Source organism: Hemiscyllium ocellatum, chromosome 34, assembly GCF_020745735.1.
Source record: "Hemiscyllium ocellatum isolate sHemOce1 chromosome 34, sHemOce1.pat.X.cur, whole genome shotgun sequence".
Lineage (NCBI taxonomy): Eukaryota > Metazoa > Chordata > Chondrichthyes > Orectolobiformes > Hemiscylliidae > Hemiscyllium > Hemiscyllium ocellatum.
The window spans coordinates 9531383-9602574 of record NC_083434.1 but is presented as its reverse complement, the minus strand read 5'-3'; the positions used below and the strand labels follow the sequence as shown (position 1 = coordinate 9602574).

General features: G+C 40.7%; 1 protein-coding gene across 3 annotated transcripts; it reads left to right on the top strand.

Annotated features, from left to right (window-relative positions):
* Positions 1–44343: 44343 nt before the first annotated feature.
* On the top strand, positions 44344–63115 carry rbfa (ribosome binding factor A). Of its 3 annotated transcripts, none has more exons than XM_060850016.1 (8): positions 44344–44384; positions 46872–47105; positions 50036–50078; positions 58175–58348; positions 59668–59780; positions 59954–60038; positions 60292–60377; positions 62210–63115. In XM_060850016.1, exons 2-8 carry the CDS (start codon positions 46939–46941, stop codon positions 62643–62645), a joined length of 1104 nt encoding a protein of 367 aa, XP_060705999.1. In that variant the 5' UTR covers positions 44344–44384; positions 46872–46938; the 3' UTR covers positions 62646–63115. The 3 variants fall into 3 exon arrangements, with proteins under 3 accessions (XP_060705999.1, XP_060706000.1, XP_060705998.1); XM_060850017.1 differs by lacking the exon at positions 44344–44384 and adding an exon at positions 45036–45055; XM_060850015.1 differs by lacking the exon at positions 44344–44384 and adding an exon at positions 45541–45949.
* The last annotated feature ends 8077 nt before the right edge of the window (positions 63116–71192 follow it).

The following is a 71192-nucleotide window of genomic DNA, read 5'->3' as shown; positions in this document are numbered from 1 at the left end:
ATCCTTGAGAGGAATGGCACCTGAGTGAGGACTATCATTGCAGTCTAAACCTTAAAAAATTATTGACTAAGCTATTTGCAAAACATTTTTATTTATTGGAAAGAAACCTGGCTGAACCCTTTCTAATAGTAAATCAATTACAGTCTTAAACAATATTGGATTTTTAGGTTTTTTGGTTGATAAATGCACTGTATCTGTGATGGCTTCATCTGTTAGCTCTGTTGAGCAGCATGTTGCACCATCCAGATCAGCTTATATCACTGCTCGAATTTCCATGATGACCTTTTACATTGTTATTAGGTTTGTGGGTCTCATCTTCTCCTATTGTTTTCGGAGCACCTTATACAGTTGTAACCCACTTCTTGCTTCTTTTCCAGTTTTTAACTTGCCACATGAACTTCAGTTTCTCTCTGATCAATCATGCTTCTCATAGGTTTAGCCATATTTGCAGGGGTTGAATGTTCATTAATGGGGAGAACTTCACAATTTTGTGTTCCTCTGGGGCACTAACTCTATTTTGTTTAGTGTGGTCATATTAAAAAAAACTTGCACGAATTTGGCTAATCCAGAGTTACCATTTTGGAATTTTCTATTCTAACATTTGTCATTCTATTCGATTTGCTAATCTGTCAGAGAATGGTTGATAACTTCAATACAACTGGAAATTTGGGTTAGTCAAATTTGATTCATTGTAATTTAATTCCATTTATATATATTCCACACATTCCTGAAAATAGCAATTGTTTGACTGGCTTGCTGGATGACTTCTAAAGTCCTAAAGAGTTAACTACATAAAGTTCAATTTTATGGCTTCTCTCGTGAAGTGTTTGGAGCAAAAAGTTGATTTAATTAAGCAGGATGAGGTCCTGAACCACAGAGACTTCCCTTTCTGCCTCAATTAAGTTGGGAGAGAGGTCTAAATTCCCTGCAACCGATTAATACCCGTAAGTGGGAAAGTAATTACCACCTACCATCACTAGTATTAACCCAGAGATAGGACGGCAGCATATATAATACTGTGTGACTGGGAAGGACATCGTCACAGCGAAACATTCTGGGAAGGGAGTCCTCGCAGTCAACATCACCTTGAAGCAGTCTGAGAAGTGTTTTCTCACAGTTGGTGTCACAATGAAGCAGTCTGGGAACGGTATCTTGCAGTCAGCATCACAGTGAAGCATTTTGGGAAGGGTGTCTTCACAGTCAGTATTACTTTGAAAAAGTCTGGGATTGGTGCCTTTGCAGTCAGTGTCATGGTGAATCAGTCTAGAAAGGGTGTCCTGTTTGTTGGGAAGAAAAATAAGTGACATCTCAGGAAAACCAGAGTTGTCTTACCCTACTGCAGCATTGGAGGCTCCAAGGCAGACAGCTGATTGGTAAGGAGTAAGTGACGTCAGGTGTCTACTTACAACTTTTATCGCTTATAGTTTATAAGGTCCTTTTGTGGTTTATAGTTTCTGGAGACTATGCTCTATAGTAACAAGGAACAGGAAGGAAGGATCCTGGAGAAAATCGATATAATTTGAACATATTATTTAAACATCTTCCAAAAGGTTTTAAGTGGGTAAATCATGGCAGGAGAACTCAAAGCCATGGTGTGCTCCTCCAGTACTATGTGGGAGACAAGGTACCCTTCCTGTGTTTGGGACCAGCATGTACACAGGAAGTGTCTCCAGCTGCAGCTCCTGGAAGTCTGGATTTTGGAGCTGGAGCAGCAGCTATACTGTGAGCTTCCCTGAAGCCAAGAGAGTTATTGACAGCCCATGTAGTGAGGTGGTCATACCAAAGGCTAACATTCTACAGGCAGAAGGGATGGGTGACCACCATGGTCACAAGGTAAGAGGACAAGGTAATGTTGTGGATTTGAGGTCATGTGCAGTGCCTTTGGGAGGGAGAGAGTGTTGTTGTGGTTCTGTTTGCCAAGCTGGGAATTTTTGTTGCAGACGTTTCATCCCCTGACTAGGTGACATCCTCAGTGCTTGGGGGCCTCCTGTGAAGCACTTCTGTGTTGTTTCTTCCGGCATTTATAGTGGTTTGTCTCTGTCGCTTCCGGTTGTCATTTCCAGCTGTCCACTGCAGTGGCAGGTATATTGGGTCCAGGTCGATGTGTTTGTTGATTGAATCTGTGGATGAGTGCCATGCCTCTAGGAAGTCCCTGGCTGTTCTCTGTTCAGCTTGTCCTATAATAGTAGTGTTGTCCCAATCGAACTCGTTGCTTGTCATCTGCGTGTGTGGCTACTAAGGATAGCTGGTCATGTCGTTTCATGGGTAGTTGATGTTCATCACCTAGATGTGATGGTACAGAGAACACCGAACAGAGAGTTCACCACAAAGGTATACAGGAAAGTCACACACACAAACCAAGTCCTGAACTACGAAAGCAACCATCCCAACACACAGAAAAGAAGTTGTATCAAGAGGGGCACAATACACTACAGCACACCAGAACTGCAAAAGAGGAAGAAGAACACCTCTACAATGTATTCGCCAAAAACAGATACCCCCACAATTTCATCAACAGATGCCTAAGGGAAAGACAACGGAATGAGGACATGCCACAACCCAAAGAACTAGCCACATTATCATATATCAAGAACATTTTTGAACTAACCGTAACTGGTCCTAGTTATGCAACCACTAGGACTCATAACAGCACACAAACCAACAGCCACTCTCAAGACAACAACTCACCAGGACAAAGGACCTGATACCCAGCATGAGCAAAACCAATGTAGTGTACAAAATCCCATGCAAAGACTGCACAAAACACTACATAGGACAAACAGGAAGACAGCTAACGATCCACATCCATGAACACAAACTAGCCACGAAACGACACGATCAGCTATCCTTAGTAGCCACACGCAGATGACAAGCAACGAGTTCGACTGGGATAACACTACTATTATAGGACAAGCCAAACAGAGAACAGCCAGGGAATTCCTAGAGGCATGGCACTCATCCACAGATTCTATCAACAAACCTGGACCTGGACCCAATATACCGGCCACTGCAGCGGACAGCTGGAACTGACAACCGGAAGTGGCAGAGACAAACCACTATAAATGCTGGAGGAAACATCACAGAAGCGCTTCACAGGAGGCCCCCAAGAACTGAGGATGTCACCTAAATAGGGGACGAAACGTCTGCAACAGAAATTCCCAGCTCGGTGAACAGAACCACAACAACGAGCACTCGAGCTACAAATCTTTTCACAAACTTTGGGATAGAGTGTTGTTCTGGGCTGAGGGCTTACAGGTGCCTGTTTGTATGGCTGGATGACGATCCCAGAGTGTGCTGGAGGATTGAAGGTGTGTGGCATTTGGCTGTGGGGTAGACACCTGGGGTTTGGTTGCAGTTTTGACAGCGGTTTGAGTTTGGCTGATTGGTTTGGGTTGTGCCCTCGGATGCTGGGACCCAGTCAAGTTTGAATTTGTTGTATTGCCGGCATCAAGCCAATGGGATGGTCTGATGTTGGGGCGGAGGGGTATAGAAATGCACACATTTTGAAAATTGGTCAGAGAGAAACTCCTGGAGAGAAACTCCTGGAGAGCTAATTGCCCAACTAACATCTTCTTCTCAAATAAATCAGAAAATGAGGTGGGTCTCAGTGGGTTACTCTTCAGAGGGTCGGTGTGGACTTGTTGGACAGAAGGGCCTGTTCCCATGCGGTAGGGAATCAAATCAAATCAAAGGTACCTCTTCATGTGCAACATACTCGCAATAAAAATAAAGATGACGACCCAGGGAGATCAGCAGCTGGAAAAGTGAAGACACAGACTGTGTGGTTTTGAAATTAAGTTAATGTAATTTTAATAAGTGTCTTATGGGAACAGCATATTATTAAAGAGTTGGTGGCAGATGGTAAGCAGTAAGAGAAAGGGGAGCTTAGATTTGTGAATAATTGTTGTTTAACGTTCACTTTTAGAGTTAGAAAATAAATTGATGTTCTTTTCTTTTAAATAGTGGAATTTGGGAGTTCACTGTCACTCATTAACAGGTTATGAGGCGAGATAAGCTTTTTTGGGTGTTTGGTTTAATTAATAGAAAAGGCTTGCCTCTGTGTCGTAACATTAAGCAGTGCACAAATCCTCTGTGGCCATTCCCCTGAAACAGCTACATCACTCTGGCTATTGTTGAGGGGAGTGACCTGTTAAGAGAAACAGCAACAGCCAAATTCACGGCACTACAGTTTGCCCTGTTGCACAGAAATAAAGCAAAAAGTGTGGAAATGCAGTATTCATAGTGGACTCAATTGTAAGGGGAACAAATTGGTGTTTCTGTGGCTACAAACAAGACTTCAGAATGATTTTCTGCCTTCCTGATGTTAGGATCAAGGGTGTCTCTGAGCAACTACAGACTGAAGGGTGAGGCTGATTAGCCAGTGGTTGTGGTATACATAGGTACCGAAGACATAGGTTTAAAAAAAGATATGAGGTCGTAAAAACAGGAAATAGAAACAAGCTAAAAAGTAGGACCTCAAAAGGTAATGGGTGAATTAAATTGATCACAATACCATAAAGGAGGAATTCCTGGACTGTATACAAAATGATTTTCTGGACCAATGCATTGACAAATCAACTAGAGAATATGCCATCTTAGACTGGGAATTATGCAATGAGAAAGGAATAATTCATAATGTAGTGTGAGAGATCCCTTGAAAACGAGTGACCACAATATGATAGAATTCTCCATCAAGATGGAGTAAGGTAAATTATTCCAAGACTAGGGTCCTGAATCTTAATAAGGAAAGAAAGAATCTTCATTTTTTTCGGCGGCAGTTGAAGTGGGAGGAGCAACAGTGAGGACCAGAGGCCCAATGGGAAGGTAAGTTTAAAGTATATAAACCTACCTAGTGTATAGGTGGAGCGCACGCTGAGCAGGAGCAGACACGGGACTGCTGGGTAAGTGAGGCTTTATATTTGAGTGGTTGCTTTACCCAAAACATTACTCCGGTGGTATTTCCCAACTGTCCTCCTCCTCTAACCAAAAAAAGAATTCTGTGGACTGGATCAGTAAGTGGACTAGTTTTTATTTTTTTAGTATTCAGTAGTCTTGTTGGGAATTTAGAATAGTGGGAATGGAGGTTAGGGCAGTTGAATGCTTCTCCTGCAGAATGTGGGAAGTAAGGGTCACCACTAGTGTGCCTGCTGACTTCATCTGCAGGAAGTGCACCCATCTCCAGCTCCTTAAAAAACACATTAGGGAGCTGGAACTGGATGAACTTCGGATCATTTGAGAGGCGGAAGGGGTTATTGACAGGAGGTACAGGGAGACAGTCACCTCGGATAAGAAGAAGACAGATGGGTTACAGTCAGGGGACGGAAAGGGAACCAGCAGGCAGTGCAGGGATCCCCTGTGGCCATGGCCCTCAATAACATATACCATTTTGGATACTTTACGAGGGGACTTACTAGGGGTAAGCCATGGGGTACAAGTCTCTGGCATAGAGTCTGTCCCTGTTACTCAGAAGGGAAGTGGGAAGAGGCATTAGTCACTGGGGACTCCACAATTATGGTTTAGATGTTTCAGTAAGAACACAGAAGACGGTAAGGAGTTGGGGGGGTGAGAACGGTATTGTTGGTAAAGGACGGTATTACAGTTGCAAAAAGGACATTTGAGGAGTAATTTACTGAGGTAGTATAGACTGAGCCTGGAAAAGGAGAGGTCACCCTGTTGGAAGTTTTATATAGACCTCTGAATAATTCTGGAGATGTAGAGGAAAGGATAGCAAAGATGATTCTGGATACAAGTGATAGCAACAACGTAATTGTTATGGGGGACTTCAACTTTCCATAGCTCAAGTAATTTAGATGGGTCAGTTTTTGTCCAATGTGTGCAGGAGGATTTCCTGACACAGTATATAGACAGGCCAACAAGGGGTGAGACCACATTAGATTTGGTACTGGGTAATGAACTCAGCCAGGTGTTAGATTTGGAGGTAGGTGAGCACTTTGGTGATAATGACCACAATTCTGTTATGTTTACTTTAGTGATAGAAAGGGATAGGTATATACCACAGGGCAAGAGAGTTACAGCTGGGGAAAGGCAATTATGATGTGATTAGGCAAGATTTAGGATGCATAGGGTGGGGAAGGAAACTGCAGGGGATGAACGCAATTGAAATGTGGAGCTTATACAAGGAACAGCTACTTGATAAGTATCTATCTGTCCGGCAGGGAGGAAGTTGTCGAGCACAGGAGCCATGGTTTATTTAGGAAGTTGAATCTCTTGTCAAGAGGAAGAAGGCAGCTCACTTATGGCGCTTGAGAGTTACAGGTTAGCCAGGAAAGACCTAAAGAAAGAGTTAAGAAGAGGCAGGAGGGTTCATGAGAAGTTGTTGGCAGATAGGATCAAGGAAAACCCTAAGGCTTTCAATAGGTATATCAGGAATAAAAGAATGACTAGAAAACGATTAGGGCCAATCAAAGATAGTAGTGGGAAGTTGTGCTTGGAGTCAGAGGAGATAGGGGAAGCGCTAAATGAATACTTTTCGTCAGTGTTCACACTATAAAAAAACAATGTTGGCAAGGATAATACTGAGATACAGGCTACTAAACTAGATGGGATTGAGGTTCACAAGGAGGAGGTGTTTGCAATTCTGGGAAGTGTAAAAATAGTTAGGTACCCTGGGTCAGATGGGATTTATCCTAGGATTCTCTGGGTAGCGGGGGTGGGGGGGCGGGGGCGGGGGGGGGGGGGGGTGAGATTGCCAAGCCTTTGGCTTTGATCTTTATGTTGTCGTTGTCTACAGGAATAGTGCTAGAAGACAGGAGAATAGCAAGTATTGTTCCCTTGTTCAAGAAGGGGGTTAGAGACAACCCTGGAACTTATACACCTGTGAGCCTTACTTCAGCTGTGGCTAAAGTGTTGGAAAAGGTTATAAGAGATAGGATTTATTATCATCTAGAAAGAAATAAGTTGATTAGGGATCGTCAACACAGTTTTGTGAAGGTAGGTCGTTCCTCACAAACCTTATTGAGTTCTTTGAGAAGGTGACCAAACAGGTGGATGAGGGTAAAATGGTTGATGTGGTGTGTATGAATTTCAGTAAGTCATTTGATAAGGTTTCCCATGGTAGGTAATTGCACAAATTACAGAGGCATGGGATTGAGGGTGATTTAGTGGTTTAGATCAGAAATTGGCTAGCTGAAAGAAGTAAGAGGGTGGTGGTTGATAGGTAATGTTATTCCTGGAGTTCAGTTACTAGTGATGTACCGCAAGGATCTGTTTTGGGTCCACTGCTGTTTGTCATTTTTATAAAGGATGAAGGCATAAAAGAATGCATTAGTAAATTTGAACATGACACTAAGGTTGGTAGAATTGTGGATGGTACAGAAGGATGTTGTAGGTTACAGAGGGACATAGGTAAGTTGTTGTGGTTCTGTTCGTCGAGCTGGGAATTTGTGTTGGAGACGTTTTGTCCCTGTCTGGGTGACATCCTCAGCGCTTGGGAGCCTCCTGTGAAGCGCTTCTGTGATATTTCCTCCAGCATTTATAGTGATTTGTATCTGCCGCTTCCGGTTGTCAGTTCCACTTGTCCACTGCAGTGGCCAGTATATTGGGTCCAGGTCGATGTGCTTATTGATAGAATCTGTGGATGAGTGCCATGCCTCTAGGAATTCCCTGGCTGTTCTCTGTTTGGCTTGTCCTATAATAGTAGGGTTGTCCCAAGCGAACTCATGTTGCTTGACATCTAAGCGTGTGGCTACTAAGGACAGCTGGTCATGTCGTTTCGTGGGTAATTGGTGTTCATGGATGCGGATCGTTAGCTGTCTTCCTGTTTGTCCTACGTAGTGTTTTGTGCAGTCCTTGCATGGGACTTTGTACATGACATTGGTTTTGCTCATGCTGGGTATCGGGTCCTTTGTCCTGGTGAGTTGTTGTCTGAGAGTGGCTGTTGATTTGTGTGCTGTTACGAGTCCTAGTGGTCGCAGTAGTCTGGCTGTCAGTTCGGAAATGTTTTTGATGTACGGTAGTGTGGCTAGTCCTTTGGGTTGTGGCATGTCCTCATTCTGTTGTCATGCGGTAAGCTGCAGAGCTGGGCTGAGAGGTGGCAAATGGAGTTCAGTGTGGAAAAGTGTGAGGTGATTCACTTTAGAAGGAGTAATAGGAATGCAGATTATTGGGCTAATGTTAAGATTCTTGGTAGTGTAGATAAGCAGAGGGATCTCTGTGCCCACGAACATAGATCCCTGAAAGTTGCCACCCAGGTTGATAGGGTGGTTAAGAAGGAATACAGTGTGTTAGCTTTTATTAGTAGAGGGATTGAGCTTCAGAGCCATGAGGTCATGCTGTACTTGTGAAAAGTCTGGTGATGTCGCACTTGGAGTATTGCATACAGTTCTGGTCACCATATTATAGGAAGGATGTGGAAGCTTTCAAAATGGTTCAGAGGAGATTTACTAAGATTTTGTCTGGTATGGAGGGAAGGTCTTACCAGGAAAAGCTGAGGATCTTGAGGCTGTTTTTGTTGGAGAGAAGAAGGTGGAGAGGTGACTTAATTGAGACGCAGAAGATAATCAGAGGGTTAGATAGGGTGGATAGTGAGAGCCTTTTTCCTCGGATGGTGATGGCTAGCATGAGGGGTCTTAGCTTTAAATTGAGGGGTGATAGATATAGGACAGATGTCAAAGGTAGTTTCTTTACGCAGAGAATAGTAGGGGTGTGAAATGCACTGCCTGCAACAGTAGTAGACTTGCCAACTTTAAGGGCATTTAAATGGTCATTGGATAGACATGGACGAAAATGGAATTGTGTAGGTTAGATGGGCTTCTGATTGGTTTCACAGGTCGGTGCAACATTCGAGGGCCAAAGAGCCTGTACTGTACTAATATTTTATGTGCTAAAGTGTCAATGGTATGAGGTGTAAGTTGACGATGATAGATTGGGAAATGTTACTGAAAGGAATGACAGTGGATAGGCAATGGCAAACATTCAGAGAGCAAATGGGTGAACTACAAAAAATGTTTGTTTATTCCTGTCTGGCGCAAAAATTCAGAGAACAGTGGCCAAAGCATGGTCTATAAAGGGAAGTTAGATACAGTATTAGATGCAAAACAAGAGTATTACAAGTTGGCAAGACAAAATTACTGACCTAAGGATTGGGGATAGTTTAGAAGTCAACAAAGGAGAGCCAATGGGTTGATTAAGAAGGGAATCTAGTGCATGTGAAGAAGCTTGCTGAGATTATAAGAACTGATTGTCAAAGGTGCCATGGATATGTAAAGAGAAAAAGATTGGTGAAAACAAATGTAGGTATCTCACCATCAGAAACGGGGTGATTCATAAAGGGGAGCAAAGAAATGGCTGACAAACTAAATTCATACTTTGCTTCTGTCTTCATACAGGAGGAAATGAACAATGTATCAGAAATGTTGAGGTACACAGGATTTAATTAAAGGGAGGAACTGAAGTAAAGCTGTTATTAGTAGGGAAATGATGTTGGAGAAAATGATGGGATTGAAATCTGATAAATCCGTAGGACGTAATAATCCACATCCCAGAGTACTTAAGGAAGTGGCCCTAGAAATAGTGGATGCATTGGTGGTCATCTTCCAATATTTTTTAGACATTGGAACAGTTCCTACAGATTGGAGAGTAGCTAAATGTAACCCCACTGTTTGAAAAGGGAGGTAGAGAGAACACAGGGAATCTGACATTGGGAGTGGAGAAGACGCTAGAGTCCATTGTCAAGGTTTTTATAGCAGAGCATATGAATGGGTGTAGTGTATTGAGATGGTTAAAAATTATTTAGCAGACAGGAAACAAAGAGTAAGAATAAATTAATCTTTTTCTGAATGGCAGGCACTGATTAGTGGGAAACTACATGGAGTCAGTTGTCCTACTCCAGTTATGACCAAATTTTCAAATTCAGTGCTCCCATCTTATAAAAAAACTATATACATCATAAAAGTGTCTGAAAACTCCCCTCCTGTCCCATGTTGCCAGTAAAAGAGGAGAGTTGGCGTGGTTGCTGAGGGTGAAGAAGCAGTTTCCTTTGAGATGATTTCCTTGCAGAACTTTAGCTTTTATATAAATTGATCTACATTCTGAAGCATTTGTGGCAAAGAAAGCCAAGAAAATCTTATATCTTGTTCCCACAGCTTTTTTGCTCGAAACCTTAAGGCTAAAGCAAAGCTAGTGCCATGAGTCCCATTGGGAGATACCTGGAACCATAAAAATGATACAACACAGAAGGAGGCCATTTAGCCCACCTAATCATGATGACCCCAATACACATTGATGCCCTTTCCAATCCCATCTTCCTGCACATGACCATAGCCCTGCAGTCTACAGCACTTAAGTTGCAGATCTAAATACTTTTTAAAATAGTTTACAGTCTTTGCCTCCACCACCAACTCCGGGAGCAAATTTGAGACACTCACCATCCTCCATATAAAAATGTTTTTCCTTACATCCTCTCTAATCCTTCTGCCATTTAATTTGAATTTTGAATGGGAAACAGGTTCTTCCTGTCTACTCTATCTCTACCCCTCACGATTGTGTATACCTGAACCATGTACCCCTCAGTCTTCTCTATTCCGGGGGAAACAACCCCAATGTCTCCAATCTCTCCTCATAGCTCCAATTCTCTAGCTCTGCCAACATTCTCGTAAATTTTCTCTACACTCTCCCCAGAGGAATTATGTTCTTCCTGTAATGTGGTGATCAGAACTGTACTTCCAGTTGTGCCCTCACCAGTGTTTTATCCAGTTTCATCATTTGTGATGAGATGTATCTTTAAGAGGGATTTATTCTGTGCTGTCTTACAGAGAGTTATTGCCAGTGGTGCCAGGATTACAGCTTCAGAAGCAGTGGGTAAACAGCTTTGAGGTCCTTGAGTGTTTTTTTCAAAAATTAGACAAAAGAAGCATGATTCGGTAGAGTCAAGTTCACACAAATCCAGGGTTTTAATTTTGCTTTCAGGTGAAGTTGGGAGTTTTGGAATTTGATTGTCGAAGAGCCCAGATACACCTCTCTCTGCTAAAGCTAAAAGTTGGAGTTCTTCCTCTGCTGTTAGATTGTTTAATTCAGTGTTCCTTTCTGCTGGACATATAGCATGAGAAAAACCTGTTTTGCTGAATTTGCCTTTGCCATGGAATTGTTTATGCTTTATTGGAATAGTTCTGCGATTTAGTAGTTAAATAATGTACTCTTTTGTCAAGTATTCCAACAGAGTTATGCCAATCATCTTTTCTTCAATTTTAACTGTGGTGTACGAATGAAAAGTGTTTGCTTAAAGCCTAATATTTCGACCAATCAAATCACATTTGGAACACAGAGCCTTAGACTTGACTTTAAATAAAATAAAAGTTAGGGTCTAGGCTACCTTCTTGATCTAGTTTGAGGGGAGTTGCTTTGGTCCATAACAAATTGATAGCTCTTGTTAGGATCAAAATGTCAAATTCCAATTTGGGCCTCCTTCCTATAGTAGGGAGACCAGGACAGAACACAACATCCCAAAAGAGATGATTTCCTTGCAGAAATTTAGTTTTTATATAAATTGATCTACATTTGTGGCAAAAAAAATGGTATTTACCATGCTTGTCGTTTTTGGTCAGTGCATTGAGTATAGGAGTTTAGAGGTCATGTTGTAGTTTATCCTTGATAAGGATATAAGTGGATCACAGATGGGAGTGATGCCTACTTTGGCTGAAAAGCTAATGAAAAATCAGAGAACTGAGGTGTTATAAGTAGTATATCCTGGGATTTTCCCTGACCGTGTGGTAACAAGATCACAAAGCCACAGGAGGAGAAATCAAAGAGTAAAGATAAGGAAGTTGAAGTTCAATTTTCAGGAACTATATCTGATCAAATTGTTGAGAAAAAAGCAGATGGAGGACAAAAGTGGAAACAGTATTTTTACTTCAGAGAAGTTAGCTGAATTACCAGAGAAGATGAAAGAATAAAGCAGTTGTCTCAAAAAACATTCACAGATGAGGGGTCTGTGTGTATCCAAGAATGTTACTATCTTAAAAATGATGAGGACATGAAGACCATCACATATTCAGGCAGATGAAAAATGGGCAGAAGTTCATTAAGTTGTATTACTGGTGGATTACAGAAAGGAGATATTGTGAGTTGCATATGAGTTACTAGTAGGAAGTTATTTGGAAGTAATTAAAACTCAAGTCAAAATTCAAAAGCTTTTTTATTGGCCAGGACTGCTCAAGGATATGGTTGAAGCTTTCATATATGTTACACATATCAAGAAACAATAAAACTTCAGGCAGTGACAAAACTAGCGCCCTTAATACCCATTCCAACATTTGAGGAACCTTTGACAAAAGTCTTAATTGATTGTGTAGGATCCCTCCTGAAAACAAAAAGTTGGTTTCAGTATTTGTTGACCACAAGGACCTGTCTACTAGATTTTCAAAAGCCACTGCATTACACAACATTATGGCTAAAAGGATTGTGGAAGAGTTACTGGACTATTTTTTAACTAAATATGGTATTCCCACAGAGATTCAATTGGATCAAGGTTCAAAGTTTACACCAAAGTTATTCAAGGAAGTTATGGATAACTTAGGAATAAAACAATTGACATCAACTGCATGCAATCCAGAATGGCAGATGGCAATAGAAGGGTGGCAAACTTTAAGGACCACTTTAAAGTTGAGGATTTATAGTCAAGGCTATCCGGAGGACTGGGATAAAGGAATTCCACTTGTACTTTTTGTAAGTAGGGTGCTTCTAATGAATCAACAAAATTTAATCCATTTGAATTAGTTTTTGGGCATGGGGTGCATGGATAGAGTGAAAGCCAAGGTATTTTCCCAAGGGTAGTAGAATATAAACCTAGAAGGTGTGGGTTTAAGATTAGAGGGGCAAGATTTAAAAGGGACCACAGAGGTAGCTTGTTCACGCAAAGTGTGACATGTGTATGGAATGAGCTGTCAGATGAAGTGGTGGAGGTTGGTACAATTATAACATTTAAAAGGCATCTGGACGGCTATCTGAATAGGAAGGGTTTAGAGGGATATGGGCCATATACTGGCAAATGGGACTAGATTAATTTAGGATAACTGGTTGGACCAAAGGGTCAGTTTCTATGCTGTACATCTCTATGACTATGAGGTGAGAGGACCATTGAATTAAGGAGAAATTGGTGAGTCAGAACTTAGAGACTACATATTTGGACCATGCATCAAATTTTAGGGTGAGATTACATACAACATGACAGTATTTAAAAGTAAAGCCAGCATTTGATGAAACAAGATGCAGACAAGAGATCTGATATAATGTTCCATTCCCGTATGAGCCTGCATGATAAGAAAATTGTGTAATAGCATCACCACTTAAACCAAAGGGACCAGAATTGCGTTATAGCCAATACAGGAAAGGGAAGTTCGCGCTCTACAAATATTAGTCTAAATTCTTCAATCATGTTATTCGTCAGAGCATTGAATACAGGAGTTGGAGGTCATTGCGACTATACACGACATTGATTTAGGCAATTCTCATTGAAGAAACAGGCATTATAGCAGAACGAACTGTATTTGTAATTTCACTAGTGGAGATAAAGTATTAGTTATAACAATTGTAGGTGAACCTTTAAAAGCAAAATCAAATCAAATGGAGATTAGGTAAGATGAATTATCTGATAACAATGTCGAATAGAAGGAAAACTCATAGGGTGTGTCATGTGAATATGCTTAAACAATATTTTGCCAGGGAAGGAAAATCGAGTCATGGAGATGTACAACATGGAAACAGACCCTTCGGTCCAACTCATCCATGTCAACCAGATATCCTAAATTAATCTAATCCCTTTTGCCAGCACTTGGCCCATATCCCTCTACACCCTTCCTATTCAAGTATTCATCCAGATGATTTTTAAATGTTATAATTGTACCAGCCTTAAACCACTTCCTCTGGCAGCTCATCCCATATATGCACTACTCTCTGTGTGAAAAAGTTGCCCCTAAGGTCCCTTTTAAGTCATTCCCCTCACCCTAAACCTGTGCGCTATAATTCTGGAACTCCCCAACCCAGGGAAGAGACTTTGTCTATTTATCTTATCAATGCTCCTCATGATTTTTTAAACCTCTATAAGGTCACCCCTCAGTCTCCGACAGTCCAGGGAAAACAGTCCTAGCCTATTCAGCCTCTCCCTGTAGCTCAAATTCTCCAACCGTGGCAACATCCTTGCAAGTCCTTTCTGAACCTTTTCAAGTTTCACAACATCCTTCCTATAGGAAGGAGACCAGAAATGCATGCAATATTCCAAACTGACCAACGTCCTGTACAGCTGCAACATAACCTCCCAACTCCCATACTCAATGCATGACCAATAAAGGAAAACATACCAAATGCCTTCTTCACTATCCTATCTACCTGCGACTCCACTTTTAAGGAACCATAAACCTGCACTCGAAGGTTTTTACGTTCAGCAACACTCCCCAGGACCTTACCATTAAGTGTGTAAGCCTTGCCTTATTTGCCTTTCCAAAATGCAGCACCATACAGTTATCTAAATTACACTCCATCTGCCACTCCTTGGCCCATTGGAAAGGAGAATGTATTACTTATTACAACTCAGAGTAAATAACCAAATTCAGATGATTCTGAATTTGATATTCCTCAAACTAAATTGGACAATGCCTCTCAAAAATTGGGATAAATTACATGATGTCAGTATAAGAAATGCATTCCAATTAAGCAATGTCCTTATAGGTCTAACCCTCTAAATTTGGCACAGGTGTAAAACTAAATTGTAAGCGTGCTCAGAGGCGACATAACCAATGTGAGTTGCAGTGAATGGAGCTCACCCATAGTGATGATGCTGAAACCAGATGGTATCCAACGATTATGTGAGAACTATCGCAAAGTCAGTGTAGTTATGAAATCCAGTTAGTATCCTATTCCATGTTTGGAAGAATGTATGGAGAAAGTGGGACAAGCAACTTACCAGCTGGACTTACTTGAGGATACAGGGTAACTTTATCTGAAATAGTGAAGGATGTGGATGTGCTCTTGGAAGATGATGAGAGGATAGAAAGACCTATTGGGTTTTTCCCCCCAAAAAGGTGAATATTCATCATGAAGGCTTATGCTCGAAACGTCGAATTCTCTATTCCTGAGATGCTGCCTAACCTGCTGTGCTTTGACCAGCAACACATTTGCAGCATCAAAATAAATAACCCACCATTAACAAAGAGACTTTGAATTTGGTGTTGACATTGCAGCATTTCAACATTTATATTGTCAGTAAGGTATCTGAGACAAAAGCAAATTACTGCAGATGCTGAAATCTGAAACCAAAAGAGAAAATGCTGGAAAATCTCAGCAGGTCTGGCAGCATCTGTAAGGAGAGAAAAGACCCTTGACAAAGGGTCAGTTAGATTCGAAACGTCAGCTCTTTTCTCTCCTTACAGATGCTCCCAGACCTGCTGAGATTTTCATGCATCTGAGACAATTGTATATACTGTTATAACCCCTTAATGTTATCGTGAAGCATGAAGGATAAAATACCTGACTATTCAGATAGAGTTTATTGTTACAGCCATTCAATTTGAAAATTATGCATTTGGCAGGATGAGACAGTGTAATTGTTGACACATTGTTATGACTTTGATGGAGTGTTTGTTAGGGAAGGAAATGGACTGAGCTGGACTATAGTACTGAATGAATTTGCATGCTTAAGTTTAGTGTAATGTGTATATAGAGGGATTTGGACTAAATACAACAGGTGGGACTAGTTTAGGACCACAGTCAGCGTGGATTTGTTGCACCCAAGGGTCTGTGACTGTATGACTTTAAGAGTACCAATAGCTTGAGACTAACTTTTTGAAAAATGAAGTCATCTTTGTGTATTGATGGGTTTTTTTGACAATGTGTGCATTTAAGAGAGGTTTATTTTGACCTGGTTCTCTTGAAGAGAGGTGTTGGCAGTGATGCCAGAATGTGGGCAGTACGGTGGCTCAGTAGTTAGCACTGCTGCCTCATAGTGCCAGGGACCCAGGTTCCATTCCTGCCTCAGGCAACCATCTGTGTGCAGTTTGTACATTCTCCCCATGTGTACATGGGTTTCCTCCTGGTAGTCTGGTTTCCTCCCACAATCCAAAAAATGTGCAGGTTAGGTGAATTGTCCATGTGAAATTGCTCATAGTGTTCAGGGATGCGTAGGTTAGGTGTATTAACTAGGGTAAATATAGAGTAGTAGAGGAATAGATCTGGGTGGGTTACTCTTCAGAAGATTAGTGTGGACTTATTGGGCCTGTTTCCATACTGTAGGGATTCTAGAAAAAAAAAGGCCATTCAGAAGCAATGGTTAAATAGTTTTGAGCTCCCTGAGTGTTTTTCTTTATTAGACAAAAGGAGAATAAGTGGGTTGGAGGCAAGCTCACACAGACCAATGGTTTTAGTTTTGTTTTCAGTTGAAGTTGGGGGTTTTGAGAGGTAGCTGTTGAAGCTGCTAGATACAGCTCTCTCTGCTGCAGCTAAACTATTAAGTTCTTTCTCTGCTGCTAGATTGTTTATTTCAGTTTTCTTTCCTCCTGGACTGGAGACATAGCACCTGAGAAAAATCTGTTTTGCTGAATTTACCTTTGCCTTTGTGTGTTCATGGGAAACAGCTGTATTGGAACAGTTGATTAGTAGTGAAATAGTACATTCTGTTGTTAAGTATTTCAACAGAGTTTAAGGTATGCTATTTATTTTTTCTTTGTTTATATTGTAACTGCTGTAAGAATAAAGTGGTTTTTACTTACAGCCTGGTAGTATGACCAATCGAATTACATCTGGAACACCATACCTTATACTTGCTTTTAAATAAGATAAACATTAGGGTGTAGGCTATCTCCTTGATATATTTTGAGGGATTTGATCTGGTCCCTAATACATTATATTCCTATTTATTGTATTTTATACTTCAGCCAATGATGGACAGAATTCCATAAACCTTTAGAAAATTATCCACCTACGCTGCCACCTTTATGGACCTGCCAAACTCCTGTGCCATGAACTGACATGATAAATTTGATTCTTTCCTATCAGGCATGGCTGTGTCGGTGTACAAATTCTCTTCAGCTTTGTAATTTTTGCTGCTTGGAAACTTTTAATTTGCTTGGAACCAATAAGGCTTCCTGATCACATGGGCTATTTCTCCCTGAGGCATTCCTGTCCTGGTCTATATTCTTTGTATTTAAGCTTCTCCACTATCTTGCCTTCTATTTCTTTCTGATATTTTCTAATCAACTGATTCAGAAATGTTATTGCACACCTCTCAAGCAGTTAGGACTTGAACCCAGACATCATGGCTCAGAGATATGGACATTACCAGTATGCCACAAAAGTTCTCTTCCCCCCCGTACTGTTACTGTTTGATCTCACCCTCCAATTAAAAAGATTCTTTTATACTATCCATGACCTCTTTCTACAGGCATGTTCCTCCCAGAGTCACTGTTTGTGCTTATACTATGTTTCCTTGCCTTCCAATTTTGAACTTCATGTTCCCCATCCAAGGACCTTACCTCTTGCCTCTCATCATGTACAGTCAACCATACAGACGTAGAGATATACTGCATGGAAATAGAGTCTTTGGTCCAATTCGTCCATGCCAACCAAATATCCTAAATAAATCTAGTTCCTTTTGGCCCGTGTTACTCTAAACCCTTCTTAATCATATACCCATCCAGATGCCTTTTAAGTGTTGTAATTGTACCAGCCTCCAAGGCATCGTCTGGCAGCTCATTCCATATAGGCACACCCTCACATGAGAAAGTTGCCCTTTAGGTCTCTTCTAAATCTTTCCCCTCTCACACCTAAACCTATGCCCTATAGTTTTGGACTCCCCCACCATCAGCAAAAACCTTGTCTACTTACCCCATTCACACCCCTCATGACTTTATAAACCTCTATGAGGTCACCCTTCAGCCTCAGATGTTCCAGGGAAAATAGTCCCAGTCTATTCAGCTTCTCCCTACAGCTCAAACCTTCTAACCCTGGCAACATCCTTGTAAATCTTTTCTTTCACGTGTCACAACATCCTTCCTTTTGCAGGGAGACCAGAAGTGCATGCAGTATTCAAACATCCTGTACAGCTGCAGCATGATGTCCCAACTCCTATACTCAATGTCTGACCATGAGGGAAAGCATACCAAATGCCTTCTTCACTATCCTGTCTATCCAAGATTACTTTCAAGGAACTATGAACTTGCACTCCAAGGTCTCTTTGTTCAGTAACACTCTCCAGGACCTCATGATTAAGTGTATAACTTCTGCCCTGATTGGTCTTTCCAAAATGAGGCACCATTTATCTAAATTAAAACCCATTCACCATTCCTTGGCCCATTGGCCCATCTGATCATTCTGAGATAACCTCCAATTTTGGCGTCATCTGCAAACTTATGAACCATCGCTCCCATGTTCACATCCAATTCATTTATATAAATGACAAAAAGCAGCGGATCCAGCACTGATTTTTGTGGCATACTGCCTCTGGTCTGAAAAGTAACCTGCTGCCACCACCACACTCTGACTCCTACCTTTGAGCCAGTTCTGTATTCAACTAGCTAGTTCTTCCTCTATTGTGTGATCTAACTTTGCTAACCAGTCTCCTATGGGGAACCTTGTCGAACACTTTACTGAAGTCCATATAGATCATATCTACTGCTATGCCCTCATCAATTCTCTTCGTTACTTCTTCATAAAACTCAATCAAGTTAGTGAGACACGATTTCCCATGCACAAAGCCATGTTGACTTTCCCTTTGCCTTCCCAAATAAATGTAGATCCCTCCGTATTCCCTCCACAACTTGCCCACATTGATGTCAGGCTCACTGATTTAGAGTTACCTGGCTTTTCCTTACACCTTTCTTAAAGATGGTATCACATTAGCCAACCTCCAATTTTTTGGTACCTCACCTGTGGCTATTGATGATACAAATATCTCAGGAAGGAGCCCATCAATCACTTCCCTATACCTCAGAGTTCTAGGGTACACCTGATCAAGTTGCAGGGGTTTATTCACTTTTATGCATTTTAAGACATCTAGCACCTCCTCCATTATGTAATATGGACATTTTTCAAGAGGTTGCTATTTCTTTCCCCAAGTTCTCTATCTTCCACATCCTTCTCCACAGTAAACACTGATACAAAATATTATCTAGCAGCTCCTCCAGCCCCTGCAGTTTCACACATGAGTGGCCTTGCTGATCTTTAAGGGGTCCTATTCTCTCTCTAGTTACACTTTTGTCCTTAATGCATTTTAGAATTCCTTTGGATTCTCCTTAATTTAACTTGCCAAAGTTATCTCATGTCCCCTTTTTGCCCTCCTGATTTCCCTCACTCTTACTGCCTTCATACTTTTCTAGGAAATCACTTGATTTTTGCTGTCTATACCTGACACCATTACTCTTGATGAAAAGTTCAATTTCTGTAGTCATCCAGCATTCCCTAAACCTGTAAGCTTTGCCTTTCACTCTAACAGGAAGATACCGTCTCTGGACTTCTGTTACCTTATTTTTGAAGGCTTCCCATTTTCTAGCCAGTCATTTACCTGTGGACATCTGCTCCCAATCAACTTTCGAAAGTACTTGCCTAATACTGTCAAAATGGCCTTTCTCCAATTTAAAACTTTGATTTTTATATCCAGTCTATCCTTTTCCATTACTATTTTAAAACTAATAGAATTATATCACTAGCCCTGAAGTGCTCCCCCACTGACAGCTCAGTCACTTGCCCGGCCTTATTTCCCAAAAGTGGGTACTTCTTTAGGAGGTACGTGCACAAATTGAATCAGCAAGTTTTCTTGTACACACTTAAACTCCACTCCATCCAAGCCCTTAACACTATGGCTACATTTGGCAAATTAAAATCCCCCTTCCATATCTGAGATCTCCTTACAAATTTGTTTCTCAACTTCCTGCTGGCTATTACGGGGTCTATAATACAATCCCAATTAGGTGATCATCCCTTTCTTAATTCTCATTTCCACTCAAATAACTTTCCTGGATGTATTCCCAGGAATATCCTCCCTAAGTACAGCTGTAACATGACCTCTTATCAAAAATGCCGCTCTCCCTCCTCTGTTGCCCCCCTTTTCTATCCTTCCTATAGCATTTGTATCATGGAACATTAAGCTGTCAGTACTGTCCATACGAGCTACATCTCTATAATTGCTATGAAATCCCATACCCATGTTCCTAACCATGCCCTGAGTCCATTTGCCTGACCTGTTAGGCCTGTTGCATTGAAATAAATGCAGTTTAATTCATCAATCCTATCTCAATTCTCTACTGTGTTCCTGTCTGTTTGACTTACTCCTTTTCCCAACTGTACCAGTCTCAGACTGATCTCTTTCCTCATTATCTCCATGGGTTCTTCCTCTCTCCTCAGTTAAATCCCCCCAAGCAACTCTAGCAAATCTCCCCACCAGTATATTAGAAGCCTTCCAATTCAGGTGCAAATCATTCTTCATTTGCAAGTCACTTCTATCAATAACTGTGAATCTTTCTCCCCTGCGCCAGCTCCTTAGCCATACATTCATCTGCTCTATCCTCCTATTCCTACCCTATTACTTCCCTCAAGGACCTGCTTTTTAAATTCCCGCCTAACTTCCTATATTCTCTCCGCAGAACATTTGCCTTTTCTCTTTCTATGCTGTTAGTTCTAATGTGTTCAACAACCTCCTGCTGGTCCCTCTCACATTTGAGAATATCTTCACTCTGCCCAAGATATCGTTGATTCTAGCTCCAGGGAGGCAACAAACCATTCGGATGTCTTGCTGTTGGCTGCAGAATTGTCTGTCTGTGTCTCTGACTAGGGGGTCCCCTATCACAATCAATTGCTTGGAACCTAACATACCCCTCATTACATTAGAGCCAGAAACTTGGTTGTCAGTGCTACATTCCCCTGAGAGTCCATCACCCCCTACATTTTCCAAAACAACATACTTGTTCGAGATGGGGATAGCTAAGGAGACTCCTGCACAACCTGCCTCCCTCTCCTACCTTTCTTGGAAGTCCACAATTATCTGAGCTTATCTTTGGTTTATCTCCCTCCCTGCAACTGTAATCCAACACACCCTCTAGCTCCTATGAATTCCTTATTGCCTCTAACTGCCACTCCAACTGATACATGCGATCCGATAGGATTTGCAACAAAACATAGTTAGTGGAGACATAATTATCAGTAACGTGGAAACTCTCCCTAATCTCCCACAATTAACAGGAAGAGCATATCACTTTACTAAAGGCCTTCTTCATACCTTAACAATCTACATGGACAATTGCAGTCTTTTTGCTCTAAAAACACTGCTCCAGACTAACTCAGTACCTATCTTCTTATATTTTTAAAGTTTAACCAAACAAACATACCTCAATAACAACATATAATAAAAAAAATTCTACTCACTATTGTAGACTTACAAAAGAAAAACAGTAATATTACATTTTAAAAAGCCACTTAGCTACTTCCTTGCTGAGTTCCCCACACAGGTTTCTCCAAGGTCAACCGTGAATTTCACTGTTTATTTTTCTTAAAGTGAACTCCTTGTGTGCAGAGATTCTTGAAACCAGACATCAAAGCGAGCAGCTGTGCAAGTTACTGCTGGGTCCAACAGCAGTGTCGGTTGCTTTCTCCATTTGAATCACTGCCCATATGGTCACTGCCTTTGTCTCTCTTCCTCCTTTTTAAAGTGTTCTTTTTCTTCCTCAAAATTCCAATAATTACTGCTCCCAGAATTCAAGGAAATCAGCCCCAAAACTGAATCAGCATCAGGTTCCAAAACCGTACAATTATTTTTCCATCTTATCAATGACCTTTCTTAGTCTCTCAACACTTTAAGCCCCTCTCTTTTATAATAAACTGTATCTTGCTGATTGAAACTGGTTTCCAGTGACCTTACTTTATGTTTTGTGTTTTAAGGCTCACCATTTTTTTTCCCCGAGACTTTGACTTTGATGAAATCTGTTTTGTCTGCATGCAGTGGTTTAACATTTGGTATGGATTATTTTTAAGATTTTTACCGGAGATGAACAAGTCAGGAGTGTGATGGATTACTTCCCACTTGCCTGGATGGGTGCAGCTCTAACAACACTGAAGAAGCTTGAAACTATCCAGGACAAAGCAGCCGGCTTGATTGGCACTACATCCCAAAGCATCCACTCCCTCTACCAATGGCAAAATGCACTGCAGAAATTCAGCAAATATCCTCAGACAGTACCTTCCAAACCTATGACCATTTCCATCCATGAAGATAAGGGCAGCAGATACATGGGGAAACCACCACTTACAAGTTTTCCTTCAAGCCACCTTTGATCACCTTCACTTTATCTTTCAACGAGTGTTAATCAGTCTTGTCGATTCTGTAGCCTAAGTAGGTCATTGTTATTCGCACATTATCTAGATAAATGGCAATCTAGGAAGACCTTGCAAAATGTACTCCATTGTCTGCTGCAAAAATGCTGGCAGGATTGAACGAGTCAAGCTTCACAGATAACAGCATGATGCCAGAAATGCTTACCCCAACTCAAAGATGACTGTTGTGAGCAAATTTCCTTAGAAATATTCTTTTCTATAATTGCCCCTGAAATAACTCCAGTATGCCATCACCAAGTCAGCCTTTACTTACAAATGAAAAGTCATCAACACCTCAGAGCCAGTTCTCAAAGTGAACAGGATATCTGATACTCCTGTGCTTATCTGTCAGCCAGGGCTCCTTAACAGCCCTATTGATGGAACTCATATTCTATGAGGTCCACCTGGCTGCCCTTGTTACAATCATTGCAATAAGCAGTTAACAAATCATCTTTTTGATAAATTGTATCCATGAAAGCTAATAATTTGTCCAATTCTTCATCTGTATGCAAGTCAACAAGGTCCAATTCTTCCTTTTGTGTAATACCAAAAATGCCAAGGCTATCCCTTTTTCCCTTTGTCGATAAAGAAGTAAAGCAGGTTCACAGGGTTATCTTGTTCCTCCTCAGATTTTATGATTTGCATGAAGAAAACAAGGGTGGGTAATAATACCCTGATACTTCACAGCTAGTTCCACTATCTTTCTGAAGTTTTTTCTAAATCATTCTTTAGATAGAAAGCTACTTAGTTCTTAATACTTCACTTATAAACAGCTAACCATCCTCTATCACAACAGATAAATGCCAATAGTTAAAATGGTTAGATAGAGTTCAATCAAATATTTTTGCAGTCAGATATGTTTTCTGCTCACAGCACAAACCACAGTACCATCTATTTCCCCTACATATGGATTCCAAGACGTTTATACCACAGAATGAGCCCTTTCAACCTTTCATGTCTGTGCCTGTCAACAAATATCTGATAGCACAGATCCCATTTGCCAGTTTTTGGCCCAGAGTGCTGAAGGTTATGGCAATGCAAATGAATATCCAGACTGTTCTTCAATGTCACAAGAATTTCTGTCTCAACCAGTACTCGGAGTGAAAATCATTGCCCTCAACTCTCCTGTTTGCCTTTCACCTCTTACCTTAAATCTATGCCTCCTGGTTATTAACCCCTGCTGGAGGAAAACGGAAGAAAAGTCCCTTCTTATGCATGCTATTTACGGTCCTCTTAATCTTATACACCTAAATGAGCTCCTCTCTTAACCAATAAAGAAAACTCAAGCCTATCAAATCTTACCTCATATCTCAAATTCTTTAGCCATGATATTTCTCCTCTAATTGCTTTCAAGTACAATCAGAGCCTATGTTTAATGTGGTGACCAGAACTTCACGTAGTACTCGAGTTGCGGACTAACTAATATTTAATACGGTGCAAGCAAACCTCCTTGCTCTTGTATTCTATGCCTCAGCCACAATCATGAACAAAAAAAAAAGACTGATATAAAGTATTCTTTGAGGATTATGCCAACACATCAACACACAGATTATTTCTGTGGTCTCTAGTTACTCTCTGGTTTTTTTATATATTTATAACACCACTTTTGATTTTCCTTTATTCTACTCACCAATGCTTTTGCATGCATTCTCTTCCATTAGTTGTCCTCACATCTTTTGTAATCCTGCATGGACCTGGGCCCTTGCTATCTACCATAAGCTTTTCTCCCCAAAAGAAAGATGCAGGCCATGATCACCTAGTACATTCAAACAATTACCAATCAATACATGATACTGCTGTATTTGACCGTTACTTGGTCCAATGATATTTCCTGGAAACCAACTTCGTTTTCCAATACTTAGGCCACCCTTATCTCACTAACCGAGCCATTGCACCTGCATCTGATGATCAGTTAGGATCGCCAGTAATGTCTTTATTTCTATGCTGTCAAGGGAGCATCGTCTGCTAATCTCTATTGAAGCAGATTGTGGTTAGTCAATTATGCAGCTACAGCAGAATTAGCAGTTAGTAATTTAAAAGCCATTTTATGCAGCTTTAGCAGCGCTGCCAATTTGCAGCCTAGAAGCCATTTTATTGCCACCTAAGTTATGAAGTGCATCTGATAAGTGGTTGTTCCTTACAACAACTAGTTACCTCAGCCTGTATTCAGGTTTCAAATTCTCATCTCCCCCCACTTTGGTCATTCCATGGCCACACCATAGTATGGGAGGGTATAGATTAGATCAATCCAATCAAATGAACGCTAGAGACTGCCATACTTCCAAGGATCAGGAGGAGGAAGCAGAGGTAGGCAACCGCTCCTCCTCAACTTCATTTGGACAGAGAAGAAGCATTTTCTGGGGGGGAATAGTGACGTCTGCAGATGCTGGAGATCAGAGCTGAGAATGTGTTGCTGGAAAAGCGCAGGTCAGGCAACATCCAAGGAACAGGAAATTCGACGTTTCGGGCATAAGCCTGATGAAGGGCTTATGCCCGAAAAGTCGAATTTCCTGTTCCTTGGATGCTGCCTGACCTGCTGCGCTTTTCCGGGGGGGGGGAACCGATGTTGTCAACAGAAGTTATTATCTTGGCAATAATACATTTAACAATAGCAATGCCAGCAAAGTGCAAATTAAAATAATACCAGTTTATATTGCCAAATTTACCAACCAGTTGTACAATGAGTCAAAGCCCAAATCTCCCCATCCAGTGTTTTCTGTCATTTGATGGACAAAGGTGCGGATGTTATCTACATGCTTGGTAATGTTCTCGATGAGGTCAGTAACCCGCCATACACTTGCCCTTCACTATGGCGCAAACCCCACCCTCTTTGGCGTGTAGGTAGGAGGGCGTACCAGTTTTGCTAGGAAAACAGAAATAATGAAGGGGGCTTCCCAATAAGAGGCAGACCTATTTTTGTGACCACCCTGAACTTACAGTTATCGATGGCTACGAAGTGTGGTCGCCCTGGGCGCTTAGGTGAAGGCTGTTCAATAAAAAGAGGTGCGTCTTTCGGTAAGAGATGCGGTTATTGTCCTAGAGTGGTTCCTTTCATCCCACAATTGGTGCCATTAGGGGTTTCATAATTAAGGTGGATGCCATTACCCATACCACAAAGAGCCTGAATATCAGCAATAACAGAGATACGCTCCTCCTGTAGGCATATGAATGAGATATAAGGCCCCACAGGGGAGAAGTAGTGGTGAGTACATTTAACCAAGGCACATGGAATACTCTTAGCCACATTTACATCAGCACACCCCCATCCTGTACTGTTGTAACAATTTGGATAGGCTACCCTGGACTTATTAGAAGACGACCACAAGCAACTAGCAGGTGGGGATAAGCAACAGTCAAAAGAAATATGATGTCTGGTAAATGCCTTAGAAGTCTTCCATACTCCGTCATTAGGATTCGGGAGGTGGGGAAGTGGTCAAGGAGTCCTTTGCTGATGTGAGGGAGTAACAGACCACTTCATCCCAGCTGATTATTTCATTGTGACTTTGAAAAAACAAATTGCTAGTGAAAGACAGCATTTCCACCTTTTCTCTTTTGCGGTGTGCAGGTTTAGACCTCCTTATGTAGGGGCAAGGCTTACCAGGGCCACCCATAACACAACTGGCACAAAACACCTTGACAAGGTAAAGACCATTGAGATGAGTCCTGTAAATGAACTGTTCGATCTTCTTGATGCAATTGCGACAGTCATTTTTGGTAACGTTCTGTGCATCAAAAGAGTCAGCCTCTTGGCACACAAGGACATCTTTTTGGCGTAAATGGTCAACAGTCTTTGGTTGCTCAGGATCACACGGGTAAACAGTCCCTTCTTGAGGACGACGAGTCCACATAACAGGTATAAGTTCAATCTTCATCATCTCCCCCTTTGCAAGGGGCTCATCCGATGATCTTGCAATGATGGAGGTGCCAGGTGACCTTATCAGCAGTAGGGGTGGTGAGGAGAACCTGGAAGGGCCCCTCCCATCGAAGTTGGGGCTACGGCATGTCCATTGTAATAGAGTATAAACCATTCCCTCTTTGCCCAAGTGTGTACAAAATGCACATAAGCACCTAAAATAGGCAGCAGCAAAGAAGGAACACAAACTCTTCCTGTAGGGATCACCCACATTTTGGTTTGAGTATCGAGGGCGTACCCTATTTGAGTCCATAGTTTGTGCTCTTCAGCTGGTGGCTTCCCCTGTGATTTCTGTACCGTACCTAGGTCTGCCATACCTGTCCCTAAAAATGTCTCTGTCTAGGTTTTACTGGGGACCCAATGAGACCAGAAGTTTGGGGTGTAAGGCTGCCTGCTTGGCAACAGCATCCACCTGCCCATTACTTTGGAGAATATCAGTGGCATCAGAGTGAACTGAACATCTTGATAACTGCCAGATTGATTGGACAAAACAGCATTACTATAACGCTGCCCCATGGGGGTTAAAAATCCTGTATGTTCCCACAAGGCTCCATAATTGTAGATCACACCAAAAGCACACAAACAGTCAGCGTATATTAGCAGATTTTCCTTTTGCTAGGACACAAGCATGTCGATTCCCCACGTTAGCTCCAAGATAACATTAAAGATACATCACTCCCCAGTGGCCACATTTCCACAGTTAAAGCAAGTGCCAGCCTTTGTCCCTGAAAGATTTTGCTATCTTGTTCCCAGTCTCAAAGGTATAATACTGGGGCCTGCCTGCTCCCATTTCCAGGGTCCCCTCGGGAAAAGGTTGCTCAGCAGCGGTCGCTGGGTGGGCACCGGAAGTAGGTTCTGCCCCAGTGGGTATCCTGTTCCCAATCAACCCTGTGAGGGCTGGCACACGGCATTTGGGGTCACGAGGGTGCTGGATATAATCAGTTTTATCCCTAACTTGCATCGTGGTTCAGTCTGGTTCAGGCTAGGAAGTGTTAGGGGCTCAGCGGGTATCCAGGAATAAGATCCCCATCCTCAAATAGGGTCAGTATGCCAAACATGGATTCTACTCGGAATCCTCAACCTAAGTTCTTTATTTTACAGCGTTGTTGCTTTATTCCTGTTTGTATATTCCTTAGCCTTAGTGGCTTTACACTGTTTCTCATGTCCTTTCTATTTCTTTCATCTCACATTCAAGTCCCTTTTATTTTTTCAGCTACCTGTTCACAGTCAGCTATGAACACCTTCCAGATTGTGGGAGTTCCATCTACTGTACGTCCCTCTATCCCCCAATCACATGCAGAATTCCTTCAACTGGCCAGTTAAGGTATCTTTCCATTCTTTAGTTAGCAACCAATTAATGCAGCCATGCTTCAAATTAACCATGAGGCAATGAGACAAGTCACTGACAATGTGTAAAGGAATAAAACCAAGCAATCCTGCCAATTAATTCTGATTTTGTGACTCAGGGCTAATACAATTGATTGTTAAAAAATAATAAATAAGATAATCATGATCTGTAATTCAGAGGTGGAAACTGAACAAGTGACTAAGAAAAATATATACAGTTTCCAACCCTGAAATCCATTATAATTATCTGGTCTAGTCCCTTAATGTAAATCCCAGATTAGGCTCCTTAAGTGGTCCTGACCAGTCATTGCTCATTTTCAATGCTATAGGCCGTGAAATGTCTGCAGCTGCCTTTAAAGGTCTTGTCTACTCACATGGTAACAAAAAACGTCTAATGCACAAATAATGGCTAAATCCAAAGACACATATTAATAATAGGATGTTAATTTTGTTACACGATTTATCACAACATAATGTTGAACTCAAACTTCAGTTGCCATTGAGGGAGGGGATTTGATATAAAGTAAAGCTAAACTGGCACACCATAATCACCAATGAAACACAGAAGTCTTAAAATTAAGTAAAACAAACGAGTCTGAAATAAAAGTTAAATCTGCTAGTATCATTTTCTAAAAACAATGCTGTTGGTTTGGGATGTACCTTCCAGCTTTACAAAATTTAACTAAATTAAATAAGGTTCATGCAATTTCTCCACACAATGAGCAAATGTTAAAATCTGAAGTGATTTTCCTCAATGTTAGGTATAGATTATAACTAAAATTGAGCAGAGACCTGCTCTCATCCTGCAACAGAATGATTCTGCACCTGAGGCCCAGATTTAGTGCTACTGCTTTGCTTCCTTTAGTCAATTCTTTCATTAGTACAACACGTAGGGGTGAGAGGGGTAAAAATGATCTTTGGCAATAGCATGAAATAATGGGGAATTTGGGTGCAAGTTTATACTGATGTTAAATGGTACAGAATCGAAGGAGAAGGCATTTTTTAAAAAGATGATAATGTCATCTTCGTCCATCTTAAACCGATTTGAAATTAAGTAAGAAATTGACAGTAGAGCAGTCATGGCCTGTAAGAAGAATGGGTTAATATTTCATTTCATAATCACTGATGGAAGCTTAACCTTAAAAGAAATAATGTTAAATTCCCACAATGCAAATCAAATTCAAATCAGTTCTGGAGCTTGAGCTCCAGGGAGCAAAATACAAACATTCAATCACCAACAAACAAAGGTACATCCAAACCGAATCTGAAAGGGTTAAACATTCTGCAAGCTGCAGGGAATCAGCACTGAGTTTCTCTCTATCTCTCTCTCTCTCGCACACACACATGAACATTTTAAGGGTAATGAGGCACTCGCCTTCCAGAACAGTCAAAGTTAGGGAGTTTAGCCTCCTAAATCCTGGCTCTGGCACATAGCTGCTTAAACAAGTGTGCAAGAATTGTATCACTGGCCAGCTATCTTTTTTAACACGACAAAAGTAGCAACCATCCTCTCTACTTCATGAATAAAGAACAAACACCAAAACAAACAGAACAAAACCATAGCAGACAAACAAAGACAAAGCAGCAAAGCTTTGGTGACCTTTAAGCGGCAATTGGATAGATACATGGATAGGTGCTTAAGCTAGGACAAATGTTTGGCACAACATCGTGGGCTGAAGGGCCTGTTCTGTGCTGTATTGTTCTATGTTCTAAGACAAGCCAAGCCAAACAGATACAACAGAGAAGATAATGTCAACCTAAAACTTTCAATAATCAACAACCCGACAATGAACAACAAGATCAATGATTTCTGCAAAACATTCTCAACATTCTAAAACCCTGACAGTCTTGTTATAATATACGGCGACTTGAATGAGAGGAAAACTAAACAGAGGAAATACTCAGATCTGGCCGGCTGATTCCTCTACACTTAATAGTGGAGAACTCAAGGCTCTTACACCGTTGCTACACCCGGGGGTGGGGGGGGTTCTTTCTGTTCCGTGATTGTGAGTGCTTATTGCCCAATCAGTCTGGTTCTTTAAGACTTCATTCTTTACTTCTTCATACAGCTGGGCACAGATCGTCCAAAAACACAAAGGTTATACAATTCCATATTCTTCAGAGGAGCTGCAGACATGGCTTAAAACAAAAACATTTTAATACTTTTCTTAAAGAAGGCCACAGGCTATCATTGCATAGTACATTCAAACAATTATCAATCAATACACTGTCAATTTATTTGACAGTTATTTGGTCCAATGATATTTCCTGGGAACCAACTTTGTTTTCCAACACACAGGCCACCCTTTCCTCACTAACTGAGCCAATGCACCCGCATCTGAAAATCAGTTAGAATGGCCAATAATGTCTTATTTAGTCTAGCTACTTCTATGCTGTCAAGGGAGCATTTCTGCTGATCTCTATTGAACGTAGGGTTGCTAGCTGAGCTGAAAGGTTCATTTCCAGACGTTTTGTTACCTCACTAGGTAACATCTTCAGTGGGCCTCATGCGAAGCAGTGCTGAAAATTCCTGCTTTCTATTTATATGTTTGGGTTTGTGATGTTATTTCCTGTGGTGAAGTCACCTCTTATTCCTTTTCTCAGGGGGTAGTAGATGGGATCTAACTCGATGTGTTCGTTGATAGATCCCATCTACCACCCCTGAGAAAAGGAACAAGAGGTAACTTCACCACAGGAAATAACATCACCACAAGAAATGACATCATCAACCCAAAGAAACCCAAATATATAAATAGAAAGTAGGAATTTTCAGCATTGCTTCGCATGAGGCCCACTGAAGATGTTACCTAATGAGGTAATGAAATGTCTGAAAATGAACTTTTCAGCTCAGCGAGCAAACCTACATTCATCCAAAAGCTCAACCTGAGCTACAAATCTTCTCAAAACTCACTAATGATACTGCTTTATTTGACAGTTACTTGATCCAATGATATTTCCTGGGAACCAACATTGTTTTCCAACACACAGGCCACCCTTATCTCACTAACTGAGCCATTGCACCTGCATCTGAAGATCAGTTAGGATGGCCAGTAATGTCTTATCTAGTCTAGTTATTTCTATGCTGCCAAGGAAGCATTGTCTGCTAATCTCTATTGAAGCAGACTGTTATGCAGCTATAGCAGAATTAGCAGTTAGTAACTTAAAAGCCATTTTATGCAGCTTTAGTAGAGTTGTCAATTTGCAGCCTAGAAGCCATTTTGTTGTGTTATTAGCATCGAGAAGCCGTTTTATTGCCACCATGTTATTAAGAGCATCTGTTAAATGGTTGTTCCTGACAACTAGTTTTATATCCTCACCCACCCCCAATTAAAACCTTTACTTTCCTTGACTTTTATGTTTTGTGACATTCAAAGTTCTCCAATTTTGGTTCCATCCTTTGTCTTTACTGGAACTTAGTTGCCCTCTCATTATTTCATTCTTTAATGCCTCCAACTACTCTGACTCTGTTTTATCTGAAAGTAGCTGCTCCCAGACCACTACTCCCAAACCATATCTTATCTTCATAAAGATCAGCCTTTCCCTTGTTCAAAACTTTTATTTCTAGTCTATTCTTATCCTTTTCATAGCTATCCTAAATCTGAATTATGATCACAATCTCCAGTATGGTCACTTACTGATATGTCCAGATTAATTTCCGAATATTGCGGTGGCAGGGTAAGAAGTGTTCGGGTTCAGTGCCCATATGCACCTCTTCACCTGGCTGGCTGCATTCTTTTTTATTGTTTTATTTATTCATTCCTTTTTGTATCAAATTTCACTTTGTCTTCTTTTCTATGGCTGCAGTGGAGGAAGGCAGTTGTGAGGCCTACTGCAGGAATGGCAGCATGGTGGATCCAAATGTCTGTTACTTGTGGCCACAGTGGCTGTGCCATTATTGAAAGCTTTATTGTCGGTGGTCTGTTCCTGCTGACAGTGGTGTGGCAGTTTCAGTAGTGGCGGTATGGTGGTTCCGGTTGGTTCCTTGTGGCTCTGATGGCAATGTGGTGGCTTCAGGCAAGGGCTTGAGCAATGGCTTCAGCATTGGCAAATTTGTCCTAACTTTATCTCAATTACTTTTATAATTTCTGTAATTAAATGGTGCTGAATTGAATTATACACATCTCACTGTATTTTCATAAATCCAAGTGACAATAAATTGCTAATCAATTCTATTCTATTTGAGAAAGATGGAAAAGCCTTGGGAAGGGTACAAAGGTTTACCAAGGATGAGGAACATCAATGATGAGGAGAGATTGGAAAAAATAGACTGTACCTCCATCCAAGAGGAAGTTAAGAGAGGACCTAATAGAGGTTTTCAAAATATGGAGAGATTTGATAGAACAGATTCTGCTGATAAGGGGGTTAAAACCAGAAGTTATAGATTTAAAAATCATTGACAGAAGATCTAGAGGGAAAATGGAAGTTTTTTTTAAACACACATTCATTAGCCTCTGGAAGATTTGACATGAAAAAGTAGCAGAAGTTGATTCCAAAAATAATTTTAGAATGTACTCCAGGATTAGGAATTTTCAGGGTTATACACAAGAAGAGGAGATTTGGGAGTAAGTACAAAAGATCTTTCACAGAGTCAACAGAGGCATAACAGACAGATCGGCTCTTTCAATTCTTTAGGATTTTAGGATTCAACCGGCAAATTACATGTACAGAATGATTCCACTATTTTAGGGTTCCACAACTTTTGTAAATAATTTCCATGTCCCCAATTCAGAATGTACCTTCACATGCCCAGTATCTAAATAGATGTAAGTAACAGCCAGGGTTTCTGGTAAGTAATAGCCTGGTCGCTGTGTTCTTGCTTACAAAATAAGTATTGCAAACCATCACTAATGTTCTAAATTGCACATGTATACAGCTATGCAATTGGAAAATCGAAATAGACAGCTTACAATTCCTTCAGGAGAAATTTCCAGTATAAATTCTGATTATTAAAATGAAATAAAAACAGAAAATGTAAAAACCCTGTGAGTTTGATAACATCTGTGGAGCGACAAACGGAGTAAACATTTCAAATGCAATGACATTTCTTATCATTCTCTTGTTCTGGAGTTACTCCAGCATTTTTTGTTTTTATTTTAAATTTCCATCATTTGCAATATTTTGCTTTTTCTTTTAAAATGCTAACTGTTTATGGACAAAAATAAACAGTTGGATTTTATGGCTCCCTGCTGGACATGCTTTCAGCTGTGATGGCACTTAAAGTGTTAGGTGGCTAGTCCACTGCCTTCCCATCCAGCCTTGACATAGTCCCCATGGGCTGGTGAGTCTTAAATTGGCAACTCACACCCATCATGTTTTCAGAAGTAACTAATGGACAAATGAAATTCTTAAAAAGCCAAATGACATGAATATTACACCACCATGCCATAATACTGTAGCTTCAGCAGATAGGTGGGAGTTTCAAGGCCCTTTTCAAAATTCAAATGGTTGAAAATTGGGAAGGAAGTGGGAGGTGGGAGTGTTACATATCAAGAAGGATAGGAGGCCAAAGTGTTTCAAGAAGTTTTATAAAACAAGGTGTTCACTCTGCAGGCAGCAAGGATCATATTAAGTTGCTTCTCTCCAAAATGGTCAATCATTGGACTCCAAAACACTTACACACTTACTGATGAAGAGGTTATGCTCAAAACATTGACTCTCCTGCTCCTCGAATGCTGCCTGACCAGCTGTGTTTTTCCAGTGCCACACTTCTTGATTCCACACTCACGTAAATACACAATATCCCTCCCCCTTTAAATTAGAAAATGAAATGCAATGAAAACATACCCACCGAGGTAAAAGTTCCCAGGAAAGCACAGCTCTGGAAGAGTTATGAAGTTATAGAGGCCTACAGCACAGAGCAAAGGCCATTTTGCCTATCGAGTCCATGCCAGTCAAAAACAAACATCTAACTATTCTAAACTCATTTTCCATCACTTGGCCCAAAGTCTTGTATGTCTTGCAACAGTACATCTGAATGCTCATGGAAATTATGAGGGCTCTTCCAACCTTAGAAGCACTGAGTTCCAGATTCCCACCACACTCTGCATGAAAGGGTTTTTCTTCACATCCCTTTTAAACCTCCTGCCCCTTGCCTTAAAGCTATGTCCCCTGGTCATTCATTCCTCCATCAAGGGTGTGACAATGTTGTCACTTTAACAAGGTTATCTTGTCCTTGGGTGATTTTTTTAAAAGAGGTCTTAAAGGTAGAGGTGTTGAGAAGTCTAGGAAGAGCCTAGTTTAGCAATGGCAAGGGAGTGGCCAGTTCTTCCAGTTCAGGTTTTTTCTAGTTTGTTTTAGCTGTAGCAGTCACAAGATACTGGAGTCCAGGAAGGTTGCGAGCTTCAGAAAATGATTCCTGAGTGACATTCTCTCTGAAATCTCTTTGGATGTTGTTCCCTCCTGCTAGTAAGAAATTATGTTTCAATTTACCATTTTGTTAAAGGGTACTGAATTGGAATAGTTCCTTAGTTAAGTTGCTATATCAGGTTGATTAAGTTTTTCAATAATTAAGTTATTCCAAATTCTGTTTAATTTTGTTCATGTTTCAAAATTCTGCTTTGTTTAAAGCCGAGAGATTTGACCAGCTGCATCATAAGTAGATAACCCACTTCACATCTGCCTGTAAAGTAAGAAAACTTGAGGGTCCAGGCTACCTTCTTAAAATACTTTGAGGAGACCTGACCTAGTCCATAATAAGAAGAAAGGTTCCTTTCTGTCTACACTAACTATGCCTCTCATTACTTTATACAACTCAATCATGCCTCCCCTCAGTCTCCTCTGTTCCAAATAAAACAACAGCAATGTATCCAATCTCTCTTCATAATTAAAACTCGCCAGCCTAAGCACCATCTTGGTAAATTTCTTGTGCATCTTTCTACTGCCATCGTATCCTTCCTATAGTGTGGACTCCAGACTGCACATAATACTCTAGCTGCTGTCAAATCAATGCTTTGTCCAATTCCAGTACCTTCCCTGCTCTGAAACTCTATGCCACAGCTAATAAAGGCAAATATCCCACAGGCCTTCTTAATAAATTTATTTACCTGTCTGACATTATGAGACCCAAAAACCAGCACACCAAGGTGTTTTCCAAGGTCCTACCACTCACCATAGATTCTCTTGCCTTACTTGTCCTGCCCAAATGAATCACCTCAGACTTAACCAGATTAAATTCCATTGATCAAACCATCTGAGCAGCCAGTCTATACATTCCTGCAATGTAAGGTGATACTCCTACAATTTAACACCCCAACAAATTTCATATCATCTCAGAACCGATGATCAGTCATCCTAATTCAAGTTTAAATCAAATACACATACTGCAACTAGCAAGAGTCCCAACACCCATACATTATTGTCATAAGAAAATTTAAGAAATGTTTAGAACTGGGTTGGACACACATCGTAAATTACATGACGCCCCAGCTCCCTCCTCCTTCTCTTGCAACATCCCAAATGCAGATACATTGGAGAGAGATAAATTGAGTCAAAATTGGAAGAAATTTATTTAGATTAGATTACTTACAGTGTGGAAACAGGCCCTTCGGCCCAACAAGTCCACACCGACCCGCCGAAGCGCAACCCACCCATTCCCCCACACTTACCCCACATTACAGGCAATTTAGCATGGCCAATTCACCTGACCCGCACATCTTTGGACTGTGGGAGGAAACCGGAGCACCCGGAGGAAACCCACGCAGACACGGGGAGAACATGCAAACTCCACACAGTCAGTCGCCTGAGGTGGGAATTGAACCCAGGTCCCTGGCGCTGTGAGGCAGCAGTGCTAACCACTGTGCCACCGTGCCGCCCGATAAGTGGGACGGGAAAATTGATGTGTTCACCAGAGCAGACCAATCTATTCATCTTGGGAAGCAGATACAGAGCTGTTCAGGGAAGATAACCAGAACACCATAAGACAGAAGAACAGGGGGTCATTTGGTTCCTTGAACCAGTTTATGAAGAAATGAGGTAAGAAGTTGGTTGAAAACAATGGCTTGATGTTTACTGGCAAGGTCATAGTCCTGGAGGAGTCAAGATGAAGTTGGAGAACTGGTGTTCAGTGTGGACTCCGGGCAAAATGGGCATGGAGGCTGGAATGGCAACGGAACCAGAAAATACTGCTGTCATTTTTAGCCTTTAATTCCAGTTGCACACCTGCTCAAGACATTTTTTTGTTTTGTTTCTGTTCTTGCTCTACCACCTTTCCCTTCTGTCCCATGAGACTAACTTTTCTGTCACTGATCTCTACTTACCTGCATCTTATCACAAACCTTCATTTTGTCTTATCTTTTGCTCAGAACCTATTACATCTTTAACTTTCCCCAGTTCTGATGAAAAAAAACATCACTAATTTGAAACATTAAATAATGTGACACCATGACGTGATTTCTTGGGTCAAACAGCACTGTCGTACAATGTGGCCTGAGTGCTGGCCTGTAATGTTAGCTGATCTAACATATATGATAAATGTCACATTCTTCTTGAGACAAATGTCTTGATGCTTTAATCAACATTGAGCATTGTGAGAAACAGAGCTCACAATATAATAAATTTCAGTCCGAGTCAAATTCTGAAGCAGCGAATTTTATTGAAACGTTCTTGCAAGAAGGGGTGACAAGCAAGTAGCCACCCCAATCCAGAAATTACTCCACAATTTATACAGTTTAATTCTCAGTACTTCCCCATTTACCTCACTGGCCTTCAAACCTATCAATATTCGTTATTGTGTTCTGCCCCTGCCCAGCTGCGCTCTGCCCCGCCCTTGTTTACTTCTCCCCCTACTCCAAGCCGGGCGAACCCTCCCCCCTGTAAGTGACTTGGCTCACTTCAGTGCTGACATGAGGGAAATTTGCTGAGCTTGGAATATCTTGATGTTCTTTTTCAACTTATCTATTTGTCTGTAACATCTTCCATTCCATTCCTGTATGCACATTTTAGCTAACTCAGAAGAAACTATGTATCCCTTTACATAGTCTTCATTTTTGTATGCACATTTTAGCTAACTCAGCTCTTTGCTGAAACAATTATACACTGGTGTAGGTTAGTTCATTCATCTTGCATAAGCAATTATGGTTGCAGAAGTAACACTGCTTTACCTATATCCCACAATTTCCCCCCCTTTTTTTAATTATCATTTGTTATCTTCTGCATTTTTTATTATATGTCACTTCCAAATTGACCAGCATCTTTTCCGAAATTTCATTTATTTTGGGAATCTTCCAGAGGTCACTTATTCCCTCATTGTTTAACAGGTAGAGCCCTTCCCCCCGATTGTTCTTTAGAGGCATTTGTGTGACCAGAGCTGTTTCAATCAATCTATCTTTGGATTAACCCCCGTGCGCATGGTATGATACAGCATCCTATTGCTATTAGTACTCCCATCACTACGATCAAGGAGATAAGGACTGAAACCACCACACCCTTCCACTTTCCAAACCACAATTCTAGCCACCCGGTGAATGATGTGCTGACTCCTGAATTTTCAGCTAGTTCTTTGGCTAGTGTCCTTAGACCTTGCAGGGCTCCAGTAATATACCCATCTAGGGCCATGTTATTTGGAGAAAGGTACAACAGCTCCCTCCTAACATTATACACACTCCCCCTTTTTCTGCTAGGATCATATCTAGGGCTATTCTATTCTCCCATGCCATTCTGCTGGTTGCATCAAGTTGTTCGGCTAAACCTTTAATTGCGTCTCTCATGTAATTGATGAACCTTTGCTGTTATAGAAAATATAGTTTATTCAATCCACATTTTTGTTGACTGTTACCCACCAGAAGAGAGCTGATTCAAAGCCTGCCGTGTTCTGGTTACGAGCCTTGAACTCATCAGGTACCCCTCTTGGTACTCCTATAGAGTCTAGATATACCTGATCAACAAACGAAGTACTCAATAGTGATCTCTTACTTCATCCCCCTTCCTTTACTATCTTTTTCTTTTCAAATGCCAGGGTGAATGGAATTGCCAATTGTACAATTGCACACATGCCCCTCCAATCTGGAGGTAGGGTGGGTCTCAATATGTTCCCTCCACAGTACCACCACAGATCTGCTCGGGGAATCCTTAATGCTGAGTAGTTCCCTCCCTTTTCCGTCACATACTCAATTTTGGTACATGATTTCAGCTCCCCAAATATCTGGACCGATCTGTCCCTCGCCTGTTTATCCACGATGTGTGATTTCCGACCACGGCGGAAAACATGGGAGGTGTCTTTAAGCCTTCCTTCTTTAAAGGAGGGAACTTTAATAGGAGGGGCATACAATCTTTATTACTCTGTGCAGTTTCATCCTGATACAGCGCTATCATGCATGTCATGCCCCTCCTGTTTCGCTTCCACCTGAGCCATTGGTCTCCCAGAGGCACATTTGAATTGCTTTTATTCAAACTTTTCACTGTGTACTTTACCCATTCAACCCAGGCATTTATATCTCCATATTTTCTACTTCAATGGTCAGCTTTAAGTCCTTTATCTGTACAATTTTTATCACCTTAGGGTCAGAGTAAGGGACTCTACTATTCCTTTCTCCTACTCAGGTTGTGTCTTTCACCTGTATTTTAAAACAACATCCCAGGAAATTCTTCCTGTTTGCTTTCATTTCTATCCCAAGTATTTGGTCTAATTGGACCTGATAAGTTTCTCCCCCTAAAACTGCTTCATACCATGAGTTTTTCTTTATTGCTAAATATATTGGGTTACACTTTTTATCAGGACAGTCAAGAGCTGGCTGGAAAGGGCTTCGGTGTATTAATCGAGAGATCACCTCCACCATTCTTTACATTCTTTATCCCAAAGATATTCCTTATACCTCTCTCTCTGGGACACTTTCCTCCCGTTAGTCTTACCCCATGCCCCCCTCTTTCAGGACCTTTTTCATAGAACCTAAGATGTATCTCTGAGTTACTGTATTGCCTTTGATTTCTTACATCTCTACAATCCACCATTCTGGAACCGTTATCACTAAGTAAGACGACCACACCATGGCCTGACAGAATCCTAGGACTAGAAAAGCTAATATAGTGTACCTAAACATTCTTCCCATTCTATAGTGGTATTGAAGCACCGAGAGACTTAGCATACAATACTACCGAAACTATCCCGCGTTTGCGCTGCTACTGTATAATTAGTTATTTAAATTCTTTTCAACTTAAGTTTAAGTGGCTCTTTTGTCGATTCAGTTGTCCAGACTTCTGTCTCAACTGAAGGTTCCACTGGCCCTTTGATCGGAGTGTAGCGAGTCCAGCCTTTCTCTGCCGTTCTTATCACTGTTTCAGTGGTTAAGAGTGCATGGTACGCCCCCTCCCAGTCTGGTTGCAATTTGGTCCATGATTTGATTAGGACCTAATCCCCTGGTTGGATCAGATGAATGGTGAATTCAAGGGATGGAGTCTCTACCAACAAACTCTGTTTCCTGAGGAAAGACAAAGAGGAGGACAAACCCAGTATATACTTCTTTAAGAACAGATCTTTAGTATCCAGGGTTGGCAGTTTCCCTTTCGTTCCCAGAAAGGGCAGACCAAACAATATCTCATAAGGGAACAGCCCCATATCTTTCCTTGGGGCCGTGTGCACTCGCAAAAGGGCTATAGGTAAACACTTAATCCAAGGGAGTCTGGATTCTACTACTAATTTAGATACCTGCTTCTTGAGTGTCTGGTTCATTCTCTCAACCTTTCCTGATGAAGGCGGGTGCCAAGGGGTGTGGAACTCCCAGGAGACTCCTAACCCCTTCATTACTCCTTGGTGTACCCTGGAAGTAAAATGAGTTCCCTGGTCTGAATCTTTGCATTCCACTATCCCGTATCTGGGATTGTGTTCAAGAATTATCTTGAACACCCCACTTGTGGTGGCAGTGGCTAAACGGCACCCCTCCACCCATCCAGATCGGTGATCAATCATTACCAGCGTATACCTCAGTCTTCTCACTCGGGATAATTTGGTATAATACACCTGAATGCATTGAAATGGTCTTAGCCCAGGTTCTCTCCCGCCTGGGACTTGTTTCCTTAACACCTTCTTGCTTATGTTATGCATCCCTCACATATCTGTTTAGCTATCGTATATATCCCTTTGCATCCATATTTCCTTAAGACTAATTCACACATTGCTTGCACTCCCCAGTGACTCCCCTGATGTAAGACAGCCATAATCTCTTGCATCATCATTTTATTCAACATTTCCCTCCCATCGGGTAACATCCATTGCCCATCCACTGTCTTTGCAGCTCCTAAATCTTTTAGTTCCTTTTCCTCCTTTGCAGTAAACAAGGGGTACCCTGAAGATCTGGAATTGCAGGCAATAGGGAGTATATCACTGCTCCCTGTAGATTCAGGGTCGCTTCTTTCGCTACCATCAGCCAGCCTATTTCCCCTTACTTCCGGTTCATTCCCCTTCTGATGTTCGTTTATATGAACTACCGCTATTTCTCTCGGGAGTAACAGAGATTCCAGCACTTGCTTCATCAATTCCTCAAATGCTAGTTCTTTTCCTCTGCTATTTATCAGTCCTCTTTCTTGCCAAATTTTTCTGAAGGTATTACCACTCCAAATGCATGTTTGGAGTCTGTATATAACCATTCCTTCTTTGTTTTCTAAGGTTCTGAGAGCTCTTTCTAGGGCATAGATTTCACAAGTTAGGGCTGACCAGCTGTTAGACAGTCTTTCAGCCTCGATTATGCTTCCCTCTATCCCATGTACTACAGCATATCCATTGTGCCTTTTACCCTCAATCACCCGGGAGGACCCGTCAATAAACAACAGAGCTCCCGCATGCAGCGGGATGTCCCTTAAGTCCATCTTTAGTCTGATATTCAATAATATCAAGGCAGTCATGTTCTGGATTGTCAAGGACCACCCACTCTCCCCACCACAGAAATGCAGCTGGATTCAAGCAACTGTCTGTGACTAAATTAAGGTAATTCTACTCTATTAAGATTGTCTCATATTTCAAGATCCTAGAGTCTGAGCCATCATCCTGCTTTCTGATTTAGTATGGGCCATACCTGATGTGGGGTGCTGACTATTAAGGATCCCCCAAGAGTAAGTTTCTGACTCTCGTCTACCAATAAGGCTATTGCTGCCACTGCCTGCACACACTCTGGCCAGTAATGTAGCTTTCCATTCTTTAATTAACAATGAATTAATGCAGTCATGTTTTAAATTAACCATGAATCAATATGACAAGTCACTGAAAATGTGTGAAGGAAGCCTGCCAATTAATATTAATTCAGGCTAACACAATTGATTTATTATAAATATTAATTTTTAATTATATATATTATATAATTCAGGGTGGAAACGCAATAAGTGACTGAAACATTTTAAAAACTGTAATTGCACAGTTCTGTTTGTTTACCAGTCACTTGCGACTTCTCATTCTGTTTCTGTAATTGTTTTGCTCGAGCACATTCATTTTTAAGAAGCTTAACAGATTTCACAGCACCATTTGCAGTTAATTCAATCCCCAATTTGGTGGCAGTATCTTGTCATGAGCGCAAAACTGATTCTTTGTGCCTCTCATCACAAAACTGTCGCCATAATCCAATTAACTCTTTAGTTCCTGCTCCCTTGGCTTAAAATTTAAGGATGACATTGCTGTCCCTTATCGACTAGGAAAACTACATTCTCTTTGTAAGGTCCCACCTTTAAATTTATCAAGGGTTCCTGGTGAGTCCCCGGGGGCAGGAACCCCTGACACCCTATTCTTCATCATAAACAGTACTGCCTTTGCTTCCTTTTTCAGATCTGGACACTCACTCTTAAAGTGACCTGTCTTTCCACAGTAATAACATCCCGCGTGTGAGGATTTCCACTTTGATCCTTGTTCCTGTCTACCAGACCCCTTAACATCTCCTCCCCGGTCTCCTGTCCTCCCTTTATTTTCAACATGCTGCCAGCCACCATTCCGGTTTCCTTCTCCTTTTAGTTTTGTCCTTTTCTTTATTGTCTCATCAACCGTGGCTATCATTATTTTTGCCTTTTGTTTCTGCTTCTCATGTTACGTTGCCATATCAATTGCTGAGCCGATTTAACCAATTGAACAGCATTAGGGCCATCTAATGGCCATCCTTAATTATCCAATGTTTTATTTAGACTTTGATTTTTTTAAAGAAATATTGCAATATGTCTTGCTCCCTGTAACTTCAAATACCAGGAGCCTCTTTCTTCCTGTAATCTCAAATACAATTTATCAATTTATGCTTGTCTAACTTTAAAGCCTGTTCCTAACTATACATTTTGGAATCTTACTTTTTCAGTATTTAATATTTAAAATGTAAAATGCATACAGTTCCCAACTTCGAAATCCACTATAATTACCCGGTTTTAGTCCCTTGATTTAAATCCAAAATTAGCCTTTCTAAGTAGTCCTGTCCAGTTATTGCTCAATTACAATGCTATATGTCGTGAAATGCCTTAAAAGGATTTGTCTATTCAAGTTAAAAAAAACACATGAATAATGGCCGAATCCAAGGTCACAGATATTAACCATAGGGTTTTTTTTTTGATTTATTACAATCTAATGTTGAACTGAAACTTCAAAGTCCTCCATAAATCGTTTTTATGTAAGGATAAAAGATTAGTTAGAAACTGATAGTAAGGCAGTCATGACCTGTAAAAAGAACAGGAGTTAACATTTTGTTTCATAATCACTGTAAAATCCTTAACCTTAGAAGAAATCATGTAAAATTTCCATAATAGAATTCAGATTCAAAACAGTCCTGGATCTCAAGCTCCAGGGAACACAGCACAAACATTCAATCACCAACAAACAAATGTGCATTCAAACTGAATCACAAAGGATTAAAGTTTCTATTAGCTGTACAGCTCTTCTCACACACACACACACACACACACACTTTCTGAGCTTCCCGCAACAACTCTAGAGGCTTCTCGCTTCACCCTTCTATCTTTTGAATCTTTTTCTGGATGCCTGTCCACGATTTAGTTACAAAGGGTACTGTCTGTAGCCCTTCAGCTACTAGCCCTTCCGACACGAAGCATAATCTGATTCCTCCTGAATGTAAAGCTGTTTTTCTTTGACATATAAATTCAAATATTTACAAACGCATTCTTTGTCCGGCCCATACTTTGGCCAGAAGACAGTGGGATGAAGAATGGATTCCTTAGTCCATACAAAGCAACAATATTTAATCATCTTTTTCCTACCTTTTCCCCTTGTACAAGTATTTTTTTTCCCTTTCCACAACATCCTGCCCAACGGACTTTCTGCAGGTATGTCGTCAGGGACCCCGCCTCCATTTCCATTTTCTCGGAGGCTTTTTTCCTTACCCTCAGCACAGCCCATATTGAGTTCCTTTGTTAGTCCCTTATTAACTACTAAAACCCAATCCCAGCCACCAAGGCAGTACTTAAAGGTCAATTTTTCTACCTTAGTCCATGCATGGAGTTGCCTGGCTCCCTGTGCCTACTTACAACCTTTCGTCTGGTTCAGATTGAGATCTGATGAGAGTCTATCAGTCTACCAGAAGGGGAAACCCACCGCTGAGGAACACAGGACCGTTCTAAAAGGAACAGGATGCATCTTCCCAGCCGTTGACGATGCCTACCTTGCTGGTGATGATGGACAACCCGGACGAGCCCCCAAATTGTCCGAAACACAGCTCACAATATAATAAATTTCAGTCCGAGTCAAATTCTGAAGTAGCGAATTTTATTGACACGTTCTTGCAAGAAGGGGTGACTAACAAGTAGCCACCCCATTCCAGAAATTACTCCACAATTTACACAGTTTAATTCTCGGTACTTCCCCATTTACCTCTTGGCCTTCAAACCTATCAATATTCCTTATTGTGTTCTGCCCCTGCCCAGCTGCGCTCCATCCCGCCCTTGTTTACTTCTCCCCCTACTCCAAGCCAGGCAACAACCGCCCCATAAGTGACTTGGCTTGCTTCAGTGCTGACATGAGGGAAATTTGCTGAGATTGGAATATCTTGAGGTTCTTTTTCAACTTATCTATTTGGCTGTAACATCTTGCATTGTTTGCAGGCACGTTCCATTCCTGTATACACATTTTAGCTAACTCTGAAGCAACTATCTATCCCTTAACATAGTCTTCATTCTTGCATGCACATTTTAGCTAACTCAACTCTTTGCTGAAACAATTATACACTGGTGTAGGTTAGTTCATTCACTTTGCATAAGCAATTATGGTTGCATAAGCAATTATGGTTACAGAAGTAACACTGCTTTACCTATATCCCACAAGCATTTCCATTATTCTAATATCACAGAATTATACATAATCTAGATATGGTGTTTAAATGTTGCTTAACATTACATCCACATAATTGATTGACCAAACAAACACTGATCTTATTTTAGTCAGAATGTGACTGAAGGCAAAGTTGTTACCTTTATGTCACTATGCCACAAATCTTGACCCTTGCAACTGTTTTGAAATTACATTCCGTCAAGTGTGAAATTATGCGATAACTTCACAGATGCTGCCTGGCCACCTGGGTGTTTCCTATCGTTTCTGATTTCATCGCAAATTTTCAGCTCCAACATTTTCTGCTTCTCACAAACAAAATAAATTTGGGAGTTCGAATACAAGTCTTAAGTATTAAATGTTAATCGCACCACATTAGAAGAAGCCGAATGAGAGAGATGGTTGAGAAAAAAAACCGTTAACACCACGGTCACAGGTTTGAACTAAGGAACGCGCTCATGTTCCCCGCGGCGTATGCGTGCGCGTGCACAGTACCAGGCGTTGGTACTCGCGCATGTGCATCAATGTGACCACCTACCTGATCCAGACCGCGCATGCGTAGCAAATGACAGGCCTTCGATGAAGAGCGAGGTAAAAACAATGAGAGCAGGTGCTGGAAACAAGGTTCTGGATCAGTGGTGCTGGAAGAGCACAGCAGTTCAGGCAGCATCCAAAGTGCAGCGATATCGACGTTTCGGGCAAAAGCCCTTCATCCGGAATAAAGGCAGTGAGCCTGAAGCGTGGAGAGATAAGCTAGAGGAGGGTGGGGGTGGGGAGAAAGTTGCATAGAGTACAATGGGTGAGCGGGGGAGGGGATGAAGGTGATAGGTCAGGGAGGAGAGGGTGGAGTTAATAGGTGGAAAAGGAGATAGGCAGGTAGGAAAGTCCGGACAAGTCATGGGGACAGTGCTGAGCTGGAAGTTTGGAACTAGGGTGAGGTGGGGGAAGGGGAAATGAGGAAACTGTTGAAGTCCACGTTGATGCCCTGGGGTTGAAGTGTTCCGAGGCGGAAGATGAGGCGTTCTTCCTCCAGGCGTCTGGTGGTGAGGGAGCGGCGGTGAAGGAGGCCCAGGACCTCCATGTCCTCGGCAGAGTGGGAGGGGGAGTTGAAATGTTGGGCCACGGCGCGGTGTGGTTGATTGGTGCGGGTGTCCCGGAGATGTTCCCTGAAGCGCTCTGCTAGGAGGTGCCCAGTCTTCCCAATGTAGAGGAGACCGCATCGGGAGCAACGGATACAATAAATGATATTAGTGGATGTGCAGGTAAAACTTTGATGGATGTGGAAGGCTCCTTTAGGGCCTTGGATAGAGGTGAGGGAGGAGGTGTGGGCACCGGTTTTACAGTTCCTGTGGTGGCAGGGGAAGGTGCCAGGATGGGAGGGTGGGTGTAGGGAGGCGTGGACCTGATCAGGTAGTCACGGAGGGAATGGTCTTTGCGGAAGGCGGAAAGGGATGGGGGTGGTGGGGTCTTTTTGGAGGTGGCGGAAATGTCGGCGGATGATTTGGTTTATGCGAAGGTTTGTAGGGTGGAAGGTGAGCACCAGGGGCGTTCTGTCCTTGTTACGGTTGGAGGGGTGGGGTCTGAGGGCGGAGGTGCGGGATGTGGACGAGATGCGTTGGAGGGCATCTTTAACCACGTGGGAAGGGAAATTGCGGTTTCTAAAGAAGCAGGCCATCTGGTGTGTTCTATGGTGGAACTGGTCCTCCTGGGAGCAGATACGGCGGAGACAGAGCAATTGGGAATACGGGATGGCATTTTTGCAAGAGGTAGGGTGGGAAGAGGTGTAATCCAGGTAGCTGTTGGTGTCGGGGGTTTGTGAAAAATGTCAGTGTCAAGTCGGTCATCATTAATGGAGATGGAGAGGTCCAGGAAGGGGAGGGAGGTGTCAGAGATGGTTCAGGTAAATTTAAGGTCAGGGTGGAATGTGTTGGTGAAGTTGATGAATTCCTCAATCTCCTCGAGGGAGCACGAGGTGGTGCCAATGCAGTCATCAATGTAGCTGAGGAAGAGGTGGGGAGTGGTGCCGGTGTAATTACGGAAGATCAACTGTTCTACGTAGCAAAAAAGAGACAGGCATAGCTGGGGCCCATACGTGTGCCCATGGCTACCCCTTTGGATGGAGGAAGTGGGAGGATTCAAAGGAGAAATTGTTACAGGTGAGGTCCAGTTTGGCCAAACGAATGAGAGTGTTGGTGGAAGGGTACTATTGGGGACATCAGGAGAGGAAAAAACGGAGGGCTTGGAGGCTCTGGTCATGGCGTATGGAGGTGTAGAGGGATTGGATATCCATGGTGAAAATGAGGTGTTGGGGGCCGGGGAAATGGAAGTCTTGGAGGAGGTGGAGGGCGTGGGTGATATCTTGAACGTATGTGGGGAGTTCCTGGACTAGGGGGGATAGGACAGTGTCAAGGTAGGCAGTGATGAGTTCAGTGGGGCAGGAGCATGCTGAGACAGTGGGTCGGCCAGGGTGGTCAGGCTTGTGGATCTTGGGAAGGAGGTAGAACCAGGCAGTGCGGGGTTCCCAGATTGAGGTTAGAAGCTGTGGGTGGGAGACCTCCTGAGGTGATGAGGTTCTGTATGATCTGGGAGATGATGGTTTGGTGATGGGGGGGTGGGGTCATGGTCGAGGGGGCAGTAGGAAGAGGTGTCCTCGAGTTGGCGTTTGGCTTCAGCGGTGTAGAGGTCAGTGCGCCAGACTACCACTGTGCCTCCTTTATTCGCTGGCTTGATGGTGAGGTTGGGATTGGAGCAGAGGGATTGGAGGGCTGCGCGTTGAGGGTGAGAAGTTGGAGTGGGGGAGGAGGGTAGACAGGTTGAGGCGGTTAATGTCCCGACGGCAGCTGGAAATGAAGAGGTCGAGGGCAGGTAATAGGCCAGCACGGGGTGTCCAGGTGGATGCAGTGTGTTGGAGGTGGGCGAAGGGGTCCTTGGAAGGTGGGCGGGAATCCTGATTGTAAAAGTAAACTCGGAGGCGGAGGCAACAGCAGTTAGGAGATGTCATTTTTCATCTTTCTAATATAACGAGAGTTCTGTTTAGCAGTAAATGTTCTTTTTTGTTTTTAACTCTCGCTCCCCTAGAAACAGCGATGGAGGAATGTCTATGGATGTAGGCTGAACCTTTTCCTGAGTTTTCCCAGTTGGCCTCATGGCAGCAGTTGGAGTTTTGAGCGCACTTCGCAGATATGCGGTCCCTGGTGGTTGGTACAAATGGCAGGGTCTGTCTCTGACCGCAGGTCAATGCAGGCAAGTGCATAGCACTGGCTGTCTATATGGAAAGAAGAGCTTACTAACGAAATTCCTCTCTAAATCAAGGTGAGTATTTGCACATAATCAATTTATATTTACTAGTAAGTAGGAGGTGTCAAACATACCAAGTGGTCAGATTTGTAGGTTTAAATTTTTGAAGGCGGTAGAGGGAAATTATATCGTTTGCTTAAAAGTTTCTGCTACCACCGAGATAAGATCTCAACGGCGTCCGTGTCAAGCAGATTACTGCAATTATATTGTCTGTCCTCCTTATGCATCAAAATTATATTAATATCTAATGAACTAACAACCAATACAGACTGAGTAGTAAGTCTTTGCGGTTTGGGGGGTGGGGGGGGGGAAACGCGAGAAAAATAATCAGTGACTCTAATTTCAGAGTTTTGCATTCTTGCGATTAGTGAATAAAAACACGTGAGGATGGGTCGATAGTCACAATGCCTCAGACAATGGGTGATAGTGGGATCTTCTTATTGACCCCAACTGGTATGGAATACGAACTCTCAGTTTGCATTGCAAACCAGCCATACAACTGACTAAGCTCACCAGTGACTGTAACATTGAAAAAAGGAATGCTTTTTAAAAGAGCATTTAAAAGACCTTCTTTTAGGCCTGGAAAACTAATTATCTTTTGGCAGCTGGAGCAACCAACAATATTCTAAAAGGAAAATATTATATTATCATGTCTTCCAAAGGATCCTTTTATAAAAAAGTTATAGCATTGATCAGTTTTTCCTTTGGTCATATACTAATTGTGTACCAGATTTTGTTGAAATCATCTGTCAAATTTTTTTTGACATTTGTTTACAAACAAACATGGCAAAATATAAGTTCTGCCCACCTGGACTGGCAAAAGGAACAAATGAAACAAAATGCTGCAAATATTTAGCAGGTGTATTTCTCTGGAGAAAGAAACAATTAAGATCTTGGCTGTAACTTTTCATTGAGTTCATTCTAAATAACGTAAGTACAAATAAAATGATTTACTGTGTATATATTTTGTTTGCATTACCCTAATTTAAATTATCCATTGCCTGTTATCTCATTTAAAACAGCTCAAACTGTCAAATTGCAATAATTTTAATTTATTATGCTAAGTGGTTTGTTCATGAAATAATGATAACATTTAATATTGAGGATTTCAGGAAAAACTTTAAATCCACAACACTTTTCCTCTATGGTAAATTAAAACTTATCTTAATATTGCCATGATCCCAGAGGATTAGGTGACAAGGTTCCACTTGGTAGATTGGTTAGTAAGGTTAGATTATTTGGGATTTAGGGGTAGCTAGCCCCTAAATATTGGATACAAAATTGGCTTGAAGGTCAGTACAGAATGGTGGTAGAGGTTTGCTTTTCACAGGAGCTGTGACCAGTAGTGTGCCACAAGGATTAGTGCTGGGTCCATTGCTTTTTGAAACTTTGTGTAAATGATTTGGATTTGAATATAGGAGAAATGGTTAGTAAGTTGGCAGATGACACCAAAATAATAGATGGTGCAGTGGACAGGAAGAAGGTAATCTGAGTACAGTGGGACTTTGGTCAGATGGGCCAACGGGCCAGTGAGTGGCAGATGGCGTTTAATGTAGATAAATATGAGGGGTTGCATTTTGTTAAAGCAAACCAGAGTAGGACTTAAACAGTTAATCTTAAGATCTTCAGGAGTGTTGTCAAACAAAGTACTATAGGGGTGTAGGTACACGGTTCCTTGAATGTGGATTCGCAATTAGACAGGGTGATGATGTTTAAAGTACCTATTTGAGACGGCTCGGTGAATCCTGAACGGACTCGACCTATAAGCCTCTCTTGGTTTGTCCTGGAGATCGTACTCTGTGGCGGTCTGAATATAAAACCCTTAAAGACAGTTTAGTTTAAATTATTACCTTCATTTACCAATGGCATCAATGTTACACTATGATATAGATACCTATAAGCCAGGCTTGAGCTACGGTTTTAAAACCATTAGCAGAGTAGCGGTGCCAGCTCTTACCCCTAAGAGCTCTCTCAGGCTACTCCCCTCATTGCTGGGCACAAGCTATCTTTATAAAGAAATTGGTACTAAAATTACAAAAACACCACAAATCCATAAACAGCAATAAAATGGCAAAAGCTTGTAGAGGAAGTGAAACTAACTGCCCAGGTCTCAGTACGCTGGACTAATTAAACTACATGCACTTCAAAGTGGGAAACCCTGATCAAGCCAGGCCAAATGGCCAATTGTCTTTAGCTTGATAAGCTTCCCTTTTAACAGTACATTATAACAAGGGTCTAGACTAAACTGTGTGGAAAAAGTCATGAGGTAACCTTGTCATGCCCAGTATCATTGTCCTACAAAATGGCTTTTTTTCTTTTAAAACATATTATTTTTGCAAAACGCAAATGAAATTCATAACATTTCCAAATATCAAGCTCCAGGGAACAACACACAAACATTCAATCATGACAAGTGTCCACTCAAATCAAACCACAGTTAACCTTTCCACCAGCCTCATCTGTCCCTCCGTCTATCCCTCGTGTGAACACCTTCCAACTTTCTGTGTCAATTTTTGCCTTTGTTTTCCTAGCTTGTAAGGTTAATGAGACATTCACATTCCAGAACAGTCAAAATTAGGAGCTGAGCTTGATAAATTCAAATCTGCTCAATGTGGTATACATGAAAATGTATCAGAATTGTTCTATTACGTGCATATTCCAGTCAACTTATTAAAATGCAAGTTATTTTCCTATTGACTGAGTCTTGTTAAGTGTCTTCACTATGTCGTGGAAATTAAATTGACTTCTCTCAAATTGCAAAGTTTTCAGGATTTCTCATGGGAGTCACTCTGCATGTATGCACACTTACCTGTTGGTAAGATTGCAGTTCACACTAGCAAGGTACCTGTTACACCCAGTCTCAGTGGTATAGGGATATGGTGATGGTCTAAGCTGCACTTAATTATTGATGTGCTCAATCTATCATTTTTCTTACCTTCAACCAGGAAGAAGTTTTGGTACGAAAGCCCGACATTGGGATCGCAATTGGTAAGGCAAGTTTTAGTAAATGAACCTGCGTAATTTAACAAACTGGAGAAACTGCCTTACTGATTTCTTCATTTTCCTGACTAAGGTAGTTCTTGTCTTTTGGGTGATGGAAGAAATTTTTGAATAGAGAAAATCACATGAACTCTGCTAATGAAGAATTTCAATAGAATTCTTTGACCCTTTAAGCTAGAAATAATTTTTTTTGCCATGACACAAATTTTGAATAAAATCCATCAACCATGAAGATCAACATCAAAAACGGGTAATCACCAGCAACTGTAAATAAACATACAATCAATCAATCAATCAATTTTTCTTTACCATTTTAATCCTTTAACAATCTAGGTTGCATCCCATACAGATCAGATTTATTTTCCCACTTTTGAGAATTTGCAATCAGTTCAATCCATCTGGTTTAATCTATTTCTATCACATCCTTTTACTGTGACGTTCACAGCATCCTCTTAAAGTCATAGAGATGTGTTCATGCCGACCAGATATGCCAACCCAATCTAGTCCCTACTGCCAGCACACGGCGCATATCTGTCCAAACCCTTCCTATTCATATACCCATCCAAATGCTCTTAAATGTTGCAATTGTACCAGCCTCCACCACATCCTCTGGCAGCTCATTCCATACACGTACCACCCTCTGTGTGAAAAAGTTGCCCCTTGGGTCTCTTTAATATCTTTTCCCTCTCACTCTAAACCTATGCCCTCTAGTTCTGGACTCCCCAAACCCAGGGAAAAGACTTTGTCTATTCATCCTATCCATGACCTTCATAATTTTATAAACCTCTATAAGGTCACCCCTCAGCCTCCGATGCTCCAGGGAAAACAGCCCCAGCCTGTTCAGCCTCTCTCTATAGCTGAAATCCTCCAACCCTGGCAACATCCTTGTAAATCTTTTCTGAATCCTTTCAAGTTTCACAACATCTTTCCAATAGGAAGGAGGCCAGAATTGCGCGCAGTATTCCAACAGTGGCCTAACCAATGTCCTGCACAGCCGCAACATGACTTCCTAACTCCTGTACTCAATACTCTGACCAATAAAGGAAAGCATACCAAACGCCGCCTTCACTATCCAATCTACCTGCGACTCCACTTTCAAGGAGCTATGAAGCTGCACTCCAAGGTCTTTGTTCAACAACACTCCCTAGGAACTTACCATTAAGTGTATAAGTCCTGCTAAAATTTGCTTTCCCAAAATGCAGCATCTTGCATTTATCTGAATTAAACTCCACCTGCCACTTCTCAGCCCATTGGACAATCTGGTCCAGATCCTGTTGGTAATCTGAGGTAACCCTCTTCGCTGTCCACTACACCTGCAATTTTTGGTGTCATCTGCAAATTTACTAACTGTACCTCTTATGCTCGCATCCAAATCATTTATGTAAATGGCAAAAAGTAGAGGACCCATCACCGATCCTTGTGGCACTCCACTGGTCACAGACCTCCAGTCTGAAAAACAACCCTCCACCACCACCCTGTGTCTTCTACCTTTGAGCCAGTTCTGGAGTGAAACTGAAACAACAACATCATTTACTAGCTCAGCCATATCCTGCACCATCTTTTTGGTTCTTAATTGATGGAAAAATTCCTTTTTGACTAAATTTTCCTATTTAAGTTTCTAAAAGGGCTCTTGGGTTTCCTCTAATGGCACCAGTACGTCTGTGCTCATGCACTCTTTGCCCTGTGTGTTTCTTTTTTCAATTCCTTTCTATTATTTGTATTCAGATTGTTTAACTTTCATTGCACACTGACCCGTTTTTCTTTTGTTTTAATCCGTCTTTGTCATTTTAGGAAGCTGTTTTCTCCTCTTTCTTTCCCCCTCCTAGGAGTGTGACTGACTAACCTGTCTCTAAAATCATTTTCTGTTGGAGCTCTCTCATTGTTCGTTCAGTATTTTACCTGTGAAGCACTATTCCAGTAAACTAGGATCTCTTCTCGCTTTAGTTGATTATTTTCAAATTTGCCATTTCCTGGTTCTTCATGACAAACTTTAAGGACATTGTGATCATAGTTCGCCAACTCTTCTTTTTTCTCCATTTGAAACACAGAGCTACATCCAGTACTTATTCCTTTCTAGTTGGGGTGGAAACATTATGAAGAAGGGAGTTCTTTTATAAACATTCCAGGAGTTTTTCTCCCCTCTGTGCTTTAAGCTGTTAATTTCTCAGGCAGTTGAAGAGCCCCATTATCACTAGTCTCAAATTCTTGCACCTTGCTGTGATTTATCTTTAAACATTCTACAATTTGGTGCTCAAAGCATTCACACAGCATCATAACAGGTTCTCTATTATTCTTTAATTCTAAGCAATCTGTTAGAACACTTATCTATATCATCCCTTTCTACTGCTGGAACAGTATCTGTGATCAATTTGCCATCCATTTTCTTCTCCTTCCCTGGATATGTTTTATTCAGGAGTATTAAGTATTTATCTCTCCCCTCATTTACACCAGGCTCATCTTTGTACCTTTGCCAAATTAGTTTAAAACTTCTCTCCTGCCCTGCCAGCGCTAACCAACCTATGAGAAAGCTTTTTGGGTTTAGGTGGTGATGCTAAGACAGTCAAGAGATGCAAAATTGTATCTTGCACTAAAAAATATTTTAACCTGCCTGCATTTGGAGTATTGTACCACATTATGGGTCCCATGTGTTGTGCACATTATCACAGCCCTGGTGAAGGTACAAAGGAGTAATCAAAAGATGTTCTTAGCTGTTCTTACTTATCAAAATATATATTCCAGATTTTGTTCAAAAGAAAAAGCAATCTAGAGGGAACCTTTTTATTTTCTCAATTGTAGATTCAGTAGAATTGTCTTTTTTTTTTGTCTAATGGATAGAGATGTATGACAAGGAATGAAAATCTTTAGCCAGATTGTTAAATGCTAGCATTTCTTTTTTGGAGTCATGTTCTGGAACAGATGAGGAAGCATTTACCAAGTGGTTTTCATGTAGTCCTTCTCATTGAATATTGATGAGTTCATGAAACAAGGACAGAAAACTGTACTTATTGTGAGAAACTTGTACTGAGCTGTTTTTTAATGGATTGAGACTAAGGAGAAATTTACTGTATGTTTTTTAAAATTATGATCTGTTCTTATGGTGAGTAGAAAAAGGTTTTCTTTTGGTTTGGGAGTTAAATGACATTAAGTGGTCAATTTATAACACTTTTTTTAATTGAAAGTGAAGTAAAAGGATAGTGTAAATTGGAATAACTTTAGAATACAATAGGGAGTAGTTGAATCAGAGACCAGTATTATCCTTCCAAAAGAAAAGTAAACAAATATTTGAAGCAAAGGAAAATAAAGAAGAGTTAAAATGCAGCCATTGCAAAAAGAGGATCTGTAAGATCAGATGAGTTCTTTCATTCTGGCTTCCTTGTAGACCAGGGACTATGGGCCTAACAAGGAAACAATGGACCTCTCTTGTCATTGGATTTTCTTTTTGGACTCAGGGGCTATTCTTTTGGTACCTGAGAAGGAACTTCATTCATTCATAACCCTATGTAATAGCCAGGCATTCATGAAATGTTTAGTGAGTAAGTGGCATGTTAATGAGACCCAGTCATTAAAATAGTTCAAATTGAGATGATCTGGTTCCCTGAGAAGCAAATTGTATTCTTTCCTGTGTTCCTGCTTGGGACTAAAAATACTTTTTACATACTTTTTGGAATCTTTATATGTTTGGCTAGAATTAACATGAATCCATTACAGGTAGAGTCAGGAGAATGTATTGGGACAGAGAAATGACAGAGAAGCTAAATGATTATTTAGTCTTTTTTTTTACTGAAGACAACACCAGATATCTCCCACAACCAGGGAATGAGCAGTTGAAGGGAATTAAACACTAATTTCTCCAGTCTTTTTTTTAAATTAATGGGGCTGAAACTTGATAAATCCCCAGAATCTGATGATGGTCTTCAAGACTGTTGAAGGTGATGGCCAAAGAGAGTCTTTGGTGATTAAACACTCAAATCTATTATAAAAGATGGAATAACTAGACATTTAGATGATCATGCTTTAATTGTCCACAGTCAGTATGGATTTGCGAATGGGAACTTTTTTTGGAGCTTTTCGTCAATGTTACAAACAAAATTGACAATAGAGAGCTGATGGAGGTAGTATACTTAAATGTTCATTAAACTTCTGATAAAATCCCTACAAAAGATGGTTAGAAAATATTTGAGAATGTATGCACATAGGTTAATTGCATAATAGACAAAAATCATAGCAGGAATAAATCGGTCATTTTCGTATTGACAGGCTGTGACTAGTGGGGTACTTTTTAAGGATCAATATTTGAGGCATCAGCTATTCATTAATATATCAATGATTTAGAGATGGGGAACAAAATTTAACATTTTGACATTTGCAGGTGTTACAAAGCTGTGTGTGAATAGGTGTTGTGAGAAAGATATAAAGTAGTTTCAGGAGCATTTGGACAGCTTTAGTGTATGGACAGGAACATGGCATAATGTGGAAAAATGTGAGGGGTTATCCACTTGGAGATGGAATGTATTCCCTCATTGCTAAGAAGTTGGAAAGTGTAGATGTATAAAGGGATCCCTTGTCGATAATTCACTGGAAGATGATATGCAGGTGCAACAAGCTAGTAAGAAGGCTAATCGTGTGTTAGCCATTATTGCAAGGGGATTTGAGAATAGGAATCATGAATTTTTTTTTCAAGTGCACAGGAGCTTGATTAGACCACATCTGGAGTATTGTCTGCAGTTTTGGTCGTCTTATCTCAGGAAAAACATTGCATCCCCTCAATGGCAGTAAAGATCAACAGAGATGGAAGGACTGTCTGAAGAGAGATTGGATGAACCAGGCCTGTAATTGCTGGAGTTTTGAAGAATTCAAGATGATCTCATTGAAACCTACAAATCCTTAAAAGGAATAGATAGGGTAATGGAGATAATTTGTTTCTCCTGGTCGGAGAGTCCAGAGCCAGAGGGAATAATTAATGCATAAGTTGGTGCCATCCCTAATTGAGAGATACGAAGTTGTTTTACTCTGAGGATTGTAAACCTTCAGAATTCTGTACCACAGAGGTGCGGAAACTGATTCTTAAGAATTTAAGATTGGATTTTTAATTACCAATGGCATGCAATGTCACGAGAATGATGTCAGAATCAAGAAACGAAATGTTTGATTAGCCATGATCCTACTGAATGCCAGGACAGGCTCAACAGGCTGAGTGAACTACTCTTGTCCCTGGAAAATCTCAAATGGTCTGGCAGCATCTGTAAGGAGAGAAAAGAGCTAACATTTCGAATCTAACTGACCCTTTTGTCAAAGCTTAAAAAAAAGGAGAAATAGGGAGGTATTTGTACAAGGCTGAGAAGGTGAGTCATGGCTCCAGAAGCAAAGGTAGCAATAAAGAGGTGATAATGACAGTGCATCGAGACATTATAGGGAGATTAGGAGCTGTGAATGACCAAGGCTGAAGCCAGTGCTACATGACAAAATATGTGGGGGATGGGGTGTCTCTCCTCCTTCTCTCAACTTAGTATAAATACCTCCCTATTTATCCCTTTTTTTAAGCTTTGACAAAGGGTCCCTGATCTAAAGAAACAAAGTTCTATCTTGTCCAACCTCTCTGTATAACTCAGATTATTGAGTCCAGGCAGTGTTCTTGTAAAATTCTTTCCATTTTAATAACATCCTATAACAATGCAACCAAACTGAACGCACTCGCCCAAATGTGGCCTCACCAATGTCCTGTACAACTGCAACATAACTTCCCAACTTATACTCAGTGCTATGACTAATGAAGGCCAGTGTGCCAAAAGCCACCTTCACTGCCCTGTCTACCTGTGACTCTACCTTCAGAGAACTATGCACCTGAACTTCAAGATCCCTCAGTTCCACTACAAATCTTAAGGCCCTACCATTCACTATAAAACTCCTAGTTTGACTGATTTACCAAAATACGAGACCCCTCAATTATCTATATTAAACTTTGTTTGCCATTTTCTCTGTCCACTTCCCCAGCTGATCAAGGTCCTGCCACTCTTTCTGATATTGTGTGGTGCTGGAAAAACACAGCAGGTCAGTCAGCATCCAAGGAGCAGAGAATAGTGTTTCAGGCATAAGCATTTTCCTGCTCCTCAGATGCTACCTGACCGGCTGTATTTTTCTTGCATCTCACTCTCGACTCTGATCTCCAGCATTTGCAGTCCTCACTTCCTCCTCCTCTTTCTGATAATCTTCTTCACGATACTGCCTATTTTCTGGTGTAATCAGCAAACTTACTAATCATGTCTTGGGTATTTGCATTCAAATCATTGATATAGGTAACAAACTAGTGGACCCAGCACCAACCCCTGAGACTCTCCACTAGTCACAGGTCTCCAGTCCGACAAGCATCCTTCCACTATTACCCCCTGCTTCTTACTGTCAAGCCAATTTTGTGTCCAATTTTAGCGAGTTTGAGAAGATTTGTAGCTCCAGTTGAGGTTTTGGATGTAAGTTTGTTCCCTGAGCTGGAAGGTTCATTTGTCAACTCTCAATGGATTCAATGCGATCTAACTTTCCAGAGCAGCCCACCATGTGGAACCTAATCAAAGGCCTTGCTGAAATCACATGAAATCCATATCTACTGCCCTGCCCTTGTCAATCTTCCTGGTCACTTCATCAAAGAACTCTAACAAATATGAGGAATGATCTCCCACTCACCAAGCCTTGCTGACTACTCTTAATCAAACCAATGAAATGCATGTATATCTTATCCCTCAGAATCATCTTAAGTAACAACCACCGCAGATGTTATTGGTCTATAGTTGCAAGGCTTTTCTTTGCAGCCTTTGAGTAATGGCACAACATCCACTACCCTGTAGACTTCTGGGACCTCACCTGTGGTTAATGATGATGCAAAAATATTAGCCAAGGCTCCACAACTTGTTCTGTAGCCTCATGCAGAGTTCTTAGATATATCTGGTCAGGACCAGGAGATTTATCTATTTTCATACATTCCTTATACATCCAACACTTCAACTGTGATATGGACTATCCCCAAGAAATCACCACTAACCTCCCCAAGTTCCAAAGACTTAAGGTCTTTCTCCATGGTAAACACAGGAGAAATATTCATTGAGAACCTCACCCATCTCCTGAGGTTCTACACATGTCCATGTTGGTGCTTGAGGGGCTCTATTCTCTCCCTAGTTATTCTTTTTCCTTTAATATACTTTAGGGTAATCCAAAGAGGTACCTTATCACCTCAAGCAAAGCTATCTTGTGTCCCCTTTTTCTCCCTCCTGATTTCCTCCTTCAGTAAACTCCTATATTCTGTATGTATCTCCAGGGAGTCCCTTGATCCCAGCTACCTGTACCTCAGCCACACTTTTTTTTTTCTGGTCAAATACTCTATCTCTTGTCATTCCAGGGTTCCCTATTCCTGCCAAACTTACCTTTTACTCTAGCTATCCCACTTTTAAAGGCCTCCCAATTGCCAGAGGTCCCTTTGCCTGCAAACAAACTACTGCAAGCTCCTAATTCCATCAAAATTCACTGTGCTCTAACTTAGAACTTGAACCTGAGGACTAGTTTTGTCCCTTTCCATAACGAGTTTAAAATTGATAGAGCTATGGTCACTGGTCCCAACATGCTTCCCCACTGTCATATCCGCCACTTGTCCTGTCCTATCTTCCAAGAATAGGTCTATTTTTGCCCCTTCTCAAATAGGACCCTCTATATATGGATTGAGAAAACTTTCCTAAATGCACTTAACAAATTCCGCCCCCTCTAAGCCCTTAACATTCTGGCAGCCTCAATCTGTTAGGAAAATTAAAATCTCCTATTATGACAGCCTTATTGCTCCTGCAAGTCTCCCCAGTGTCCCTGCATATTTGTTTCTCTAATTCCCGTTAACTATTTGGGACCTATAATACAACCCTAAAAATGTCACCATCCCCTTCTTATTTCTTAGCTCTACCCACAAATCCTCACTGGATGGTTCAGATGAAATCACTATCTTTAGATTTGGCTCAGTTTGAATTTTCAAGGATATTACTTGTTTGAAATGTAGGACTTTTATATATCATGTAATTCACAATTACTCAGTTTCATTTACTGTTTGTGTGCAGCTTTTTAAGCCCTCAAGTTTGGAGAATGTGCTGAAACCTCAGCGCAAATTGCAGAAAGAGCACAGTATTCGAATGAGAGCGCTCAACAATATTCTTTACAAAGCAATCACGGAGTTGTTGGACAGTAATGAAGTCAGCTCAGAGTTATATAACTATAAAGTTGAGATATCTAAAGTAAGTACAATTTTTTTTTGTTCTGAAGGTATTATTCTATCCAAAGGTTAAGTACAACATAAGGAAATGACACCACTTGCTCTGATTTCTTTCAATTTACTGATAACTGAGGAAGATCATCAATGTGCAATAACCAAGCATACATTGATGTTGAATTGCATTATATTTAACAAGAGGTGTCGTACAAGCTATGATATGTGGTAATGTTTTCAGGCAAGCAGATCATTTATACATCTAGTTATCCTTCTGAAACTCGTATTTTTCTTTTGTAGAAATAAAAACTTTTTCCTGTAATGGAATTTTTTTCTTTCAACATACCGTACTTTTTAATTCCAATGTACCAATACCACCTTACTATATCAAAAATATCTACATCTGCTCTTAATGTTTTCATATCTATTGTTTTAAATTGCTTTTTTTCTAGGCTTAAGATTGTAGGAAGAACTTTCTTAAATTTAGACTCTTCTTCCTTGTAGACGTCTTTGCTTACAATATGTCACATCCTTCTCCCTGTGGAAAGTCAAATCTCGGTGATTTTTGTAATTCTATAATTTCCCTATTTTCAGATCCCACCTTTTATAGAAAGATACTTTGAGACTATGTGTTTTGAATGAGTCTTTGTGAAAGTTCTACAGATTTGATTTGAATACCTGCCTCCAGGCTTTCTCAGCATCTTGAAGTCTCAGTCATGCCTCAAACATACCTAAATGTAGTTTTGTTCTCTTGTATCAAAACCGGTGTCTTTGTATGTCTTCTCTGTTATGCAACTGTAATATAGTCTAACTAGAAATATATTCTTGCAGTTTGATTAGATTGTGATAAATTCTATGGTAGATGTTGAATGAATGAGCTTGAACATAAGCAAGCTGTTACAATTCAGAAATCGGAGGATTTTTCCTGTTTGCTATTTGGACTGTGGTTTTAAATGTATTTTTGTCAAGAATGTAAATAATTTTTCTAGAAATAGTTCACTAATCTTTCAGTTATCTTTTGTAATAATGTAAGAAAAAAGTGTCAAGGTAAACTTTATTATCAAAAAGACTACAGAAAATTTTAAAGTGTCACAACAAAAGGATGAAAAGTCGACTCGAGGGTAGAATTTTTACACTCTAAGCAAGTTAATCACTCTTGGCGTCTTTTTGAAAGCTAGTTTTGCTTTATATTGAAATAAATTGTATGGTATAAGTAGCAATAATAATAAGTTGTAATAATATTTTAAGGTATTTTAAATTGCTGATGATCTGCTAATCAAGATTGAGTTCACCGGGATACAAACTTCAGTGATTCATGATTATTGGAATGTGCTGATTGCATTATAGGTAATGCTGACTGTGGACTTTTCAGCATGTCGAGCTTACTGGGTGGCAAGCGGTTCAGTGGAAAAAGATGATAGTATTCAGCAACTCTTACAAAAATGTTCTGCACGTGTAAGGTAAATGTTGTCATTACCACCTTTCTATTAAGTTACACTATTTTTGTAGTAGATTTTATCTATTATGTTTTATCCATAATTTACAAAGTAAGTCATAGTGGAAATGCACTGGGAGCATTTATTGACGTAAAGTGGGCAAAGTCCAATTAAAAGAATTTGAAAATATTTTCTAGGCACCTTATCATTTCCCGGCAAGTCATGGGTAACGTTCCTCCAGTGGTCTTCGTTAAAGATCAACAGCAATCGGCAATAGCTGAGGTGGGTATAATTCACTGAAATGAATTTCTATGATGAAATGCAAATAAAAGCCTGAATGATAGAAGATGAGCCTCCTTATTTTCCTCTACCTCTATAATTTGTTCTAAACAAATTGTACTTACAGTTTAGCAAGAACCTAATAGATTTGTCATAAATGATTTGACAAGATTGTTTTTTTTAAAAAAAATTGATGTTTAATTCATATACAGGATTTTAAAGTACACATTTAACTCTATTTTACTTGGTATTACAGGTTGAAAGATTATTAGAAATTGCTGATTATGGCTCTGAGAAAGAGACTGTGGACATTGAGCAAGTTTGGAACCCAGAGCATTTTAGGTACCTTTCTTTATAATGTTATAAATGATAGTTATTTCAGCCCTGGAAATTTGCTTTATGATCTTTATAACAAATATGAAGGAAAAATCAAGGTGTTTGTGGTGAATGATGTGCAATCACACCAATGGATTCTTGTAAGGTTCAGAAGTCTAATAAACACCAGCATGTGACAAATTGTTTTTGGCACAATATTTGCAACAATTAAACTATTTGCCAGGTCAGCTTAACCAGTGGTGCACTATACCGCAATATTACTAGGTGTGTGCTGGCAGTGCAGCATTTCACGTAAAAAGTGAGGTCTGCAGATGCTGGAGATCAGAGCTGAAAATGTGTTGCTGGTTAAAGCACAGCAGGTTAGGCAGCATCCAAGGAACAGGAAATTCGACGTGATGAAGGGCTCTGGCCCGAAACGTCGAATTTCCTGTTCCTTGGATGCTGCCTAACCTGCTGTGCTTTAACCAGCAACACATTTTCAGCTCAGTGCAGCATTTCACGCCTTGTGAAAGGGATCATCCCTTTATAAACTTGTCTTCAACAGTGATCAAAGCAGATCTACCAGTGGGTCTTATTTTCCTTTGTGGCCTGACCATGTGGTAAAGGTGCGTATATTGCTTATCATTGTCCCAAATGCTTTACAAGTGAGTGGCTTGCTAGTGCCATTTCAAGGTGCATTTAAGAGTCAACTGCATTTTTTTTTGCAAATAGATAATATATTCAAATTGACTATAAGTACATTACAAAATAGTTTGACTATGTTTTGTGGATGGAAGTCATGTAAGCAAGATCAGTTGGATTGTTAATAAATGGGCTTCATGGTCATGTTTTCTCTGATGCTAGCCTGCATGTGACCAGATTTATTGAATTTCACTTTGAGTAACATGAATTTGCAATTTCAGTTATTGGTCCAATCCATTTTTAAAACAAAACAATTGAAGTATCGCAGACGAGCTATGACTCTGATAACATTCTCCTAGTTGCAATATAATTATATTTACTTAAATCTTGATGTGATTGAGGCAGTACGATCCATTTTAAATGCACGTTGCAAAAAATAAATTTGTAACAATTGTTTTTGTGACAATTTGTGATATAAAACGTATGTAATTTGTGACTTGACATATGGGAGATATATGACCCAGTACTCCGCAATAACATCCATTCCTAGAGTTTTCCTTATGTTATATTTGAGTCTGTTGTAGAAGATTGATAGAATTGATTACTACTACTTGGGTTGTCTGCCAAAGACAGGTTGGACCCACAGCACTGTATTAGCCAAATTGAAGGGCGAGCAGGCAGGACCTGAATCAAAATCAACAGGAATAGGTATCAAATCTGTTGTTTTGGCACCACTCTGATCTATGCTGGCTTCTAGCAAATTGCCCAAAACTGAGTGGTAACATACACTTCTTCTTGATGAATGTTCTACCCTGGAGTAATGGATGGTGATGATTGACTCTCCAATTTCTCTCCATCAGCCTGACTAGGAATCTCCCAATCTACAGTCTGCCAGTGGAATATTATTGAGAGGACACATGACCTGTTTGGTTGAGTTATGAACAAATGCACCTTCCTTAGTCGTCAAGTCCTGGAGTGAACCTTGAACCAGAGCTTCTGGCTCACAGAAGGGACACTACTACTCTGCCACCCTGCTAGGTTGATCCCTTTGGTCAGTCTCTTTTCATTGTTGTATGATGCTAGTTTGGGTGGTAGAAGATAAACTAGTTTGATCTTGGGTTTTTTTTTCTCCATCAAACAGTTTCACTATAGAGGTCTATCTGACTTTTAAAACCTGTATTTTCTCTCAGTCTGAAATGTTTTTCTCCCCAATCCAGACATGGTCCTCCAGACTCCAGTGGGAAACCTGTTTCTCAAGAATCTACTTCAGCTTCATCTGATCTGCCTCTGTCATCTCCTGAAGTGGATCATTTTGGTATTGACCATGACTTGCTGAACAGAAAAATATTGGAATACAAAAAGAACATCAGTGAACGGTCATCAGAAACCGATAATTTTATATTATCGGCACAGCACCAGGAGCAACTGGATCACCTTAAAAAATTGAAGCGAATAAAAAAGAAAAAGTCCAGGCATAAAATTGATGACACACCTGAGATGTACATTTTAGAAAAGTACAATATGGACTCTGCAACATCTGACACTTTCTCAGATGAGGAAGAGCAGCTGAAAGAAATAGATGAAGAAATGAAGGAACTTGAAGCAGAGGAAGATAATCCAAAAAGTGCATTGAAATTTCTTAAAGATATGTAATTATTGAAATGTGTGTTTTGAGGCATGGGTGTTCTCCCTCAACTTTTATATGTTTAAAAAAAGTATGTAACTTGAGTTTCCTCTTTATGAAAAGTTGAGTACTGTGATTTTTCATGTGGGAATCATTTTCTGGTTCAATCTGATTGTTTTGACAATTTGTTTGGTAATTAATTAATAAACAATGAGTAATGCAATTGATCAGTGACCTGTATTGAGGTTAGACCTACATTTGCTCCAATAAGTGTATGAAAGTCTTGTATAAAAGCTGTCTAACTGGTCCCAAACCAGGAAAGATATTATGCCATTCAGTTTGTTTTAACTTTGTAATATTCCTCTTTCACCAGAAAAAGTCCATGAGTTCAGCATTAGTGGGGAGGTATTGAGGTCTGTTAAGCAAAACCAAGATTTTGTTATCACTTAATTTACCCATACAACCACTTAGAATTTCTTTGTCACGGATATTCTTTCGTTTTATTTTTCTTATTAGTAAAAATGGTAGTTGAAAGAACCATTTTTTTAAAGGTAGAAAAGGTTCAAATTTGAATTCCATTATAAGATGAATAATGTTTCCACTTTTATAGCATTAGACCATCTGCATTGACTTTCTGACTTCCATTTGTCTTTACACAAAAATGCCTCCGCTATTACCATGTTGCATTTCATAAAGCTATGTTTAATGTACCTTTTAACTGAAAGTAAAACAGATTGTTCTGAAAGGGAATGATGTGGAGATGCCACTTTTGGACTGGGGTGTATAAAGTTTAAAAATCATAACACTAGGTTATAGTGCAACAGGTTTATTTGGAAACGCTAGCTTTCAGTGCTGCTCTTTCATCAGGTAGCTAGTGGGGCAGGATCATAGGGACACAGAATTTATAGTAAAAGATCCGTGTCATACAACTGATGCGACCTATTGAACAATATTAGATTGCTGTTAAGTCTTTAATCACTTAGAATGGGATGCAGGTTTTGAGTGATTAATATGTAAATCCCAGAACTACTTTTCAAGTTACAATTTTATTCAAAAAGTACACAATCGGTAGGCGATCAGTCCACGTGACATTTTATTATTTCCTTCTTTGTATCTAACCTCACACCCTTTAATGCATTGTCTGAGCTGAGATGTCACTTTTTTTTAATAAAACCTTAAGTTATCTCGAATGTGACTTGAAAGAAGTTTAGATTAGATTACTTAGTGTGGAAACACGCCCTTTGGCCCAACAAGTCCACACTGACACGCCGAAGCGGAACCCACCCATTCCCCTACATTTACCCAACACCATGGGCATTTTAGCATGGCACATCTTTGGACTGTGGGAGGAAACCCATGCAGACACGAGGAGAATGTGCAAACTCCACACAGTCGCCTGAGTCGGGAATTGAACCCGGGTCTCAGGCGCTGTGAGGCAGCAGTGCTAACCATTGTGCCACCATACCGCCCACCTAGTTCTGTGATATACATATTAATGAAACAACCTGCAACCCATTCTAGGTAATTAAAGACTTAACAGAAATTTAGGTTTGTTCAATACATTGCATCAATTGTATGACACTTTTCATCTTTTACTATAAATTGTGTCCTACGATCCTGCCCCACTAGCTGCTTGATGAAGGAGCAGCAATCTGAAATCTTTTACTTCCAAATAAATCTGTTGGACTATAACCTGGTGTTGTGATTTTTAACTCTGAAAGGGAAGGTAATGAAGTCCTTTTATTTACAAAAAAACCCTTTATCTTGGACAAATGTCCCTGTGACTTAAGGTTGCCATGGTGATGAAAGTCTACGAAGAGCAACTCCAACAGAAGTCTTGTGCGGTGTTGAGTTGGAGTTTGTCTCAAGCTCAGAACAAGAGAAATGCTGCAGCTAACAAGCAGGGGACATTAGAACTCCCAGTGACAGATTTTCTCTTTTGTAGGAAATTGAGAAGTGAAGTGAAACTGAGGAAAACGGTTTTATTACAGCTGACAAAATCACTGTAACCATTGGAATTCTGTTCTGTCTGGACTTTGTGAATGGAAGTATAGAAGGATTCATCATGGTGATTCTCAGGTGGAGTGGAATGATTGTTGAGCTGTTGAAAATTTCATCAGATGTCGGTGTTGGTAAACCTCTGATCAAGAGCTAGGGGTTACTTTTTGAAGCTGCCCCTTTTTAATCATTTACATATGCTACTTGTGTGATATTGAGTAAAATAGTTTCATCTGGTTGCTGGTTAAATGAAACATGCTGTTTTCTTCAGTTTGAGTAGCCTGTTAATGCTAGATCAATGGTTTTGATTTATTGCAGTAAATGGCATGAAGTGAACTCTTATTCACAGCTTTTTGAGATGATGGGGTTGTTAACAAACATGTCAAGAAAAGGAACAGGATTAAATTTTTTTTTTCAGAATTGCTGTAATAAACCTAAAGGAGAATGGCCTATGTAATCTAATTCTCTCTACTGCTTATTTTGCTTACCTTTCAATATTATTTGTTAATGAACTATTGACTTTTTAAATTAATTTTATGAACTTAGCTATAACAACTACCTGTATCTGCCAAAGAATCTCATACTTAACTATGATTCAGACATGTCATTTTCTTAATTTGTGTTATTGTTAACATCAATTTCTATGCTGTCATCTTTTTTTAAACTAGCAGAAACAAATCATATAATAGTCTTTGAGGCCTTAACCTGATATTCCTCCTCCACACCCTCCTTAACTATCTCAGTTGTGGTGAATCTGTAGACTTCTTTATAGGCTTTCTATGCCAATTCATGTAATATAAATGTTGTAATATACATCTTGTTTGTCATTTATTTCTATGGTTATATACTATTTCTAAAGTCAAACATTTTTTTTGTTTACTTACAATTATTTTGGGTGGTTATTATGGAGGCAGTTCAATTTTAATCCTGCAGCAAATTGACCAAAACCATTGAAGGTAAAGTATATAAAAAATAATAAAACAACATTCCAGGAAATTCTATTTTAGTCATAATCAGCAGACAATGTTCATTGGGTACCCATTCTTTTATCATCTTGATCCTTAAGCTAAAACAGTATTTATAGAGTCATAGTCATAGAGATGTACAGCATGGAAACAGACCTCTCGGTTCAACCTGTCCTTGCCGACCAGATATCTCAACCCAATCTAGTCCCACCTGCCAGCACCTGGCCCATATCCCTCCAAACCCTTCCTATTCATATACCCATCCAAATGCCTCTTAAATGTTGCAATTGTACCAGCCTCCACCACTTCCTCTGGCAGCTCATTCCATACATGTACCACTCTCTGTGAAAAAGTTGCCCTGTAGGTCTCTTTTATATCTTTCCTCTCTCACCCTAAACCTATGTCCTCTAGTTCTGGTCACCCTGACCACAGGGAAAAGACTTTACCTATTTATCCTATCCATGCCCCTCATAATTTTATAAACCTCTATAAGGTCACCCCTCAGCCTCCGACGCTCCAGGGAAAACAGCCCCAGCCTGTTCAGCCTCTCCCGATCGCTCAAATCCTCCAACCCTGGCAACATCCTTGTAAATCTTTTTTGAACCCTTTCAAGTTTCACAACATCTTTCCAATAGGAAGGAGACCAGAATTGCACGCAATATTCCAACAGTGGCCTGACCAATGTCCTGTATAGCCGCAACATGACCTCCCAACTCCTGTACTCAATACTCTGACCAATAAAGGAAAGCATACCCAATGTCGCCTTCATTATCCTATCTACCTGCGACTCCACTTTCAAGGAGCTATGAACCTGCTCTTCAAGGTCTCTTTGTTCCAGCAACACTTCCTAGGACCTTACCATTAAGTGTATAAATCCTGCTAAGATTTGCTTTCCCAAAATGCAGCACCTTTCATTTATCTGAATTAAACGCCATCTGCCACTTCCCAGCTCATTGGCCTATCTGATCAAGATCCTGTTGTAATCGGAGGTAACCTTCTTCACTGTCCGCTACACCTCCAATTTTGGTGTCATCTGCAAACTTACTAACTGTACCTCTTATGTTTGCATCCAAATCATTTATGTAAATGACAAAAAGTAAAGGAACCAGCACCAATCCTTGTGACACTCCACTGGTCACAGGCCTCCAGTCTGAAAAACAGCCCTCCATCACCACCCTCTGTCTTAGAGCTGAATAAATTCTAGAATATCATTGATTAGTTGCATGTTTCAGAAACATGACAAAATAGAAATTTCTGGAATGCTGTTTTATTATTATTTTTATGCTTTACCTTTAATGGTTTTGGTCAATTTGCTGCAGGTTTAGAATTGAACTGCCTCCATAATAGCCATCTAAAATAATTGTAAGTGAACAAAAGTTTGGTTTTAGAAATGGTACATGAGAAACAACAAGATGTATATGACAACATTTACATTACATGAATTGGAATAGAAAGTCTATAAAGAAACCTACAAATTCACCACAACTGAGATGGTTAAGGAGGGTGAGGAGGAGGGATATCAGGTTTAGGCCTCAAAACTATAACATATTAACATACGATCTGTTCCTGCTAGTTTTTTTAAAAAAGTGAATGGGTAGTTATATAAATACATGTACAAATGCACTTAAGGTCAAATTTATTTTTTTCAGAATAACATTGATCATTAGTCTTACAAGTTTCCTAAGTGAGTTGAGAATGACTCTCATTGATGTTAAAGCAGAATTTGACCAGGTATGGCATTAAGAAACTTGAGCAAAGTTGAAGTTAATGGGAATCCTGGAGTTTGGGGGGAGGGGAGAGAAAGAAGAAAGCTCTCCACTGATTGCAGCCATAAAGAACACAAAGGAAGATGGTTGTGGTTGGCCTGAGACAATATACTCAGTTGCAGAATATCACTAGCAGTTCATCAGAGTAGTCGCTAGGCTCAGCCATCTTCAGCTGTTTCATCATGACCATCCCTATCTGGATATTAGAGGTTTGGGCTGATAAGTAGCAAGTAACATTCATGTCACAAATGTCAGGACGTGACCACCTCTAACAAGATAATCTTAACTATCTTCCCTTGACATTTGCTGCATTACCTTAGTTGGAAATTAAGCAATCAGTATTCTGGCGTTTACCACTAACCAGAACCTGGACTGAAGCAGCCATTTAAACACTGTCTCTCCAAGACCAAGATAGAGCCTAAGAATTGTGTTGAGTAACCTTCTGCCTAACTCAAACTGCCCACATCTTCATGTGCTGAAGGTTCATGATATATCATTATAATTTGGAAAACTACATTCTGCAATGGACAGAATCAGTTTTAGCTTTTAAGTTTGATTTGTATTTATGCATTGTTTGTTACAAAAGCTATTTGTTTTTTGAGTTCTGAATGGTTCTGACATTTCATCTACTTGCATCTAAATGAAGCTTGAAAAATAAATCCTTGATGTGATTTAATGCTATGCTTTTGCAATAAGTATTAGAAAGAATAATTGGACTGTTGCACAGGTGTTTTATAACACTCAGACAGTCAGAAACAATTTCGTTTTGTGAGAGAACCAGTGAAAGGAGTTCCGTATATGTGCAAGTTTCTTTTCCTTCAAAAGGCTTGAACTAGCAGGAGCACGTTTTAACAGTCCCCAACAGAAGAAAAAAAAATCCTGATCAACCCCAGGGGAAAAAACTATGGAGGAGGAGTTTAAGGAACTTGTATAAATGAGCTTTGTTAGCAGTTTAAGGGTCTCATGAAGAAACATTAATTTTAGAGTTGTGCATATTGGAGTTGAGTATGAGAACCATGCATGATCCATGGTGTACCACTTCAATGGAAATTTCCTGGAAAACTGACTTAAGAAAAAATACCCTGCAGCTAGAATCCTCAAAAAAAATCCCCAGAAAGTTTGAAAATTTGTAGGGTTCCAAATTCAATTAAGTTTAATTGTTACCTAGGAAAAGTTTGAGGAGTAGGCTTTTAATCCGACTCCCTGGGTAAAACTATTGAACAGATCTTTCCATTTACCATGGACTACCCTCATACGCATCCAGATTTATGATGAGGCCTGATGCTCCTTCATACCCTCTGCTGATTCGTTGTATTTGTCAGACCTGACGTCCCTCCCCTCTGATCAGAAGCCCACCGGAACTGACACACCTCCAACTTGGGCCCCTACACGCACAATGACATTCAACCCAACTCCCTCCCCACCATGGGAAAAACACCCTACCTCCATCAACATTCCCCACCCCCATCTGCTCTATCACCTCTTCGTCAGACCAGCATATGGAATTCTTTCACTTACTGCTCTGACATTGTTTCTTCTTGTCTTCATACTGAATTTACTACCTGGCACCCCTTAACACGGTGGCTCAACGGCTAGCACTGTTGCCTCACAGTCCCAGGTTCGATTCTAGCCTTGGGCAACTGACTGTGGGGAGTTTGCACATTCTCCCCGTGTCCTGCGTGGGATTCCCCCGGGTGCTCCGGTTTCCTCCCACAGTCCAAAGATGTGCCATAGTATTAGGTGCATTAGTCAGAGGGGAAATGGGTCTGGGTGGGTTACTTTTCGGAGGGTCAGTGTGGACTGGTTGGGCCGAAGGGCCTGTTTCCACACCGTACGGAATCTAATCTAACTGCCACCCTAACCCCATACTTGCCTTACATTCTTGGTTTCAAAGTGGCTAGCCTTGCTGTTGGACATTTAAATCACAACACATGACTACAAAAGAGTCTATAGTTTCTACAAAAATCATCTTTTATGGAATTTGAAGTTTTCTGTACAGGTTTATAATGGGAAGCCACTGTCTAATGTTCAGATATAATGTTATATGTTATACCTAATGTTAGATATCTAAATGAAATTGGATAATTTTTAATTTAGTCTTCTTCAGGTTTAAACCCTTGAAGATTGCTCCCTGCCCAAGCTTTTGATTTAACATTTTTTTTCAGTTTCTCTCTAATGTCCTATCATGCCCTCACCAAACTCACCTTGTCCATGAGACTTTCCTATTGCCAACAAACTACTGTTGCCCAATTTCCCTTCCTATTAGCTAATATTGTTAATAGATTGGTCTCTTCCCCAAGAAATGGTCATCATATCATGTTTTTTTTTAAAACTTTAACCCTTGTTTCTTAAACTTCTACCCCATTTCCAACCTCCCTTGTCTCCACAAAGCCCTTGAATGCCTTGTCGCCACCTAAATCTTCACCCAACATTTATTTTGGGCTTTTAGTCCAATCAGTTTCCTGTCTATTAAGGTACCAAAATGTTCTTTATTGTAGTCATATAGGTTGTCTTTTTTTTAACTATGGTCATCACCATTGGCAATCACGAACAAGTATGATTATCCACCTTGAAAATTCCCTGTCACTGGTAATGTGTTCTCCGGATTAGGGTTATGATGAAGAAGTCCCTTGATCACTTGGGACAGTGGGCTGAACAGAGGCAAATGGAGTTTAATCTAGATAAATGTGACGTGTGTGACAACGATGCTCCTTTAACAAGGTCATTCTGTCCTTGGTTTGTGTTTTTTTTAAGGGTCATAAAGGCGGAGGTTCCAATATGTTTGGAAATACCTACTTGAGAAAGCTTTCTCAAGCATTTTTGTAGAACACTTGTACAGTGAAAGCAGAGTGGGCAGTTCTCCCAGTTCAGGGTTAGGTTTAGTTTTAGCAAGCTGTTTTGTTTGCAGCTGCTGATCAAGTTTTAGCTGGAAACCCAAAGAAGCTGCTGGGGACCCAATTTCATTGCTGATCCTCTCTGACAGTTCTCCAGTAAGAATCTGTTTAATTTTACCTTTTTTGCCAAGGGGGTGTTTATGGGACATTGCAGGTATTTGGAACAGCAGCATTGTGGGCAGCACGGTGACTCGGTGGTTAGCACTGCTGCCTCACAGCGTCAGGGACCTGGGTTCAATTCCAGTCTCGTGAGTGTATGGAGTTTTCACATTCTCCCTGTGTCTGCGTGGGTTTCCTCCGGGTGCTCTGGTTTCCTCCCACAATCCAAAGATATCCAGGCTATGTGGACTGGCCATGCTAAATTGCCCATAGTGGTCGGGGATGTGTGGGTTAGGTGCATTGGTCAGGGGTAAGTATAGGATAACGGTAGGGGAATGGGACTGGATGGGATACTCTTCGGAGGGTCAGAGTGGACTTGGGCTGAAAGGCCTGTTTCTACACTGTAGGGATTCAATGATCATTAAGTTGCATTTTTGTGTCAATTGAGTTTTCAGATGAATGATGTTATTCTATATTCTGTTTTACGTGAAACTGAGTGGTTGGTCCAGGTACATCACTCCCGGAATATCTGCTAGACACCTGCTCTAGTCAACTAGAAAAGTTAGGATCTGGGCTTTCTTCTTGAAATGTTTTGAGGGGTTCTGGTCTGGTCCATAACAGATTGGAGCTCTTTGCAGGATTTGTTCTATAGTTTCGATCTGGGCTGCTGGACTCTGGCAGTGACTAGTAGGTGTGAGGGCCTTTTGTTCCGGGTGTGGAATTTGATTGATTTAAACAGTGTTTGGTGTGGAAATGACCTGTTTCGGTCAATAAGAATTTTCTAGGGGTGGAAGAAGTGACTTTGGGGAGCTTTACAAAAGAAGAGCAAGGCAAAGCTGCTGAAATTGGCAGTC

Coding starts and splice junctions, on each gene's coding strand:
- rbfa (XM_060850016.1), top strand. CDS start 46,939: ATGGCAGCAGTTGGAGTTTTGAGCGCACTTCGCAGATATGCGGTCCCT. Junction 47,106..50,035: donor AAATTCCTCTCTAAATCAAG/GTGAGTATTTGC, acceptor ACCTTCAACCAG/GAAGAAGTTTTGGTACGAAA. Junction 50,079..58,174: donor CGACATTGGGATCGCAATTG/GTAAGGCAAGTT, acceptor GTTTGTGTGCAG/CTTTTTAAGCCCTCAAGTTT.